Source organism: Pinus tabuliformis, chromosome 3_2 (genome assembly GCF_031772625.1).
Source record: "Pinus tabuliformis cultivar Carrire ecotype Pingquan chromosome 3_2, CPIR1, whole genome shotgun sequence".
In the NCBI taxonomy this organism is placed as follows: Eukaryota; Viridiplantae; Streptophyta; class Pinopsida; order Pinales; family Pinaceae; genus Pinus; species Pinus tabuliformis.
In genome coordinates, this window is record NC_142302.1 from 247,220,406 (window position 1) to 247,292,494 (window position 72,089).

Genomic DNA, 72,089 nt, shown 5'->3' on the forward strand with positions numbered 1-72,089 from the left:
TTTCTTCCTTTAAGCTTCTCAGTGTAATTTCCAAATCGAAAGAATTTGCAACACTATATTGCTCTTCATATTCATAGGGAGAGTCTTTGTAGTCAACCATCTTGCTAGCCATTTGACATTTCTTCTTGCAGGGTGTGTCATGTCAACTAAACCAATGTACCTTAGTATAGGTCGAGGAGGATACCTTGTCTGCAAGATCAAAAAATCAGCGTGATACATGTATGAAATAATCATGATAACATATAGAAACATAAAACATAAAATATGACCATGCAAACATCATTCTAGCTAGGCTCTAGTCATCAATGCATGACCCCAACAACAACACACAACATGACCTCATGCATGACAACCAACATCATTATGTCACTATACACTTGACCACATGAAAACATGAATATTCATAAGAGATGCATAAACACGTATGATTAAGCATGAATGAACAATACTTGAAATCAAACCTACAAGAGTGGTACATGCAACCAAGCACACAATAATGAAACTAATCAAGCAAGAATGTAACCAAGCATACTACAACGATACATGTAAGTGACATAAATCAACATGTAACCAATCATACACTCACGAAGACGCATTACTCAACAAAACATCAAGTTTCACCTGACGAAATCACTACAACCATGAACAAAATCATTCAAATGCAATAAGCACACAAAATGCAAGGGTGAGAGATACACATGCAACTGACATGCATGCATGACAACCACATAGACCATCCAATATGAGGGGTGAACCATGCTCTGATACCACTCTGTAACACCCTCCTTCCACATCTACCCAAGCAATCGGCCAGTCGGGGTAAACATGCGATGAGAGGCCACTATGATATGATTCGACCTGCTAAGTCATGTTAAGGAAGTCGAACTGACAGAAACACACCATATAGACATTAATCATCAACTACAGGACCCTCAGGAACCAATCCAATACTTTAGACAACTTACGTTAGGGTTCCACTAAACTTTTTGACAACTTAAGCCTCAGTTTCTCCCATTCTATAGGCATGCATGTGACCATAAACCCAAAGTCCCTCTCACAGGATTGCCTACCAATGACAAGAGACGAAAACTGTCAGTGCTATGCTAGCAACTCTGGGATTTGGGTCACCTTTTCAGGCCCAGAGCCCAAGTCATTGCCTAGAATTGAACCATCTCTTCATATGACTAAAATAACATGGAAATGGCAGTACTAAAGAAAATACTTGTTCAAGACCTTGAATGGACCCCTACTATCCATGACAAGCATTTCGTCAAACATATTGCAAATGTGTAATCTACAGGTGTAATTAACAGTTCTAAGCATAGGGGTCTCATACTTAACTGAGAACTGCTAAGAGCCATTGATGTCTAAACACATCAATTGCCATTCTATCCATTAGGTCATAGATACACTAATCATTCAATTACAAGTAAAAACATGATGAGAGCCACACATGGCTGCCATCATAAAACACATACATAACCAACTTAATAGCAACAGAAAATACTCATGAAAGTACAGTCATATAAACCACATATAATCCATCAAAATTATCATATAAATATAAGGAGAAACAAACTTTCATTAATGATGAAAAATCCAAACCCTGGATGGACTTCCATGTTCCACCCGACCATAGAATGGTTAAGCCAAATCTCTCTTCAGTCATTCACCCCTGTGCCATATTCCAAGCATGAATGTGGGATCTCATAGAACACATCAATAAAAAACTATCCAGGGCTTCTAGAGGCCATCCACCTCAACCCATCAAACAATAATTCCACCTCATAGTCATACATCACAAAACCATCATCAAATTGGTCTCTATTCCAGGCATCCAAGGCTCCAAAGTGTTTGTTCCAACCAAGGATCGAGGACTAGTAACTAAACCCATAACTGTCGTTGGGATCCACAACATTTGTCCAACCAAGGCTCTAGGACTAGTAACTCAACCCACTGAGGGATTCATAAAGTTTGTCCAACCAAGGCTACGAGACTAGTAACTCAAGCCAAGTTATTATAGGGCTCCAGAGCATTTGTCCAACCAAGGTTATGGGAACTAGCAACTCAACCCAAGCTAAGGAAACATGAGAACAAACCAAAAACAAAAAATGAAAGTAAACCCACAATTTGATTAAAAAAAAAATTAAAGTAAACCCACAATTTGATCCAGGTGGATATTAGTGGCCACCCACCTATTCCACCTAGACCTCTAGTTAGTTTCAATTGTTTTCTTGTTTATTTCAACATTTACTATTTTTAGCAGTTTTTTGGGTCCTGAACTTCCAGAGCAGTTTTGACCCCCTAAACAACGTTTTTTTGAGGTTTGTTGCAGGACCATAGCAATTAGTAGGGGCCTATAGCAAAACCTATAGTACTCAGAGATACCTTTCCCAAAAGGTATCGTACGTGCCGAACAGAGATAATATGACCAAGTTATGACCCTAGGAAGTTGTCTGCCCAACTAACCCCAACGAGGCCCATAAATTGTTGGTGTTTCATCTCCTGGCGTTAGGATTTTGGTTGTTTAGGGTTTTATCACGTTTTTCAATAATAAATAGGCCCTTGAGCCTCATTGTAACACAGTTCAGAGGCATGTAGCCTCCATATCTATTCTCAGAGATAAGCTACCATCACCCAACTAGTCTTATTTCCATTATGTTTGTAAGCATATTTTAGCATTTGATATTAATTAAATGAAGTGTTATTTCTATTTCATCTTTGTATTTATGGTTATCTCTGTAATTTATTGCATTATTTTTTAAATTCATATCAGTGGTATCGGAGCGGTTCGCTCTTTCTCTGTTTTTCTTTGCATGTCCCCAATGGGGTCGGGATATAAGGAGTTAGAGATTGAATTGGTCAAACCTTTGCAAGACCAACCTCACAAATCTTGATGGCCTCCCATGACGAAAGAAAAGAAACATGTGGGGGCAGGAGATCCTATCAAAATATTGCTCGAAGAATCCCTCGAGCAACAATGGAACGCGATGATGGAAACTTTGCCCAGATCCTTCAATGGCTACCCAGGGGCAATGCATCAACTTCCAACAACTACTCTGGAAGCGCCACACCATTTAAGGTACAAGTTAATTTTGACATTCCCATATTTGAGGGTCAGATAAATGCGAATGCCGTAGATAAATGGTTAAATATGATAGAAGGAAATTTTTTTGTTCATGATTTTTCCAGCTGGGAAATAATTAATTTTTATCTTCTCAAAGCTGCCACCATGTCAATCACTGGTGGGAAACATACTACGAGCAGAAGGATGAAAGTATGCTGTCACTATTTTCGGCTGCACCCACTTGGGATTCATTTTGGGATACCGTCAAAGAGAAGTACTACCCTTTCAGGAGCTATGAGGATAAATACATAAAGTGGACCACATTGTGATAAGGAAGAGACCAAGATATGCCGAAGTTTACCAATGTTTTTCATACCCTTCGTACAAAGTTGGGTATCAAGGATTCTGAGAAACATTTGGTACTAAAGTACCACAATTGCCTACATAGGTACATCCAGGATGAGACAGAGGTCCTGGACATCTCCTCACTCGGCACAATGTATCGATACAATGTCAAGATTGAGAAGAATATTAAACAAAAAAAGAGAGACTTTGGATCTGTGAATTCGAAGCAATGGAGAGGTGCCCCCAAACTGCAGAGAGAAGGGAAACACCAAGGCGGGATGACCCAGGATAAACCGTCAAAGCTGCAAGAAAAGAAAAAAAAATGAAGAGAAAGAAGGACATGGGAAAGTGGTATGAGTTCCATAAGGGCTCCACTCACAAAACAAGTGAGTGTCAGGCCAAGAAGTCATTGGTGGCCGAGCTGAAGGCTTTTGAGTCCGACGTATGCTCCGACACTGAGTTAGAACTTGACAAGGGGAATGAAAAATTGAATAAGATTATTAGCACAGAGCCCAATGCCACTTTGGCCACCACCAATATATATAAGAGTGAGCTTGAAGATCCAGAAAAGGGGGAGTGCCTATTCCACTCACAAATGTCATGACGGTTTCTCTGTTGCAGTTCATTGTCGACAATGGGAGCCAAAAGAACCTCATTTCAGTAGAGGTTGTGAAGTGGCTAGGCTTACTAACTACATCACATTCATAGCCGTACACCATCGGGTGGCTTCACCAAGTACAAGATCTTCACGTCAGCCAGCAGTTTCACCTTCCCTACAACGTCAAGACCTTGATGGATGAGGTACTGTGTGATGTTACTCCTCTTAAATTTTGTGATGTATTATTAGGAAAACCATAATTATGGAAGTGGCATGCTATATATGAGTCTAGAACTCACTCTGTTATTATTTATTTGGGTACTAAATTATATAGGATACCAGAGGTAGCCCCACCTACCCTCTTTGATCTCTGCTACGCAATGCAGTAAGGTCATCTCTCAGACCGAGAAATTTGTTTTCTTTCTGGTTCACTCTCAAAGTAGGGGGAAGGTCATAGCCACGTTCATGGCCTCTGGGAAGGGTTCCTCCAAGTAGCAAAATCAGGTGAATGCAGTCATGGCAGAATACAGGGACATCTTCTCCTCACCCATAGAGGTACCCTTTCATTCTCAGGTCAAGAATTCAATCGATCTCACTCCCAGAGCACCTCTGCCCAACGAGACAATATATTTCAAATAGATTTTGGAAAATGAAGAGATCAAGTGGGAAATCCTAGAGTTGTTGCAAAAAGGGCACATCAAACCGAGTTCCTCACCTTGTGGGAGCCCGATTGTACTGGTATAGAAGAAGGACGAAACTTGGAGGCTCTGCATTGATTATTAGGAATTAAACAAAATCACTGTTAGGAATTGGTACCAAATCCTACGGATTGATGACCCATTGGACCAACTAAAGGGGGTAAAGTATTTCAACAAGATCGATCTGAAGTCTGGTTATCACCAAGTTCCAATAGAGCCCACAGATGTATGGAAGACTGCCTTTAGATCCAAGGCATTTTTGAATTGTTGGTTGTGCCCTTCACGTTGAAAAATTCCCCCTCTACTTTTATTAGGCTAATGAATGACATATTGTGGCCCTTCACTAACTCGTTCGAGGTGGTTTATCTAGATGACTACCTCATCTTCAGTAAGAGTTGGGAAGAACACTTGCAACACATTCGACAGGTCCTTCAAACCCTTTGACAACACAAACTGTGTACCAACTTGGATAAATGCACCTTTAGCATGAGCCAAGTCCAATACTTGGGGTACATCATAGATGAGCGTGGCGTACATGTGGACCCAACCAAGATCCAAGTCATTTGGGATTGGCCACCTCCGACCACTCTAACGAAGCTTCGCAGCTTTCTGGGCCTTGCAAATTTTTATCGGAGGTTAGTGTTGGGATTATCCCATATCACTTGGCCTTTGAGTCAGATTACTAAGGGAAGGGTGAAAGAAATTTTTTCCTGGTATGAGTCCCAACAGAAGGTGTTTTTTTAGTTGAAGCACCGCCTCTGCTTTGCACTAGTACTCACACTGCCAAAACTAGAGCGTGCCATTTGAAATCGAGATAGACACCTCAGACTATGCTATTTGTGTAGTCCTCATCCATGATGGGCATCCAATGGCCTATCATAGTGAGACACTTTCAAATACAATTCAGAAGTACCCGACCTATGATAAATATCTATATTCCATCGTGCAAGCTTGCCCATAGTGGAAGCACTACATTTTGGGGAAGGAGATGGTCATATACACCAATCACCAACCTCTTAAATTTATACAGACACAGGGGAAGTTGCAGAACGATCAACATCAGAAGTGGTCTACATATCTGAAACAATTCCACTTGAACATTAAATACAAAAAGGGCAGCACCAATCATGTTGCAGACTACCTCAGCCATCCCCCAGTTGCAGCATTGACTACTGTTCTCAACTCTTGTGGTCACAAGGCCTCTCGATGGCTACAACTATACAAAAATGATCTAGAGTTCAACTCCACATACCATATGCTAGTAGATGGGAATAAAGTTCCTAATTTCCACCTCTAGAATGCATTATTATGCTACTTGGGCCACATTTTGGTTCCTTCAAGCGAGCATGCCAAACTAATTTAGGAGGCGCACTATAGTGAGATCACAGGACACTTTGGGGTGGAGAAAATTGTGATTGTACTACAAAAGTACTTATATTGGCCCAAACTCTGAATAGATTTTGGGAAACATATTAGATTCTACACTGCCCGCTCCATCGCCAAGCCTTCCATTAAGAAGCAAGGCCTGTACACTCCTCTTCCTACTCCCAGCTAGCCGTGGGAATGCATCTCCATGGACTATATGTCTAGCCTCTCTTCTACCAAACATGGTAATGACTATGTATTTGTGGTCGTGGACATATTTTCTAAGATGGCTATATTGGCAGCCTGCAAGAAGAGTATCACACGAGAAGAAACTGCTAAAGTCTTATTTGATTGAGTATGGGTAAATTTTGGGATGCCGCAAACCATTATATCAGATCAAGATAGCAGGTTCCTAAGCATAGTCTAGTCAAGCCTCTAGACACTATTGGGCACCAAGCTCACTAAGTCGACTGCCTTCCATCCCAGACTGATGGCCAGACGAAAGTTGTCAACATGATGATAGTGCACATACTTCGCATGTACAACTCCAAGCATCCTCAAACTTGGGATGAGAGTCTTCCATATGTGTAGCATAGTTATAATAGATCTCTCCATAGCTCGACTAGATGCAGTCTTTTTCAAGTGGGTATAGGATTTCAACCATTGTATTTGATTGATGTTTCCATGCCTTACGTGACTACAGAGACATAATCTACACATGTATCATCTGAGGTAGATAAAGCAACCAGATTTATTGAATGCATCCAACACATCTGCCAGTGGGTTCATGACATCCTGGAGAAGTCAAATGGAAAATACAAATAGCGACATGATCAACATCAGGTGCCACACAAGTTTCAGGAGGGCGACAAAGTCTAGTTGCATTTGTAGAAAGAATGCCTTACCGAAGCTAATCAGAAGCTCATAGCACTCCAATATGGTCCTTCCACCATTTCCAAGGTAGTGGGAGATAATACTTTTGAGCTTACCATTCCCCCATTCCTTGGTCTGCACCTAGTGATCAATGTGGACTGCCTTCAACCATACTTCCCACCATTACTGGACACATCGGACATTGCAGAACAACTCACACCAACAGAGTTAAATCCAAACTACATGAAACAAGCCATAACTAATCAGATTATGGACACATAGGTCAAGAACACTCACCAATAGAAGATCCAACTATATTAGGTTATCAAAGCTGGCCAACTCCTACACCAAGGCAAGTGGCTCACTAGGGACCAGGTTCAACAGAAATTTCCTCACCTCATGGAGGCTCTATATGTAATGGACCATTTCTTCCTGGGGGGAGGAATGATCCAAGTGGATGTTGGTGGCCAGTGACCTATTCCACCTAAACCTCCAGTCAGTTTCAATTGTTTCCTTGTTTATTTAAGCATTTACTATTTTTAGCAGTTTTTCAGTTCCTGAACTTACAGAGTAGTTTTGACCCCCTAAATGACATTTTTTTGAGGTTCACTATAGGTCCATAGACATAGGCAAGGGCATATGGAAAAAGCTATCGTACTCATAGAGACCTTTCCAACAAGGTATCTTATGCGGAAAACAAAGATAATATGACCAAATTATGACCCCAGGAAGTTGGTTTCCCAACTAACCCCAACGAGACCCATAAAATATTGGTGTTTCATCTCCTGCGATTAGGGTTTTGGTTTTTTAAGGTTTTCTCATGTTTTTCAATAATAAATAGGCCATTGAGCCTCATTGTAACATAGTTCATAGGCATGTAGCCACCACATCTCTTCTCAGAGATAAACTACCATTGCCTGAGCAAATCTTATTTCCATTCTCTTTGTAAGCATATTTCAGTATTTGATATTAACGAAATGAAGTGTTATTTCTGCTACATCTTTGTATTTATGTTTATTTCTATAATTTTTTTTTGTTCCAGTTTAGATTCGGATCATTGGTATCAGAGCAGTCTGCCATTTCTTTGTTTTTCTTTGCATTTCCCCAATGAGGTTGGGATATAAGGAGTTATGGTTTGAACTGGTCGAACCTTTGCATGACCAGCCTCACAAATCCCGCCAGCCTCCCATGGCGGAAGAAAAGAAAGACAAGGGGGCAGGGGATCCTATCAAAATCTTACTTGAAGAATCCCTCGAGCGACAAAGGAATGCGATGATGGACAACTTTTCCTAGATCCTTTAGCGGCTACCCAGGGGCAACACATCTACTTCTAGCAGTTACTCTAGAAGTGCCACACCCTTTAAGGTACAAGTTAACTTTGAAATTCCCATATTTGAGGGTCAGATAGATTCAAATGCCGTAGATAAATGGTTAAATCTGCTGGAAGGATATTTTTTCTATTCATGATTTTTTCGGCTGAGAAAATATTACTTTTTCTCTTCTCAAAGTTTCCCCCACGTCAAGGACTAGTGGAAAACTTGTTGCAAGAAAAAGGATGAAAGTATTCCCTCACTATTTTCAGCCGCACCCACTTAGGAATTGTTCCAGGATGTCATCAAGGAGTTGTACTACCCTAATGGGAGCTATGAGGATAAATACATAAAGTGGACCACACTTTGACAGTGAAGGGACCAAGACGTGCCAGAGTTTACCAATGTTTTTCATACCCTTTTCATGAAGTTGGGTATCAAGAATTCTGAGAAACATTTGGTACTCAAGTATCATGGTTGTATACACTGGTACATCCAGGATGAGATGGAGTTCCTGGACATCTCCTCGCTCGACACGACATACCGATACATAGTCGATATTTACAAGAAGCTTAAACATAAATAACGAGACTTTGGATCTATGAATCCAAAGCAAGGGAGAGGCACCCCCAAACCGCAGAGCAAAGTGAAAAGCCAAGGCAGGGCAATCCAGGATAACTGTCAAAGCTGAAAGAAAAGAACAACACCACAAAGAAGAAGAAGGACATGGGAAAGTGGTGTGAGTTCCATAAGGAATCCACTCACAACACATGTGAGGTTCGTGCTAGGATTCTCCCATATCACTTTGTCTTTGAGTCAGATTACTAAGGGTGGGGTGAAAGAAAAGTTTTCCTGGTCCAAGTGCCAACAGAAGGCGTTCATTGAGTTGAAGCACTGCCTCTGCTCTGCATCAGTACTCACATTCCTAGACCTGCAACATACATTTGAAATCGAGATAGACACCTCAGAATGCGCTATTGGTGTAGTCCTCACCCAGCATGGGCATCCAGTGGCCTATCATAGTGAGGCACTTTCCGATACAATTTGGAAGTACCCCACCTATGATAAAGAAATGTATTCCATCGTGTAGACTTGCCAATAGTGGAAGCACTACATTCTAGAGAAGGAGATGGTCATCCACACTAATCACCGACCTCTTCAGTTTATACATACATGGTGGAATTTTCAGAACAATCGACATCAGAAGTGGTCTACACATCTGCAACAATTCCACTTAAACATTAAATAAAAAGAGTCCAGCACCAATCATGTTGCAGACTGCGTCAGCCAGCCTCCAGTTGCAACATTGATTACTATTCTCAACTCTTGTGGTCATGAGGCCTTTCGATGGTGGCAACTATACAAAAATGATCTAGAGTTCGCTACCACATACCAAATGCTAGTAGATGGGAAGAAAGTTCTTGATTTCCACCTCTAGGACGCATTATTATGCTGCCTAGGCCAAATTTGTGTTCCTTCAAACGAGCGTTCTGAACTGATTTGGGAGGCAAACTACAGTCGGACCACATGGAACTTTGGGGTGGAGAAAATTGTGGTTGTACTATAAAAGTAATTATATTGGCCCAAACATCGAATGGATGTTGGGAAATATATTAGATCCTTCACTGCCTGCGCCATCACCATCATCCGTCAAGAAGAAAGCCCTGTACAATCCTCTACCTTTTCCTAGCCAGCCATGGGAATCCATCTCCATGGACTATATGTCTAGCATCCCTTCTACCATACATGGTAATGACTGTGTATTTGTGGTCATGGACAGATTTTCTAAGATGGCTATATTGGCAGCCTACAAGAAGATTATCACATGACAGGATACTGCCAAACTCTTCTTTGATTGAGTATGGGTAAATTTTGGGATGCTGCAAAACATTATATTAGATCAAGGTAGAAAGTTCCTAGGCACATTTTGGTCAAGCCTCTAGACACTATTGGACACCAAGCTCACTAAGTCAACTGCCTTCCATCCCCAGACTAATGGCCAGATGAAAGTTGTCAACATGATGATAGTGCACATACTCCGCATGTACAACTCCAAGCATCCTCAAACCTGGGATGAGAGTCTTCCATATGTGTAGCATAGTTATAATAGATCTCTCCATAGCTTGACTGGTCGCAGTCCTTTTCAAGTGGGTCTAGGATTTCAACCATTATGTTTGATTGATGTTTCCATGCCTTAGGCGACTACACAGACATAATCCACACATGTATCGTTTGAGGCGGATAAATCGACCAGATTTATTGTACACATCCAACACATCTACCTGCAAGTTCATGAAATCCTAGAGATGTCAAATGGCATGTACAAATAGCGACATGACCAACATCAGGTGCCACACAAGTTTTAGGTGGGCGACAAATTCTGGTTGCATTTGCAGAAAGAACGCCTTACCAGATCCCATCAGAAGCTCATACCACTCTAATATGTTCCTTACACCATTACCAAAGATGTGGGAGACAATGAATTTGATCTTATCATTCCCCCATTCCTTGTTTTGCACCTAGTGTTCAATGGGGGCTGCCTTCGACCATACTTCCCACCATTGCTGGACACATTAGACGTTGTGGAACAACTCACACCAACATAGTTAAATCTAGACTACATGAAATAGGCCACAACTAATCGGATTATGGAAACAAAAGTTAAGAACACTCACTAGCAGAAGCTCCAACTATATTGGGTTGTCAAAGCTGGCCAACTTCTGCACCAAGGCAAGTAGCTCATGAGGGGCCAGGTTCAACAAAAATTTCTTCACCTCATGGAGGCTCTACATGCAATGGGAACCATTGCTTCCTAGGGGGGAGTAATGATCTAGGTGGATATTTGTGGACATCAACCTATTCCACATAGACCTCCAATCAGTTTCAATTTTTCCCTTGTTTATTTCAGCATTTAATATTTTTAGTAGTTTTTCAGGTCCTAAACTTCTGGAGCAGTTTTGATCCCCTAAATGATGTTTTCTTAGTTTCACTATAATCCCATAGCCATAAGAAATTGATTGTGGTTAAACCTATAGTACTCGAAGAGACCTTTCCAACAAGGTATTGTATGCACCAAACGGAGATAATATGACCAAGTTACGACCCCGGGAAGTTGGTTGCCCAAGTACCTGAACATGGCCCATAAACTCTTGGAGTTTCATCTCTTGGGGTTAGGGTTTTGATTGTTTATGGTTTTCTCATGTTTTTCAATAATAAATAGGCCCTTGAGACTCATTTTAACACAATTTAGAGGAATGTAGCCACTACCTCTCTTCTCAGAGATAAGCTACAATTGCCTGAGCTAGTCTTATTTCCATTTTGTTTGTAAGCATATTTTAGTATTTGATATTAATGAAATGAAGTTTTATTTGTGTTGCATATTTGTATTTATTTTTATATCTGTAATTTTTTGCATTCCTATTTAAATTTTGATCAAAATCACCATGGCTATCCAGGAAATGGCAAGGTTAGGAAATCCACTATCAATCCAGGAAATCCTCCATGCCAATGATAGATCACAACCAAGAAACCACATGCATGTGCCATGCATGCCAAAACTAGTGAAGGAAACATACATGCAACTCAGTACCTGTAAGAAAATATGATGTAGCTACTGATTTCAATGCCTTCTTGCGCTTTCTTGATCTTCCTTTGCCTTCTTTCTCCAAGAATCCAAGTATGCCACACCCACCAAGAGTGCTCCAAGAAAACTCTAAGTCTCCAAGAGTATGAGAGAGAGAAAATAATGAGAGAGATCCAAAAATGAACTGAAAAAAGGTTACTAACTGATCCTCAGAAGCCTTTTTATGAATGAGGCCTCTATTTTCTTCATTTTCCATTATTTTCCTCCTCACGTGCAACTTGTGACCTTTCACCTGCTTTTTCTCCTCATTTCCATTATTTTCATAAATGATTGTGCCAAAAAATGCCATTTTTCTCTTTCCAAAGCCTTAGCCATTTCCTTTTCCAATTTTCTTAGCCATAAACAATCACAAGTGATCTCCATCACTAGGATTTTCCCAACATTCAGCTTGGAATAAGTGTCCCATCATCCGTGGTTATTATTTGCCTTTATTTACTTTTATTGCATGGAATTTTCACCAGGGCTGTTACAAAGTGATAACAATCCCAACTTAGAGGTACTTTGCATTTTCTGCCATTAAACACTTCAAAAGGACTTGTCTTCAACAAAATTTGGTACCCATTATTATAGGAAAACTAAACTAGGTGAAGGTAATCTTCCCACTTAGTTGGTTTTTCCATAACATACATTCTTAACATATCCTCTAAAATCTTGTTAGTTCTTTCTGTTTTCCCATTTGTTTGAGGGTGATAAGCTATACTAAAATTCAATTTTGGCCCCATTACTCTAAATAGTCCCTTCCAAAATTTTGAAGTGAATTTGGCATCATAGTTTGAAATTACTGTTTTGGGCATACCGTGAAGCCTAAATATTTCCTTCATAAAAAAATTTGCTATGTTGATAACTTTCAAAGTAGATTTACTAGGGATAAAGTGTACCGATTTGATAAGTTTATCCTCCATTACCATGATTCAGTCATTCTTCTTTCTACTCCTTGGCAATTCGATAATGAAATCCATGGATATGGTTTCCCATTTCTATTCTGGAATTGGAAGGGATTGCAACAATCTCCTTGGATGTTAATGGAAAGCCTTCACTTGTTGGCATTATAAACACCTAGCCATATATTTTGTTGTCCCAGATTTCATATTGGTCCAATAATAATCCTTCCTTTATACAATTATCAGCCTTTGATACCTAGGATGAGCAGTTGTTGGTTTCTTATGCAATTCATCTAAGATAAATGTTTTCAATTTTGGTTAATATTATGCCTTTAAACAACAACAAATTATGTTGTTTTTTACTCCTTTTAATCAAATTTGTATTCCAATTTGTTGTTTAAAGTATTCATATTTGATGTAGTTTTCTTCTCAAAGCATCAACACTTTTATTCTCCTTGTCTTTAATATGTAGAATTTCAAAATCATACACATAGCTAAGAAATGCTAACCATTTGGATTGTTTATCATTTAGGTTTGGATGTTAAAAAATATACTTAAGGCCAACATTATTTGTTCTTAGATGAAATTTCCTCTTCATGAGTTAATGTCTCCACTTTCCAATTCCAAATCATACGTAGCATAAGTTTTTTCATTGTCCTTTAGCTTTCTAGATTGATAAGTGATTACATGACCCTCTTGCATTAAAACACCTCCTAATCCTTCTTCACAAGCATTTTTGGACACAATAAACTCTTTATTGGGGTCAACTAGTTTTAAGATGAGGGAAGTGGTTAATAGAAGCTTTAACTTCTCAAAGCTATCTCGACACTTTTGACTCAATTCAAATTTTATCCCCTTCTTTTGCAAAGAAGTAATAGGTTAGGCCAATTTATAAAAGCCATCTATAAACCTTTTATAGTAACATGTAATCCCCATAAATTAACTAACATCATCTACATCTTTAGGCATTAACCACTCAATAATGGCTTTAATCTTTTCTGGATCCACTGCAATCCCTTCTTTAAACACTACATGCCCCAAATACTAAAATTGTTCTTGATAGAATGCGCACTTGATAAACTTAGCATATAGCTCATTCTCTCAAAGTTTTTGAAGAATAATCTCCAAGTGCTAATCATGCTCTTCCTTACTCTTGGAGTAAAACATAATAATATCTATAAATACTATGACAAATTTGTTAAGAAAATGACTCAATACACTATTCATCAAGCACATGAAAGTTGATGTCGCATTAGTGAATCGAAATGATAACACTAAAAATTCACAATGTCCATATCTTGTTCTAAATGTTGCCTTATGTATATATTCATCCTTAATTCTTATTTTATGATATCATAACCTTAAATCAATCTTTAAAAATATTGATTCTCCTTGAACTTGATCAAATAAATCATCAAATCAAGGTAAAGGGTATTTGTTTTTAATTGTCCTTTTGTTCAGCTTCTTATAGTCAGTAAAAAGCCTCATTGTCCCATCTTTCTTTTTGATGAATAGAATTGGTGCACCCCAAGGGGACACACTAGGCCCTATGTACTTTTAACCAACAACTCGTGCAATTGAATTTCTAGTTCCATTAACTCATGAATACTCATCCTATATGGAGCTTTGGACACTACAACAACTCCAAGAATGAGATCAATATTGAAATATTTTATCTCTCCTTGGAGGCAGTCCTTGTATCTCCTCAGGAAAAACATATTTGTATTTTTGTAAATCAAGTTAGTTTTCCAAATATGGTTTGCGTGATAAAAAACATTTTTTTCAGACCTAGAGGTATAAAATCCAAATACTCCTTTTTTTTTAAATATTTTTTTCAGAGCTCATATTTTGGTTTTCTGTTTATATTCTCAATTTTCTACTCTTTCTTGATTTCATATGTTCTTTGTCGTGTGATTTGTATGATCTAGGAAAATAAAAAACAACAAGAAAAGTTCAACTTGCCTGGTAATGTTGTTGAGTTTTGGCAAAAAATATTGAAATATTGTTTGTGTTTGGATGAGCACATATTTTCTTGTAGGCACGCAGTTATAAGAAAAGCTAGTGAGGGAAAATATAACTTTTTTTTTTGCTTACCATCATCCATCACCACGCGGTTCTTTCCTACTATTAATGCTTTTTATAAAAGGGCATAAATTTCACATCCAAAATCCATTTTTAGTGTTGTTTTTTTTTTTAAATAACTAAAAAATTTCTATCCAAACAATTAGTTTCATATTTTAAAACCATATTATCTTCATATTTTAATATGGCCACTCCAAGCCAACTTTTGCTTACTGGTGCCAACTACTTCTCATGGAAATCTCACATGGAGGATGTACTAAGAAGTAAAGGATTGTACCACATTACCTTGGGACAAGAAATTCCCCCAGTGATCTTGATAAGAAATCCAAATGGGATAATAGGAATAACAAACCCCATGGATTAATTAGAATGTCAATTTCTCTTGATCTACGATTTCATATTTAAGAAATCTATTCTCCATATTAAGCTTGGGAAAAGTTACAAAATATATTTGGTGAAGCCAATATCAATAGATCTCATTAGATTTAGATGATTTCGCTTGCATTAAATATTACTTATCTAAGTTTAAAATATTTAGAAATTTTCTTAAAGACTGTAAGTTTGATTTAGATGACGAGCATTGCATATATATTATTCTTTCACAGCTTGGTTTCAATACTCTATTTTTGTATCTACATTTTATGCCACTATAGAAGCTTTGGGAATTTCCTATAAAAAAACTTCTCTTGAATATTTTTTTGACTCTTTGATTAGAGAACATGACAAGCTCTTTCATATTGGAGTGATTAGCACTACCGGTACATCTAACAATGCCTAAGTGGCCCAATAGAAAGATAAAACCAAGCATCCAAAGAAGAAAAATCCTTGTAGCAAGAAAAATAAAGGTTTTATACCTTCTCAACCAACATCTACTCCTAATGGTGACAAGAGACAAAAATCAAAGAGTAAGAAGCCTAATAGGAATAGCAATTAGTGTGGCAAAGACTATCATCTAGATTCCAGATGATTTAAAATGATGGAGGCCTTGGAAGAAACAATGAAGACACACAACATTGTCCTGACTTATTCTTCTAACACTTCCTCTCATGGACATGCACTTTCCGTTTATGGTTTCTCCTTCTTTTTTATGTTGACAGGGGAATTGGAAACTGGGGCAGCCTCGCAACTCACGTAACACGGGGTCGATTCTGGCCGCTACCACTATAACCCTTGGGAGACTGCGCCCACCCCTCTCCATAGCTCCGGGTTAGTCCGGGGGATTTGAACTCATGACCATCAGTATGAAACCCGCCTTTCTAACGAACTTCACCGCAATGTGATTACCAACTCACCTACCCCCATGGGGCTATTTATGGTTTCTCCTTCAATGCAACCTATGTTTCTTATTTTGATGAATGGCTTATTGATTATGGAGCTTCTTATCACATGGCTAAGGATAAAGCCATTTTTTTCTTTGAATGATTGTAGCACAAAGAAAATATTTGTTAGTGAGGATAGATCTCAGTGTTGTAGGATTTGAAACATTTCAAGTAGATAATGTTCATTTCAATGATGTATTATGTGCTCCAAGTCTTTCCTGCAACCTTATATCCTTATATCATATTATTCATTTAGGTGAAGGTAAACAATATAATTTTCACCTCACCAAGTTGTAATTAAGGATTTAGAATATCTTAAGCACTCCATTTCTACATGAATAGTTGATGATATTACTCGGTTATACAAGTTTGACAACTTTGGGTCATCATCTATCCCCTAATTTTTTATTGCTCATAGTGATAACTCCGAAAAAATTTGGCATGATTGATTTTTCCATCTAAACTATTGCTCATTACAACAACTATGTAATCAAAATATCTTGACTTGTCTTCCTCTTGTTTCATGCAAATGATGGTGCTTGTGTCAGTTGTGTTCTTGGAAAACATCATCGAGATATTTTTGAAAAACATTCCTCTTGGCACACCTCAACCCCTTCGTAGCTTGTTCACATTGATTTATGTGGTCCAATTTCTCATCCTTCCTTCCGTGGGTTCAATTAATTATTAAATTTCGTTGGTGACTTCTCCAAACGCGCTTGGGATTATTTATTGAAACTTAAGTTTGAATTTTTTGACTTGTTTTTGGCCTACAAGGCATTTGTAGGAAAAACAATATGGACATCAACTACAAAGGTTAAGAACATTTAATGGAGATGAATATGTCAAAAATAAATTCACAACTTACTTCACTGCACAAGATATTCAAATGCCACATAATATTCCATATACACCACAACAAAATGGTGTTAGTGAAAGAAAGAATTGTACATTAAAAGAAATGGCTAATTACATTATTCAATCTAGGGGATTAAGTATTCATTATTGGTCTGAATCCATAAACTATGAAACTTAGATAGTAAATCACACTCTCACAAAGGATTTAAGTAATATAACATAAGAAGAAGCATAGACTAAAATTAATCCAAAAGTAAGCCACTTTTGTATCTTGGGTAGTGTAACATGGGTTCACATTCCTGATGAAGAAAGGAAATATTTATAGCCTAAAAGTGATAAGTGTATTTATTTTGGATATTTTGAAGATGTAAAAGGTTATAAACTTCTTATACTTTACTCCAATGAAATAATCATTAGAAGAGAGGTTAAATTTGATGAAAATCTCTTGGCCTGGGATCCTAATTCGGTAGTTGTGCCCTCTTCATCTTGCAATCCATCTTTAGCATTTGTTCCACCTTAGCTTCCTACTATGGTTTCATCTTCAAATGATGTCACTAAGGATGTAAATCAACCCTTTCATGCTCACATTCCTCCAAATGAGTCCATTGAACATATACCTACACCAACATCACAACTTCCCAAATCAGTATGTTAAACATGTGAAGCAGTTGGTGACCTTGTTGGTGATCCTCCATATCAATGTCATACTTGTTCATAGTTCTAGTGAGCCTCCTCTCTTTTAGCTCAAGTTTCAGAGACTCATGATCCAAAAACATTTGTAGAAGCTTCACGACATCTAGATTCAAAAACAATAATGAATGAAGAATATTGTTCCTTGATGGAAAATGATACTTGGGAACTTGTACCTCTTCCAAAAGGAAGAAAACTTGTTATATGCAAATGGGTATATAGAACTACGTATGCATCAGATGGAAGTATTGAAAGAAATAAGGCCCACTTAGTTGAAGGAATTGATTACAATGAAACATTTACCCCTATTTCCAAAATAAATTACATCTGCCTTGTTCTAGCCCTTGCCACCTCATATGGACGAGAGATCCATCAGATGGATGTTAAATATGCATTCTTGCATGGGGAATTACAAGAAGGAATCTACTTGGAACAACCTCCCACCTTGCAAACCAAGGAAGGTATTTCTCTTTCCTAATCTAACTATGCATGTGACCTTCTTCACCATTTCTCCCCTTGTTACAATGTTAACCAACCCCTTCTCCCTTTCAATCTAGAGTCAAAATTAATGCTACTTGCACTAAACTTGAAGTTAATGCCAATTTGTACTATTAGTTAGTTGGTAGCCTCTTATATTTGACTCATACCTATCATGATATTTCCTTTCCTATTAGTCTTGTTGCTTGGTATATGCAACTGAAATTCATTGAAAAGCAGCAAAATGGATACTTCGATATATTTAGGGTACAATTCAGTTTAGGGTATATTATAGTTTTGGGGGGGGATCCTTTATTGGTTGGTTTCACTGATTCAAATTAGGTTGGCAACCCTGATGATTAGTAATCTACTCCAGGTTTTGTTTTCAATCTTGGTTTTGGACTTGTCATTTGGGCTTGTAAAAAGAAACATGTTATTTCTCTTTCTTTTGCAGAAGCAGAGTACTAAGTAGCAGTTAATGTAAATCAAGAAGTATTGTGCCTTTTACATATTTGTTTATACATGTCTCTAGTGGTTGGGAGGAATGATTGTTACACTCTGCACCTAGGTTCAATTCCTACAATTGATATAATGGGATTTTTCGCAATGACTTATTCCCAATATGAGAGATTTTTTATTTGATTGTTGGGTGATTTTTACTTCCCAATATGAGGAAGATGTGTATTTTCATTCCTAAATGATTTATATGGAGTGGATACATGGAATTTAAACAATATTAATAGTAAACAATATTTTAATATGTTCCATAATAATCTCTTTATCTATTTATGTGTGTATAGCATTTGAAAGTAAAAAAAACCTTATGTTTAAAATGTTTCAATGGTGTGTTGTTAAGCATGAAACAATATACATACATTCATACATGTCAATGTTGTCCTAAATAAAATCTCTCTCTCTCTCTCTCTCTCTCTCTCTCTCTATATATATATATATATATATATAGAGAGAGAGAGAGAGAGAGAGAGAGAGAGAGAGAGAGTTGAAAGTTAAAAATGCTCATGATTAAGGCATTTCCATGGTGCGTTGCTAAACATGAGAGACATGTGCACTGAACCTTAAGTTGACACACACACTCTCTCTCACACACACACATTCATGGATAGATTGATCTTAAATCTAGATCCTGTCATGTGCATAAAGCATTGAAGATCCTTGAGATGAAAAATATTTTTTAAATTAAAAGATATGAGGAAAGGTTTTCATGTCTAGGGATTTGATTTCTCTCAGTGTAGGATGGATGTAGAGTTAAAATGGATCTATTCTATTCATAGTGTGAAAGTTATTTTCTCTCTTTAATTTTATTCTTTAGACTATTGACTCTTATGTTTCCTCAAATGTTACTTACCCTAGTTTCATGAATCTTGACATTGATTATGCCATAAGTGATCCAGGTGGATATTGGTGGCTACCCGCCTATTCCACTTGGACCCCCAACACTATCTCTTTCATTTTTTTGGTTTCATTAATTGTAGCACATTTTACTATTTTTGGCAGTTTTTTGGGTCCTGAATTTCCGAAGCCGTTTTGAGGCCCTAAACAACGATTTTAGGGAAAAAAAAGAGACCAAAAACATCCCAAACCAACTTTCTCCTTTTTGTTTAGCCTTCTCTTCGAGATCTTCGAAATGAGGTATTATGATAGCCAAACAAAGATCGTATGCCAACGTTATGACCCCAGGAAGTTGATGTACCAATTTACCCAAATAGGGCCCACAGTTTTGGCGCTTCATCTCCTAGGGTTAGGTTTTTGGATGTTTAGGGTTTTCTGTTGTTTCTCAATAATAAATAGGCCTTTGAGCCTCATTGTAAGACAATTTAGAGGCATGTAGTCGCCACATCTCTTCTAAGAGATAAGCTACCATCGCCTGAGCTAGTCTTATTTCCATTCTGTTTGTAAGCATATTTCAGTGTTTGATATTAATGAAATGAAGAATTATTTCTACATCTTTGTATTTATGGTTATATCTATAATTTGTTGTGTTCTTGTTTAAATCTAGATCAGTGGTATCAGAGCGGTCTGCTCTTTCTCTAATTTTCTTTGCATGTCCCCAACGAGGTCAGGATATAAGGAATTAGGGCTCGATCTAGTTTAGCCTTTGCAAGATCAGCCTCACAAATCTCGATATCCTCCCATGGCAAAAGAAAATAAAGATGCAAGGGTAGGAGATCCTTTCAAAATGTTGCTCGAGGAATCCCTCGAGCGACAGAGGGACGCGATGATGGATAGCTTTTCCTAGATCCTTCGACGACTACCCACAGGCGATGCATCTTCATCCAACAGTCACTCTGGAGGCACCACTCCTTTTAAGGTGCAAGTTAACTTTGATATTCCCATATTTGAAGACCTAATAGACACAGACATCATAGGTAAATGGTTAAATATGTTGGAAGGATATTTTTTAGTACATGACCTTTCCAATCGGGAAATGATTACTTTTGCACTTCTCAAAGCCACCCCACATGTCAAGGACTAGTGGGAAACCTACTGTTAACAAAATAACGAGAGTTAATCGTTGTTGTTTTCAACTACACCCACTTGGGGTTCTTTTTGAGACACCATCAAGAAATATTATTACCCTGTCGAGAGCTATGAAGATAGGTACATTAAGTGGACCACACTATGGCAGGGAAGGGACCAAGACGTGCCGAAGTTTACAAATATTTTTCAAACCCTTCGCACGAAGCTGGGTATTAAGGATACTAAGCAGAATTTGGTGCTCAAGTACTGCGACTATCTACACAAGTACATCTAGGATGAGATGGAGTTTCTGGACATTTCCTTGCTCGGCACGACGTACCGGTATGCTGTCAAGATTGAGAAAATGTTTAAATAGAAGAAGTGGGACTTTGGATCCGCGAATCCAAAAAAACAAAATAACAAAGGACCAAGCCAAGGCGAGGCTACCCAAGACATCTCACTGAAGCCGAAAGAAAAGAACAACACAATGAAGACAAAGAAGGACATGGGAAAATTGTGTAAGTTCCATAAGAGGTCCATTCACAACATAAGTGAGTGTCGGGCCAAGAAATCACTAGTGGCCATGCTGAAGGCTTTTGAATCAGACACGTGTTTCGACTCTAAATCAGAACCTGATAAGGGAACTGACAAAGGGAAGCGGGTCATTGATGTGGAGCATAGTGCCACTGTAGCCACCACCAAGATCCAGAAGATTGAGCTTGAAAATTCAGAGGAGGGGGAATGCCTCTTCCACTCACAGATGTGAGTGAATGGTTCTCCACTGCAGTTCATTATCAATAGTGGGAGCCAAAAGAACCTCATTTTAGTAGAGGTCATGAAGCGGTTTGGCCTAAAGACTACAAGGCATCCACAACCATACACCATCGGGTGGCTTCACCAAGGAAGAGATCTTCACGTCAGCCAGGAGTGTCACCTTCCCTACAACATCAAGCTTTTCATAGATGAGATACTATGTGATGTTGCTCCCCTTGAAGTTTGTGATGTACAGTTAGGACAACCATACTTGTGGAAGGGACATGATGTATATGCGTCTATACCTCTCTTTGTGAATATTACCTTGGCCAATAAGTTGTATAAGATACCAGAGGTAGCCTCGCCTACAACCATCTCTTTGATCACTGCAAAGCAATGTAGTAAGACCATTTCCCAGACCAAAAAATTTATTTTCCTTATGATTTTCCCTCAGGGCAAGAAGAAGGTTGTGGCCACGGCTTCCAAGCAGGGCTCCTCTACATAGCAACAACAGATGGATAAGGTCGTGGAGGAGTACAAGGATATTTTCGCCTCACCTACATGGGTACCTTTACACTGTTAGGTCAAGCACACCATTGATCTGACCCTAGGTGTGCCGCTACCCAATGGGCCAATCTATCGATGCTTTTTTCTAGAGAATGATGAGATCAAGAGGTAGATTCAGGAACTATTGCAGAAAGGGCACATCAGGCCAAGCTCATCACCTTGTGGGAGCCCAATTGTATTAGTCCAGAAGAAGGATGGGACCTGGAGGCTCTGCATCGACTACCAAGTGTTGAACAAGATCACTGTCTGGGATAGATACCCAATCCAGTGGATTGATGACCTTCTTGACCAGCTCAAGGGGGCCAAATATTTCAACAAGATTGACTTGAACTAGCTTATCACTAGGTGCCTATCGAACCCTCTGATGTGTGGAATATTGCCTTCAAATCCAAGGAGGGCCTTTTCGAATGGTTGGTCATGCCGTTTGAATTGATGAACACCCCTGCAACCTTCATGAGATTGATGGACGACATCTTGTGACCCTTCACCAATGCATTAGCGGTGGTGTATTTGGATGACATCTTGATCTTCAACCAGAGTTGGGACAAGCACCTCCACCATATTCGATAGGTCCTTCAAACCTTGCGATAACACAAGTTGTCTGCTAACTTGGAGAAATGTACCTTTGGCCTGACCCAGGTTCAATATATTGGGTACATAATTGATGCGCAGGGTGTACATGTGGACCCAACGAAGATACAAGTCATTCGGGATTGGCCAACCCCAACCACTCTAACAGAGCTCCGTAGCTTTTTGGGTCTTTCCAACTTCTACCGTAGGTTCATGTTGGGGTTCTCTCATATCACTTAGCCTTTAATTCAAGTCACCAAAGGTGGAGCAAAAGAAATTTTTTTTTGGTGTGAAACCCAACAACAAACGTTCTCCGAGTTGAAGAATCACCTATGTTCTACACTAGTTCTCCCATGACCAGACTTGCAAAAACCATTTGAGATTGAGAAATATGCCTCTGACTATGCTACTGGTGCAGTTCTTACTCAGCATGGGCATCCTGTGGCTTATCGCAATGAGACACTTTCAGGCACAGTCTGAAAGTACCCCATTTATGACAAAGAAATGTATTCCATTGTGCAGGCCTGTTGTCAATGGAAGCATTACATTTTGCGGAAGAAAACGGTCATCCACACAAACCACCAACCTCTATAGTTCATACAGACATAAGGGAAGTTGCAGAATGATCGCCAGTAGAAATAGTCCACCTACCTGCAACAACCCCATTTGAACATTAAGTATAAGAAGGGTAGCACTAATAATGTTGTTGATTGCCTCAGCCGACCACCGGTCATGCTGCTTGTTATGTTCCTATACCAATAGGTGTCATAATTTTTGAATGGATGAGGTTAAAACTGTAATATGTACATACCTTTACTTTCTGCAAATGTTTTCCATATACACAAAAAAAAAAAAAATGTAAAGAGGGTATGTCCCAAAATAAAAATCAAGGGACAAAAAGATCAAAAAAGGTCAAAAAGATGAAAAAATGAACCCAAATGAAAAAAAAAGGACCAATGAAAGTGTGCAAGTCCAAATGCCACTACTATTTACTTTTGTACAATAATGATTGTGTGCAACTTGTTATTTAGGCCACAATCCATGGTAACCAAACAATTTAATCTTGGTTATTCCATGTGTTGAATTTCATGTTTATAGATAGAGAATAAAATATGACCAAACTGTTTAATCTTGGCAGATAAGTAGATAGGTAGAATTAATAAAATGAGCTCAACTGTTTAATATGAGCCCTTGGATGTAATAAGGATAGACTTAGATAGATTTATATTGTAAAAGAAAAGAAAAATGTTTTGATAAGGGTTTGCCAGCTTAAGTGCACCCTAATAAAGAGTAGAAAAAATGGTAGGATGAGTAGATGGGTAAGTAGTTGGATGGTTGCAGAATTATGGTGATTGATTGGATAAAATCATGTCATTTACTTTCATCATCAAAGTTGCTTAAAGTATGGATGATAAATGAACAATTACAAAATCAAGTGATTAATTTCCCCATTCATTTTACCTTTAAGTTTACTAATTTCTCATAAGTAAAGGAAAAAGTACCTAAAACCTTAGGTTAAAGGGGCTCATAGCATTTCTTTGACATTTGGAGGGACCGGACCCTAGGCCCAATAACTTATAGGATCCAAGTACTGAAACCCCCTTATCAACATTCACCCCCTCCATAATTCATTCATTTCACCTAAAAAATCCCTTTTCCTAAGGTGAAATCACCATTTGCCTAGGGAAAGTAATTGTCCCCATGCAAAACCCCTCTTTTCACAAAAAACCCACAAAAAGCATTTAGCCTAAGTTATAATGTGTAGGTGCAAATATGTAAATAAATGTTAAACACATTATACTTAGCGCAAAACCCACTTTTCCGCTTTCATTTCATATTAACTTTAATTTTCATTATATTTATTTAACTCCTGAAAATAAAACCCTTCCCCGTATACTTTATTAAAACCCATATGATAATATCCTACCCGAGGTTTGAAATATAAACCTTATTAGTAAATTAATTAAATGGATTAATTAGCCGATCAGCGACTAATTAAGAACCATAACCCTCCGTCAAATAAAAAGGGTTAATTAATCAACCAATGATTAATTAATAGCCTGTTCCACCAATCAATTCACCCCCGACGTCATTAAGCCCTCCCTAATTTGCAATTAATATCCCGTCGGGCCCCTCCATTAACTCCTCAATCAAATCATTGCCCTGATCATCGTATGATCTGACCCCTTCAGATCCAACGACTGATGCTCATATTGGGCGCCCTCCAAAGGCCAACCTTTACTCGCCCGATGTGAGTGGTTTCACTGTTCATCCCGCCACTACGTGGCACCCAATGAATGGCATCAGGTGGCCTCCCCCAAAAACCACTTATCCCAAAAAGCAATGCGATGGATTTTGTTTACCGCCTCTGCTACACGCCAAAATGTCACATCCATCGATTGGCGCCAATTGTCGTTTTCCCAGTGTACCCACCAATATCATCGACTTCACACATAAAACCAAAAAACTCATTGTTTTTTTGTTTTTTATCGTGAAAAGAACATTCTGACTTCCATGCAAAGCACTGAGTACATTCAACTATCAACCTACTGCCAACCGTCAACTTTCCACAGCCACTGAACTCTGGACCACCTCGCAAACCTGTGTGCTTCCTATCAACAGTGCATAGTCGCCATTACCTCGTTCAACAGCCGAAACCAGGTATTTACCCAATTTCACTGTGAAACCTTGTTTTCTTGCTAAGCCTGAACTGAATTGCTTTAAATACTAAGTGATTTAGTTAGATAAGCTGCTCGGTGACTCTCAAACACCCTGGAACAAACCAGTTCATCCCAATTTACTGTAAACCCCTTGCCTCCAACCTTGAATCCACAAGAACCAAGGATGGAAGACCCAATTGCCTTGAATATCATGCCCATTACGACTCCCCATAGGGATTTAGAACACCTTCCACTTGCAGAAAAAGATTTCCAGATTAAAGATACCTCTGTCTCAAAATCCCCTTTGAAATGTTTCTGCAAGTACAGAGATCGGTACTTGAACCAAGCAAACTCCATTGGACTTTGGGAATCAGGTTTACCCAAGTACCAGTTCCCCAGAGTGCATATATTCCCAGAGATTGTACATTACTGTCACATGAACTATGATCCCATCCAAAGGGCAGTGAGAACCCCTGACCATGCTGTTCTATTTACCATCACTATTGAATCTATTAATGAAATGCTACAATTACAACCAAGCCAAAGTCTGACTCCCCTTTCCATTGGAGATATGTTGAATAGATACCCTACCCTTACATTAATCAGACTGGCTCAGTTATTCCAGACCTTCATTATAGAAGAACAGTATACCCCAAAGGAATCTCCTCCTTATCTGTGGATAATATTCTCCAGCCTTGGCCATGACATCATAGACATGATATTCAGTGTGCTAGGATACACCACAAGTGAATTTGTTGATGAAATCATAATATCTTTTATGTCAATCTATTCTCCTGGCCAACCTCTAGCCATCATGTTTGACTATGCCAAGTTTATTGCTGACAAAATGCATGATCAATTCATGAGATTAGAAAATGAAAGAGTGTTTAAGTATTCCTCAGTCCTATATCATTTATTCCTATATTATCAAGCTGATAGATTTCCAATTTCCCTCCAAAAGCTTGATACTAGAGGAAACCCCAGATCAGTGATCTTCTGGACTTCATTGATCCATCAATTTGATTCCCAATACTCTTATACAGATTTCATAGACCTCTTTGTGTACCCTATGACAACTATGCTACTAGGAAGCCCTCCACCCAGAATCAGTGCAGACATCAGGAGGGTCCTACAGTTGTCAAAGCAATATAAAGTGGGGGATTGGTACTTGTACCAAAACCATATTGAAATCCGAATCTATGGATGTGAGTTTCCGCCTTACAAATTGCCTAGATACCTCCCTATGAGATTGTTTGCTCTAGAGTACTACAGGAAAATGATCAATTCAGATGAGGTGCACTTTGTAAAAGCCAAGAAGAAAGCCCAACTCAGGATAAAGGATCAGCTGGGCCCATTTATTTGTAATAGTAGGGAAGTAGGAAAGGAGGCAGATGAAATCCTCCAAAGGTTGAAACTGAAACAGAGTTTTGTATGGAATTATGATCCCTTAGACTTCATTTGTAATAGGAGACAAAAGAATAAACTATCTCCTTACATCCACCACAGGATCCCTGAAATAGAACAATATGCTAATCAATCTGAATGGGTGGAAGGCACTTTGATAGATCGAGATAGCACAGAGGTTGCTGTTGATAATGTATTAATAGACTTAGACAGAAGACTTGATGAGGATTCCTTTGTATAGGTGCCAAGAGAGTCTCAATCTCAGAGGCAATCCCAGGGACACAATGGGCAGATAGTAGAGGTAGGACCATCAGGGAAACCAGAGTCTTCAGATCAAGCAGGGCCATCAAAGCAACCAGAGCTTTCAGAACAACCAGAAGAATCTGAACAGCTTGAAATTTCAGAGGAACTTGCTCAACCTGAAAAAATCATGAGCAATCCTCCAATTTTGCAGAATCCTCTAAACGAGGAGAGGAACCTTAAGAGAGACAGAGAGGAGGCCACTCCTTCCAGCAGACCTATTGCCCAAACCTATGCTAAGAGGCAAAGGTTGAATCCATTTGCAGAGCAGGAATACACTAAGGAAACAGCAGGAACTTCAGGAGCAGAAAGGACAGAAAGCATGCATACCACTCCTTCAGGAGGGACACAAGAACCTTCCACCTCACATGCTCAAATGTTGGAAAGGCAACAGAGTGTGGAAGTATCCTCCTTCAAGGCTCCTACTGGACAGAGCCTAGATATCAAGTAAAAATACAAGGAAATCAAAGCAAGGAATGAAAGGCTAAAGGTGCAAAGTTATGCACATTATCTAAAGATGGCTCCAACAAACTAAACAAGGCTAATGTCAACCTTTGACATAAAAGAAGGGAAAATGCAGATGAGTTTTTTGAAACCAATTGATGAGCCCCAAAAATGGATAATTATATGGGCTCATTCAACCTCCTAATTCGACTTAATCCACCATTGTCATTAGTTTATTGCATGTTTTTTATTATATTTATGCTAATAGAGTGAATTGGGTTAGTCATTATGCCAACAAGTCTAATGTGTGCTTTATGCAGTCTTTTTGGTCAATTTGGAGACAAAATCAAAGGTTTAAATGAGCACTTGGCAGCCAAATTCGTGGAGAGGATTTTTAGGAAGGTGTACCCTTCATTTATGGGCCCTTACCTCGAATTATCCACCATCAGCTCCAAGTTCAAGGGCCACCAAATCAATTATCACAAGGGTAGCCGAGCAAGGGATAATAAAGGTGTTGTTCACTACAAGTTTTGGCAGCCGAGTTCCTAAAGTTTAGGAGGGCTGTTGGGGTCCTAAATTTGTATAAATAAGAGGGCTTAGGGCCTCATTTCAGTTAGTCATTTTATAGGCAGATGTTAGCTAGTTTGTAGTTCAATTTTAGTCATTTTTTTAGTCATTTTTTAGGCAGTAGGTTAGCACTCTAGCGCTGCTCTATTTTTGCTCATTTGTGGAGCCTTTGCTGTAAACATTGCTGTGATGTGGTTATTTTCTGAATAATGGAGATCAGCTTTATTCTACTTAAGATATGATCTTCTTTTAGGAGCTTGTAGCTCTTGGGGTTGGGCCCAACCCAAGTGCCAAGGCCTCCTCAATGTACTGTCATATGTTTTTTTGTTGTCTTTAATTAATTTCTGTTAGTAGGTTACAATCTGATTTAGTTATTTAGTTCATTTTTACTGATAGAAATAGTTTCTCATGTTTTAAGTTGATTTGATAGGTTATTAACAGGGGCAAGCTTTAGAAAAAGGCCATCAAGCACCTTTGGTTTCACCTCTCCCTCAGTGGGATCAGGAGCTGGGATCAAGGTGACCTTGCTGCCACCAAAAACACTATCTTTGCTTTCCCATGCAACCATTAGTGTTTTATTCTTATTTTTAGAAGTTGGTTACATGTTCAGATTCTTGATTGCTTCATTTCATAGTTAGTATACATGGTTTCATTGCAATTAAAACTTCTGTTCATTCTCTTTACTGTTAGCTAGATCAGATTAGGTCAATGTAACTAGGTCTCTGATTTTACAAGTCTTCGTTGGTTCAGTTCGAAAAAAAACTTGCAGAGCACCTGTACCACTTCTTTATCTACCCATACTCCATCAATCCCATCTGCTCCATCCCCTAACTCGAATTCTTGCCTCACGTTTGCCACACTTGCTCACATAACCCTAATTTTTGTGCAACATTGCTTCATTCCTCCTTGAACAAATCCAGCCATCTTCATCTTTCCTCAACTCCATCCACCAAGTCCTAGACCTCCTCACACCCCTGTCCTACCTCCATACTCACTCCTTCACCTCTCACTCTTCATCTATCCTCCAAAATGCCATTTCTGAACAACCTGTAGAAAATTACAGACATCCTGTAGAAATTCCACAACATCCTGTAGAACCCCTGCAGACTTCCTGTAGAAGCTCACGAATGAGGTTTCTTGATATCCAAACTCTATGAAACTCTCTGGAAGGGTGTTAGGGACCCCTTAGGCCCTCTCTGAACCTTCCCAACCTCCTCCAAGCATTTCCTCTCGCCAATCCACCTCTGCACAGTAAAAAAAAGTTAAATCACATGCATGATAATTCTGGCAACTTATTCAAAAATACGAAAAAGATGTTTTTTTTCTTCAGATGTTACTATAGAAGTGGCTTAGACACATGTATTTTACCTTCCTAGAAGTCAATGGAATCTCTTTCAGTAGCTTGCATCCTCTTTCTTGCATCAGTAAGGTTAGCTGGTAAACTGAGGGTTTGCTAGGGTTTGCGTTTCCTTTCAGCTTTCCAGTTTCTTTCTGCAAGTAGATTAGCCTTCTTTGAGTTAGCTTTCATCCATCAGTTAAAAAGCTTCTTCAAAGAGCTCATAGAAGTTGGCTTAAGCTCCTAGCGGACTTGTGCTAGCTGATCAAGTGACAGCCGTGGCAGGAGCTAGTACTTGTGCATACAACACCATCGCTTCCAAGTTTGTTACGAACTACCGGGTTGATAAAATTAAAGAAGGGAGTTCCAGGAGTTGCAACATTATTGCTGCAATAATGGGGCCCACCACCAACCACACAACAACTTAAATCCATGGAAGATTATCTTAAAACAGATTTTGAGGTATTAGCAAAGGATATCCATCCTATTGACCAAATTGAATTACATAAGCAAATTGGTTTAATGGTCTATTCCACCTTGACCAGCAAGGCAATAGCAGCCCACCGACTTCAGAATTCACTAAATAACATGTCAGCACAATTCCAATTGGAGAAGGCCTCTTCACAAGCCAAAGACACAAGAATAAAGTCCTTAGAGGACTTGGTCATAGAGCTAGGACATGATCCCAAGGATGTTAAAGCTGCAAAGAAGCTTATTGAAAAGAAAAACAACGATACAACTGCATTGAAAAAGAAGCTCAAGATTCCTCCTCTTCATCATCCTCAAACAGATGAAGTGTTGGAAACACAGAAGGAGGAATAGCTTATGGACCTAGTCCTTAAGTTGAATGACCAATTGAAAGAAACTGAAAAAGAATTGGATAATTTGATACAGTCCAAGCAGATTGAGTTGGCCACCACTCCTTAGACTGTAATACCTACAGTTTCGACAGCAGTAACCTCCACCTTGGCATTTGTCTTAGCACCTACACTTCCACCGGTTACAACATTACCAGTTACAGGTACTTCAATAGGTATAGGTACATCAACCAGCACATAGACACCAATAGAGAAGACTGCAGAATTGATCAAGGCCATGGAAGAAATGAGTATCCAGGCCACTGAGCTTAAGAAGCTCAAAGAACAAGTGTCAAGTTTAGAAACCAATTGTAAACTTGTAGAAATACAGCAAAAAGAAGAAACTCAGAGGAACCTAAGGATGGCAGAAAGGATAAAAGCCCTTGAGAAGGATTTAACACTGCAAGAACCATTGGGAGACATGAAAGAAATCCTTTGGACCAACATAATTGATTCCATCAATGAGGTTTGGCCTTCCATTCAGATTATTTTTGAACAAAATGAATTGGTTAAAGCAGCTATAGAAGCAATCCACAAGACAGTGGAGAAATTGGGAAATAAACCTGAAGAAGCCAATCAGTTGATCACCTTTTTGAACAGAAAAAACAGATATTAGCTTGATGAACTGGAGATAGAAGACAAAACAAAAACAATCATAGAAATAAAAAAGGTTCTCACTACAAGGAACCTAATGCTCAATCTGGAGAAAAGATGTCACAACATCCAAACATATATTGACAGCTTTATGCTGAAGTATGGCATCTTAAGAGAAAAAGGACTTCCCAGTCCTGTGGTGATAAATGATAAGCTGATGACCCAGGAAGATTACAATGACAGGTTAAACAAGCTGGCTAAAAGCCAAGCTAGTACTTCAAGGGTGAAATCTTTTCCCCCTAGAAAGGTGCTTTATGATGGCCTTGAAAATCTATTCTACATAGAACATGAAGTCAAGTACTTGTTCACAAGAAAACCAAATTTTTCCAAGTACACAAAAGCTGATGAAATGTATAGGAAAATGATAAGGATGAAATTACCTAAGAGTGGATGGTGGACAAATTTGATTGATTTACTATAAGTTACTGCAATAAATCTACATGGGAAAACATGGCTGCCAGGCAAAACATGTAAGACATGATCAAAACAGAACAGGTAAAGAGTATCAGTAGGTAGAAGATAAAAGTGATTCTAGCACATAACTACAAAGCAAACTGAAAAAGCCAAATCCGAGTTACAACAACCATCACAGTCACAATAAAAGGGACAACTAGAAGACAGTTCCCCATCTGTCTCTATCTTCGTGTTGAAGATATTTTTTGTTTCCTAGAATAATTCTCATATGGTTTTGAGATATTTTGTATAAATACTTCACAAATTGAAGTAATTGGGGTGGATTAAAATACATTTCTATAGACATTTTATTTTTGAGCCAAGGAACTATTGTACTCAAGACTGGACTAGTTTTACTGTAAATGAAATAAAGCTAAGGACATTTCACTAGATTCTCGTGCACAGTTGGAACAAATAAGTATCATCTTCTCATGTTTAAATATTGTATTCTCTTCATGTTATGAATATTCATATGTGTTTCTTATTAAATCTGTAAATCAAACAAGGAATGATATCATTAGAATTAGCTTAAGTGCTCTCTGTTTTAACTGTTTGCTTTATTTATGTTTTCTACTAAACTGCCTTGGTTTGGGAATCCTTAATTGCTCCCTTACTTCCGTAGTTGACCCCCCCTTTTGGTCCATAGTAAAGGATTCTTCATTTCCCTTTGCTACTGATCATCCTTCCATTCTTCATCTTAATCCTGGTTAAAGATCCTTCACTGCCCTTTGCCTTGGTTAGGACTACTTCATTCATTTAAACCTGCAAATTTGATTTTGCGGTGCTAGCCTGCCCTGTGGACTCTTACCTTAGTGATAAATCAGATCCAGTTAAGCCTTTCTTGATTGACTCCATAGTGCAATGCCCTAAATACTTGCTCTGCCCATTTGTTTCCTTAATTCCACCACCCAATCAAAACAAACAATCATGAACACTAAGAACTAGCCTAAAATATTATTCAAATCAAAGTTAAATTATAAAGAGAAAGCCCTCTCTGGACTTAGGTTGGCTAGAACCTGAGTCTAAAAGATTAGGTTTGTGGTTACCTCAGACTATTCCTTCTTTGATAACTTCTAAGGAAAAAATATGAGTGATAACATAGTGGCGACCATACTGGGGACTCAAAACCCTCAGTCTTAATAAACCTTTGAGAAATTAAAATTTTTATTTTTAAGCCTCTTAAAGGGTTATTAGAAGTTATTTCAAAAGTTCATAAAAACCAAAATAATCATAAAAATCTCGAAATCTGGCTTCAGGGAGAACTCACTATACTAGGGCCAACCCTGATCCAAATCCTCCCCCTGTATTTGACAATCCCAACCTTATTACGAGAATAATCAGAAGACAAGAAAGTTCAGTAAGCCCTAGACCTATTTTTAGATCCAATTCATGCCCTGTTGAGTGGTTATTCATTGAAGACATCCCTTTTGACGAGTATTTTGACCTGTCCCTATTTAGAACCAATTTTGATAGTGAACTTGTGGACACAGTCCTAGACTGAGAAGTCACAAGAGAACTTGAAGTCCAACGAGCCAACTTGTCAATTGACCAGTACCTTCTGAACTCCCCTCAGTCATCCCCTAGCACTGATAGACTCCCTGAGCTTTCTAAAATAGCTTATCTTTTAGCTCACCATCATTTCCCCACACCTCTGAAGACCATCCCTCATCTCCATTCATACCTTCACTCCCCCATCAGCCCATCACTACCCCTCAAATACCCATTACCCCTGTTACCCCAACTCCCCTTGTTGTCTGAAATCCTCCTGTTACCCCAACCCCTGTCCTCAATCCTATCCAACTTAGATCTATAGCATGCAGATATGCCCCCTTGTGATGCCTTCTCCTCAAGGTGCCTTACCAACAGATTATCATAGTAAAATTACCTTATTTGTTGGCACTGGAACTTACATAGCACAACAACACACAAAGAAAATTACATACTATTTTGAACTTCATGAGATTGACATAGGAGATGATCAAATGAGAATCTTTGTCCAAACTCTAGCTGGAGAAGTGAGAACATGGTTTAGATATTTGCCTCCTCAGAGTATAGATAGTTGAAAGTGCTTTACCAACAATTCTTAAATAGGTGGGAGAAGAAAAAGAACCCCCTTCAAATTATCTTTGAATATGAAAACCTTAAAAGGAGACCAAACGAAACTATTCAGGACTACTGTACTAGGTTTAAAAATGTTTATAATGCAATCCCACTTGACATTAGGCCTCCACCTAGCTTAGCCCTGATTAAGTTTCTAGACGGATTTGACACAGATATGGCTTTTCAACTTAGAGAAAGGAATCCCCCTACACTTGAAGATATGCAAAGTGTAGTAATTAGCATGGAATCTAATCTTCTATCCAAAAGGGCTAGGGTTAGAAACGAGAGAAGACCACCTCTGAAAGATGAAACTTCACCCTTTGATAAAAAAATGGATGCTTTAGCTAAAGGGATGGAAAGGTTGATGTATAGAATAGAAGTCATTGAAAGAAAACCTCACTGGGATAACCAATAGGCTAATCCAGTAAGGAATTCAAACTTTAGGAAAAACCAGAACCAGAACACTGGTAAAAACAGGCTTGATCAGAACATTAGACCACCTTTCCAAGAAAATTATGCTGAAACTTCTCACCAAGAAGACCCTGAGATAGACACCCAAATCAACCTAATGGGATTAGATGATGAAGAAACTATTTTTCTAACTCAGGATGATCAAGAATTATACATGCTTCAACAGTTACAGACCCAAACTGGAGAATCTTTCGACTATAAGCAAGGGTATGACTCTGCTATTTTCGAAGTGCATAAATAGTACAATTTAAGAAGCAAAAAGAACACTGATGTTCCTGATCAAAATAAAAAGGCAGTGCCTAACTAGCCTAAGAAAGTAAAAGCTGCAAATCAGAATCCTCAAGTTACAAAAACCTTACAAATCCTTTCTAGACCACATCAAAACCCTCCCAGTACCACCATTGAAGATGTAACTAATGACCAACCTTCCACTTCAGTCCCCCTCATGGGAACAGTGGAACAACCTCCAGAAATTATATTAGAAAATTCAAATAGAAACACTATGAACAATGAAAAAGAAGAAAATGCTACTCAGAACCTTGGCTCTAAAATTTCAAATGTTCAAACAGACAAAGCCCCTCTGCCTTTCAATTTGGGAGCAGAAGTGGCCAAACTCAAAATCTCAATGCCTCTGATAGAATTGGTTAAACATGAAACTTACAGATCTCAAATTAGTAAATCTTTAAACTTTGTTGAAAATGAAGACTCTGTGAATCTATTTGATGATCAACCTGAGTTAATTTTTGGACCTGATGTGAATGGGAAGCTAGTTGAAGGAGGGATACCACCCTTCTACATTAGCCTTAACATCCATGATAAAATCCTACATAATGCCATGCTTGACTCTAGAGCTTCACATAATCTTATGCCTAAGTCTGTAATGGAAAAGCTAAATTTGGATATCACCAGGCCTTACAAAGATCTGTTTTCCTTTGATTCAAGCCAAGTTAAGTGCTTAGGGCTGATAAAAGATTTGTTTATTTCCCTAGTTAAATACCCTGCCAAGACCATACTTATGGACATAGCTGTTGCTGATATACCACCTAAGTATGGTATGATGTTGTCTAGATCTTGGGGTGCCAAACTCCAGGGATCTCTACAACTAGACATGTCATACACTACCATATCAGTCTTTGGACATCCCAAGAAACTGTATAGAGAGACTCTGATGAAGTATGTAGTGAGTACACAGGAGAGGCCTCAAAACTTTCCTATATATTCAGTGCATTCTGATATTGATTCTTTAATACTTTACAATGATGAATCTAATCAAGAAGACACTTCAAACGACATAACAACAAAACCAACAGAAATTTTAGTATTAAAAGAAAATCAAAATGTCCAAAGTCATGAGATTTCAAATAAAAAAGATGACCTAGATACCTTATTCAAGAAAGATTTCATTCCCCCAGATGAAAATTATGAGCATGAAATCCTATGGCATCTTGAATTTGATGGGTCAGTCAACAAACTAGGTGCAGGAGCAGGTGTATGGATTTACAACTTAGAAAATGATCATTCAGAGGGTCATGCCTACTTACTGAATTTTAAATGTACAAACAATATGGCTGAATATGAAGCACTTATGTTAGGTCTGAAACTAGTCAAAAGAAGGAGCCATAAGAGTTTCTATTATGGGAGATTCTGAGTTGGTAATCAAACAAATTAATGTTGTTTATATAACTAGGGAACCTAGGTTAGGATTTTATAGAGGTACAGTGGTAGAAATACTAAATACTTTTTTGGAAAATAATCTTGATGTTATCCCCAGAAAACAAAACATGCAAGCTCACAACTTAACCATGTTTGCTAGTACTTGTATGTTTCCCTTTCAACCCAACCATCAGTACACTGTTGAGGTTAGGCATAGACCTACTATTCCTGACAACTTAAAGAACTGACAAGTATTCGAGAATGATAAACAAATTAACAATTTTTTGATTTTAAATGAGGAGTTTGTAAATAACAACATAGACACAGACATAGCATTAGATTTTGATTGCTAAATAGCAACATAGACACAGACATAGCATTAGATTTTGATTGCTTTGGTGAAGTAGAGATTAACAAAGTAGAAGATGATCATATAGATAGATTCCATCCCACAAACTTTACAAAAACAAATATTTGAAACCTAAAACAAATGGAAATTGATGAAGCAATCGATGAAGAATTTGAAGTCATCAACCTTAGAGACAATTTTTTATCCAAAGGATTAACTCCTTTGGAGAAATTATTTGATTCAAACGATATTCCTAGAAAGCCTAAAATGGAACCCTTGAAATAAGACATTGAGGAATGTAATATAGGTTCTAAAGAAGATCCAAAACTGATAAAACTTTCAAAATCATTACCTACCAATGAAAAAGTGAAATATATGGAACTACTAAAAGAATTCCAAGATGTTTTTGCCTAGAATTATGAGGACCTGAAATCCTATGATACCAACGTAATTCAACACACCATTCTGTTAAAAGAAAACCAAAAGCCCTTTAAACAGAAGCTCAGAAGAATCAACCCTATTCTACTACCTTCTATTGAAAAGGAGATCAAACAAATGTATGAAGCTAAGAATATTGCACCAATTAGATTCTCAGACTGGGTTTCTAATTTGGTACCTACTAGAAAAAAACTGGTGAAATTAGACTGTGTGTTGACCTTAGGAATTTAAATATAGTTTCACTTAAGGATAATATCCTCTTCCTAAGGAATTTAGGAAGCAAAGAGATGGAAATACTAGGCAATTTTCGTAAGGGTTTAGGGTAAAAACCTAGGATTTACTGCAGCAACTCACAGGCACCTCGAGTTGGGCACCCGACTGATTGTTTTTCTTACTGTTTCCATTGCAGCCACGTCCATCTCTCTCACTGTCAGTTACTGCTTGTATCATGGGAGATTCAATGGAAGTTGAGGAGGTCGATTTTTCCGAGAACCCATGCCCTGACCATGTCATTTTCAGAAACCCTAACCTCTCTTTGCCAACATCTGGCTCTACTCACCCGTCCGGCCCTGCTCCGTCTATTTTGTCGCCAATGGTTTCCTTCCGGGGCACTATACGTCTCCTCTTTTCATCAAGTCGCTTTCCATTGAATCTCTAGCGTTGGATTTTCCTCCTTTATCTCTTGGTACTCTACACATTCGCACCACGAACACTCCTCCATCACCCTCTTTTGATCCCCATCCATCCATCACGACTTTCTTCTCCACGCCACCTGAAGTCATCCACACATTAGAGGTTCCAAACCCTCCCTTTTCTGCACACTCACTATCAGGATGCTTTGAAACCCCCGTGGTTAAGGTAAAGTTTGCAGAAAATACACCTTTGGAAGATTCACCTGACCCTTTGGCAGACCAACCATCGGCACCTCGTACAGGGAAGTGAAAGACAAAGTGTGTGAAGGTGACTTCAAAGGACATCACCATCCAGTTTGAAGAGACCTCTGCTATTGGGGAAGTGGCATATATGGCCAACACAATGCTCGTGGGACATGTTCACGGCAGAGCTTATTCGGCTACCAGACTCACTCTATGGGTTAAGGAGATTTGGGGTGGAATGCTTAAGGAACTACTTGAGGTACATGTCCTACCCAGGGGCTGGTTTGCCCTACATTTTGTGAAAGAAAATTACACGGATTTGGTCCTCACTAGGTACTGGCACATTCAGATGGCACCAGTACTCCTTAAGAGATGGAGCCCCCTTTTCGATCCTAAGCGAGAGAAAATTGGAGCTGGGCCACTCTGGGTGCACTTGCCAGGGCTCCCATTATAGTACTGGTGTGAGGAGGTCTTCATCAGGATCGTGAATGCCCTTAGTACCTACCTGGACCATGATCGAACCTTCATGGAATCAAAGAATAGAACCCTCACTCTCATCTTGGTCCACTTGGATATGCATGAGGGATTGGAGGAGAAAATTACAATTCAATGGGGGAAATTCACCAAGGTCCAGATCTTGGACTATGAGGGAGTTCCCTTCCACTGTCGGTGATGTCACAGGGTGGGTCACATCTTCAAAGACTTCCCTCTCAACAAAAAACTAGATGACCCTCCAAAGACATCAACAACTCCTTCGAGGATTGACTTGTTGGCCGTGAAGTGCTCACCTGTTCCGGGTTCTTCTCCCCTGGCCAGCAACCCCCACCCACCCCCCCATAGTCGGTGGATGAAGTGCACAAATCAATCTTGCCTCCACTCACCAGATCTCAGGCGGTTGCTAAAGCTACAAAAGCATCGGGTATTCCTCTGACCTCTCCTACTCCTTCAATTGAATTTTGCACATCTTTTGTTGTACCTTCCTTTATCACTTCTATGGCTCACTGCACTCTGGCTTCTCCTCCCTCTATTAACACCGCTGCCCCATCTATTCAATTGTTATCCACTTCCTCCTCCTCTCCATCTTCCAATAAGATTTCATCATCTCACCACTATAATCTTCGCTCTCGTAACCTATCTGGTGGTACTTCGGTACATCTTGCTGGCTTAGGACTCACCCTACCCAGCTCGGTTTCATTAACTTTGAGGGGGAGGAAATCAGACCTCTCAAAAGCCATCAAATGAGCAAGGTCTGAGGTCACCTCTAGCCGTCAATCCACTCTCGATGGGGTTCTTAGAGCATTGAACACCCTGGGTAGGGTTCCCCCATGAAGTGTCTATCATTCAATTGCAGAGGCATGGCTAGTGCCTCAAAGAAACTAGCCCTACATAAAATATTTGAGGTTGAACCTATTGACATTATCCTTCTCCAAGAAACCCTAAGAGAGGTTGATCACATTACCAGCTCCCTAAAATATATTTTGTCGGGATGGAACTTTATGGCAATGGATGTAGTAGGGAGATCACGGGGCCTTGCCATTGGATATAAGTCCCATTCCATTAGAGCTTTAGCATCTTGGGGAGGCCACGGATTCATTGGATTAGATTTTTTCTCAGCAGAGCTTGGCATTAACCTAAGGGTTGTAAACATATATGGCCCCTGTCATCAGAGGGAGCATTTCTGGCAGCACCTGCTTGATCTCTCGATTTTCTCCCCTGATCACATCATCCTAGGAGGCGATTTCAATTTCTCCCTGGGTTTTGGTGAATCTTGGGGGTCCATGGCTCAAGTGGATTCTATTTTGGGGTACATGTCAAACCTACTGGAGCAGCATAACTTAGTGGATATCCCCATGAATAAACCTCTTCCTACATGGCAGAACAGAAGGGTGGGTGAGGCTGCACTTGCTCGAAGATTAGATAGATTCCTTTTGAAGGTCCCCCTCATGCATCATTTGCATCACTACAAGCAATGGGTCGGTTTAGGGGGTATTTTAGATCACTCCCCCATTTATCTGGAGGTGTCTAGTCCTCATCCTAAGCCTAAAGCCCCATTCAAATTTAACCATGTGTGGTTACAGGACCCTGCATACATTAACATGGTTTTGGAATTCAGGGCTGCAAACCCGATAGAACAATATGACTCCTTGGCTAAAGGCTTCTGCCATAACCTGTCTCAGCTCAAACATCTTTCTATTGATTGGGAAAAAGAGAAACATCAGAGGGAGGATTCGCTTCTATCTCATATTGAATCTGAGTTGAGCTCTCTGCTAGATGAGGAAGCCTGGGGTTTATATTAGCTGAGGACAAATCACATTTGATTGAGCTAGAGAATCAGAAGGCCAAGAAATTGAAGGAGCGAGAAGAAACTTTGAGACTTAGAAGTAGGGCCATATGGTTGAAAGCAGGTGATGACAATATTAGATTCTTTCAGAATTATGCAAAAGGTAGGAAGGTAGCAAACACCATATGGAACTTACCTCTACCAGAGGGTGGATTTGCTGATACTTTCAACAAACTCTCCCATCTTGGCACTACACATTTCAAGAATCTATACAAAAACCCACCCAGTTAAAATTTGGCTGATATCATAAATGTAGCTGGACATTTCCCAAGATTCATTAATCAGAATGAGGCCGAGGAATTATGTGCACCTGTCACTACAGGAGAACGCAAAGGAACATTGAAATGGTTCAAAAAGGATAAGAGCCCAGGATTAGATGGTTGGACCATAGAATTCTATCTTGCTTTCTATGACCTACTGGGGTGTGATCTATTGAAAGTTGTGGAAGAATGCAAATTGTCCGGATCGATGTAAAATGCTATAAATTCGACTTTTATTGCCCTCATACCAAAATCTGATTCCCCATCCTCCTTCAATGACTATAGGCCCATTTCATTATGCAATTGTTTGTACAAAATCATTTCCAAGATCATTGCAAATCGACTCCGCCCTATTCTATCTCGTCATATTGCCCCCCAACAATTTGCCTTTCTTGAACATCACCAGATACATGAAGCCATTGGCTCAGCCCAGGAGGAAATTCATTCGATCTAGACTAAATATCATAAGGGCATTATTCTCAAGATCGACCTGGCCAAAGCTTTTGACTACATCAGCTAGCTTTACATTAAGATGCTTCTTATTCATCTGGGCTTTCCCCATGATTTCATAACCTGGATTATGGCTTGTATTACCTCCCCTACTTTTAGTTTTCTCATAAATGGTTCTGCTTCTCATTTCTTTTGAGAGGGGGCTTAGAAAAAGCTACCCTTTCTCTCCCCTCCTTTTTTTGATCATCATGGATGGGCTTAGCCGCTTACCTGCATCGGCTAAGAGCGATGGAGATTTTTGTGGTCTCAAGATATCTGATGACTGTTTCCTCACCCATCTGCTTTTTGTGGATGATATCCTCATCTTCCTGGATGGGATTATTTGGGACTCTCTTACTTTCTCCAAGATTCTCTCTCTTTTATTGGCGGCTACTGGGATGTTAGCAAATCACTCTAAATCTACCATACCTTTAGCTAGAACTTCCATCCAGGAGTCTCAACTTGCCCTCCAGCATTTCCCTTATTGTATCATACCCCTGAATAGGGGTTTCAAATACTTGGGGTTCTGGATAAAGCCTCTTAGTCAGAAAATTGCAGATTGGGTTTGGCTTGTCACCAAAAAGGCTTTTAATCTGGAGTCTCAGATATTTATCTAGAGCAGTCAGGCTTGTTCTCATCAAATCTATTCTTGAGGCCACACCGGTATTTTGGATGGCACTTGCATGGATCCCCAGGAACATATTGGCTCGTCTACAAAAACTCTGTATTAGATATCTTTGGAACAGAAATCAAAACAAAAAGATTTTTGCATGGGTGAGTTGGAACGAGATTGCTCTACCAAAGAAATGGGGAGGCTGGGGTCTTAAAGATCTTACTCTATTTGCTCAAGCCCTTGCTGCAAAAATGGGCTGGACTCTGCTAACAGGACAGAATCTATGGACTACTATCACATATCATAAGTACATATGGCCTAAACAAATCATGGACTAGGTTTGACTGTCGAGCTGGCCCAAATCTGACATTTCATCAGTCTAGAGGGGAATTTTACATTCCTTTCCTCACATCAGGGACAATATTTTATAGAGAATAAACGATGGCTCATTGGCCCACATTGGTTTGGATCCATCGTCTAGAGGTGGTGGTAGGTATAAACTATCTAGAGACCTCATATAGCATCTCCAATCCCAAGAGATCAAGGTGATTGCAAATATAGTGGACCCTGAAAACACCAACATCTTCTCCCAAGGATAGAAATCTACCTTACAACTTGACTTAACACCACATTGGCACCAGGAATGGCATGATTACATTTTTGCATTATGCGAATCACATATCAGGATAAAAGAGGGACCAGGCGAACTCATTTGGTGTCTTGCGGAGAATGGTACATACTCTGCAAAGATTGGATATCTAACCTTGATCTCCCATAAGCAACTGGAGCAGACCACTTTCTTGTGGAAAAGTATATGGAAATTAACATTGCCTCCTCAGACCAGATTGTTCTTTTGGTGTATACTCAGAGACAAATTCCCCACAAGAGAGTCCCTCACCCATCGATCCTATCATGGACCGAGCTCATGTATTTTGTGAAAAAACTCATCTGAATCAACCCACCACCTATTTCTGAAATGCACATCTTTGATTAACCTCTGGAAAAATATCTCTACTTCCATCCACTATTCTGGGCAGTGGGAAGGCAAAGATATCGACAGTGCATGGGAAGTTTGGTACAATCAACATCAGGGTTCAAAGTTACAGAGTCTTCCTTTGATCATTAGCCGGCATATTTTGCTGGCGCGAAACTGTTCTATATTTGACAACAGACCTGTGTGTTGGCCTCACATCACTACTTGTATTATATCAGCTTATAATGAGATGCCTGAACCTCATCAACCTCGACCCCAGAGGCCACATGCCCCAGTAGCCATTGATAAAAACATTCCTTGGGCATTCTTCGATGGCACGGTACAACAACATGGATGTGGTGGTGGTTTCATCTTTTACTCAAATGATCAACATTATTTTAAAGTAAAGATGGGACTAGGAGCTGGAACTAACAATTATGCAGAACTCATTACCCTTCGTCACCTCCTACGACTCTCTTTGGGACATAATTGCATGAGTTTAAATATTTTTGGGGACTCAAAGATCATTGTGAATTGGTTCAATAATATTATTGTCTGTCTCACACACACACACTCAGTAATATATTGGATGAAGTAAATATATTCAGAGCACAATTTAACACCATCTCATACAATCACATTTACAGGGAACATAACAGCTATGCTGACGGGTTATCCAAGGAGGCCATGACACTTCCTAGAGGAGAGTGGATGATCCAAGAACAGCGAGGGACAAATGAATATTGCTACTAGCATCGGCCATATATAGATCAAAACTACCACAGGGCCATGAGCCCTTGATCACTGGTTTTTTTGTAATTTGAGCAATGTATTTTAACAAAACTATGTATATACTATATCAGGTTATATTTATGTTTCTTAAATGCCCTATGTGGCATATGTACAGTCATATATCAAACTTCCTATATTTGAAATGAACACCCTGCGTGGTGAAGAAAGCATAGAGTAGCATAAAGATTTTTGATGAACTCATACTTTTTGACCGAGCCCTCAGTGGCTAGAAGGACACAACATATGCAAATAGCATATATAACATGTAATTTTTCAAAGTTAATGAAAGATTACGATTTTTCCAGTGGAGGAAAAAAAAAAATTATCCTCTTCCTAAAATGGATCACATACTACAGAGGGTAGTAGGTTTCACCAGAATCTCACTGCTAGATGGGTTCTCTAGTTATAACCAAATCCTAGTCCATCCAGATGATCAGGCAAAGATTGCATTCACTACTCCATGGGGCACTTTCATGTATGTGAAAATTCCATTTGGGTTAAAGAATGCGGGGGCCACCTTTCAAAGAGTATTGGACATAGCCTTTGCTACGGAAATCCATGACTTCCTGGTAATCTACCTAGATGATATCACAGTGTTCTCTAAATCATATTAGCAACACCTGGATCATCTTAGGCAGGGCTTTACTAAATGCATGAAATATGGAATTTCTCTTATTCTTAAAAAATCTTTATTTGGGTTGGAAGAGGGGAAATTACTAGGCCACATTATCTCCAAAGATGGTATTTGGATTGACCCAAAAAGAATTGAAGCCTTTTTGCAGATACCACATCCCAGGAACATCAAAGAACTTCACGCATTTTTAGGAAAAATAAACTTTTTGAGGAGATTTATCTCTAATTTAGTTGAGTTAATTAGATTACTAAACAACATGTTAAAGAAATATTTGGCTATTAAATGGACTCTAGAGGCTAAAAATTCATTTGAATATATAAAGTTTTCCCTAACACAGACACTAGTTCTCATCAGTCCAATGTTTGATAGGGAGTTCATCATATTTTCTTTTGCTTCAGAACACTCAATTGCTGCAGTCCTTTTGCAAAAAAATAACTAGGGTTTTGAATAGCCAATAGCCTTCTTTAGTAAAGCCCTGAGAGATGCACCTTTAAAGTATAATATAATGGAGAAGAAAGCTTTTGCTCTGGTTAAAGCAATTAAAGATTTCAGAGTTTATATATTGTACTCTCATATAGTAGCTTATGTCCCCAATGTTGTAGTCAAAGACATTCTAAGACAGGATGGACCTGATGGAAAGAGAGGAAAGTGGATAGCTACAATATTAGAGTATGAATTAGAAATTAAACCTACAAAATTGATCAAAGGCCAAGGTTTGGCTAAGCTCATGGTTGAATCAAACTATCAGGCCCTAGACATAAAATTCATTGCAAAACTGGATAACGAAGAGGAGATGGCGACTCCACAGATTAGCCAAGCCTTTATAGATTCACCAAGGTATGCTTACATAATATACGTTCTACAAAACCTTCAAGCTCCTCCAGAGCTATCTAGGACTAAAAATAGGTTCTTAAAGATGAAATCTTTGAAGTTTTTCATAATTGACAATGATTTATTTGGAAAAATCATGAAGGCATCTCTCTAAATTGTTTGTTAAAAGAGGAATCTGATAAAATTTTGCAAGAGTTTCATGCAGGTGACTGTGGGGGACATCTCTATTGGAAGACAACAGTTGATAAGATCTTGAGGGCTAGTTTTTACTAGCCCAATCTATTTGCTGATGTTAAGAAGTTTGTAACCTCATGCCACAAATGTCATATTTTTGAAGGGAAAAGAAAACTACTACCATTATCTTTGAAACCTATATCTACTAAAACACCATTTTAATAGTGGGGCCTTGACTTCATTGGTGAAATTCATCCTCCTTCCTTTGCCCAACATAGATGGATCTTAACTGCCACAGATTATTTTACAAAGTGGATAGAAGCGATACCCTCAAGACAAGCCACTGATATTGTCATAATAGGTTTTCTTGAGGCCAACATTCTATCCAGATTCGGTTGTCCCACTAAAATCATCATAGACAATGTTGCAGTATCTAAATCAAAGAGGATGATTGATTTTTGCAAAAAATATCACATAATCCTTGGTCATTCCATAGCCTACTATCCCCAAAGAAATGGACTTGTAGATTCATCTAATAAGAGCTTAATGAATATTATCAAAAAATTGTTGGAAGACAATAAGAAGACCTGGAATAAGAAACTAGTGAATGCTTTGTGGGCAGACAGGCTGACTACAAAGAAATCTATTGGTACCAGTCCCTATCAGCTAGTCTATGGAATGGAGGCTGTCTTCCCATCTTCTTTGGGAACTCCAGTGATGAAATTACTCCAAGAAGCACAGGTTGAGCCAAATGATATTCAAAGGAGGATTAACCAGACAATTCATTTGCAACAAACCAGGGAGCAAGTATACATCAGGTCCCAAGTTGTGCAGGAGAGAATCAAGAAAGCATTTGACAAAAGAACCAAGGCAGAAGATTTCTATCTAGGAGATAAAGTCTTGAAATGGGACTCAAGAAGGGAAGATAAAGGGAAACATGGGAAGTTTGACTTCCTATGGAAAGGTCCTTACATTATTTATGCTTTTAGAGGTAATAATGCCTATTTCCTTAAAGAATTGGATGGTGCAGAAGTAGAAGGAGGACCAGTCAATGGTCGAATGCTTAAGCACTATATAGATCCCAGTCACTGATTCCACTAATCACTTGTACATATTATATCCTTCATAAAGTTTAGTGTGGATTGGATGGTAAATTTTGGAGTTGAAGCCCGAAGAGAAGGCCCTAAGCTTCAAAAGTTTCACTATCAATAAATATCAATAAAGTAGCAAAATAAAAGGGAAAGTTGCAGAGTAAGATCATAGAAATTCAAAAGGCCATTGATCTACTAGTTCTTGACATTTCACCAGGAAATGACATCCCCAAGTGGAGCCACTGTTATGTTCCTATACCAATAGGTGTCATAATTTTTTAATGGATGAGGTTAAAACTGTAATATAAACATAACTTTGTTTTTTGCAAATGTTTTCCATATACAAAAAATCAAAAAAATTTAAAAAATGTAAAGAGGGTATGTCCCAAAAGAAAAATCAAGGGACAAAAAGATTAAAAAAGGTCAAAAAAGATGAAAAAATGAACCCCAATGAAAAAGAAAAGGACCAATGAAAGTGTGCAAGTCCAAATGCCACTACTATTTACTTTTGTACAATAATGATTGTGTGCAACCTGTTATTTAGGCCACAATCCATGGTAACCAAACAGTTTAATCTTGATTATTCCATGTATTGAATTTCATGTTTATAGATAGAGAATAAGATCTGACCAAACTATTTAATCTTGGCAGATAAGTAGATAGGTAGAATTAATAAAAGGAGCTCAACTGTTTAATTTGAGCCCTTGGATGTAATAAGGATAGACTTAGATATATTTCTATTGTAAAAGAAAAGAAAACTGTTTTGATAAGGGATTTCTAGCTTAAGTGCACCCTAATAAAGAGTAGAAAAAATGGTAGGATGAGTAGATGGGTAAGTAGTTGGATGGTTGCAGAATTATGGTGATTGATTGGATAAAATCATGTCATTTACTTTCATCATCAAAGTTTCTTAAAGTATGGATGATAAATGAAAAATTACAAAGTCAAGTGATTAATTTCCCCATTCATTTTACCTTTAAGTTTACTAATTTCCCATAAGTAAAGGCAAAAGTACCTAAAACCTTAAGTTAAAGGGGCTCAGAGAATTTCTCTGACTTCTGGAGGGACCGGACCCTCAGCCCAATAACTTATAAGATCCAAGTACTGAAACCCCCTTACCAACATTCACCCCTTCCATAATTCATTCATTTCACCTAAAAAATCCCTTTTCCTAAGGTGAAATCACCATTTTCCTAGGGAAAGTAATTGCCCCCATGCAAAACCCCTCTTTTCACAAAAAACCCACAAAAAGCATTTAGCCTAAGTTATAATGTGTAGGTGCAAATATGTAAATAAATGTTAAACACATTATACTTAGCGCAAAAACCCACTTTTCCGCTTTCATTTCATATTAACTTTAATTTTCATTATATTTATTTAACTCCCAAAAATAAGACCCTTCCCCATATACTTTATTAAAACCCATATGATAATATCCCACCCTGAGGTTTGAAATATAAACCTTATTAGTAAATTAATTAAATGGATTAATTAGTTAATCAACGACTAATTAAGAACCATAACCTTCCACCAAATAAAAAGGGTTAACTAATCAACCAGTGATTAATTAATAGCCTATTCCACTAATCAATTCACCGCCGCCTTCATTAAGCCCTCCCTAATCCGCAGTTAATATCTCGTCGGGCCCCTCCATTAAATCTGCGATCAAATCATTGCCCCGATCACCATACGATCTGACCCTTTCAGATCCAACGACTGACGCTCATATCGGGTGGCCTCCAAAGGCCAACCTTTACCCACTCGATGTGAGTGGTTTCACTATTCACCCCGAAGCTACATGGCACCCAATGAATGGCATCGGGCGACCTCCCCCCAAAACCACTTATCCCGAAAAGGGGTAAGATGGATTCCGCTTACCACCTTCACTACACGCCAAAATTTCACATCCATCGATTGGTGCCAACTTGTTGGAAATAATACTAAGAGGGGAGGGGCGGTGAATCAGTGTTATCAAATCAAACATTTTTTCATTTTCATACTCAGGTTCATATACGCCACTTCAGTGAAGGAAACCTGTGTGTACACGCAATTGTGTCTAATGCAACTAGTGTATATCCAGTAAACTTATGATTTAGTTAATCCATTAAATGTTGATCTTTAGTTAGTACATCAGAAATTTTGTTAACCATATGAACAGTAAACAGGTGCAGTAAAACAAAATAGATCATCACACACAAGAAGCACACATGAACACCATGATGTAAGGTGGAAACCCAATGTGGGTGAAAACCACCTACTGCAAGTCGTCTCTATCTTCTTTTAATAAGAAACTTCTTTTTACAATATTTCTATACTAGTGCAGTCTTATACCAATACACAAGCTTCTACCTGCAGAAGGCTACAACCTTCTCTCGTTTTCCAGCTTCTCTTGGAAGGGAGTTGCAACCCCCTTAGCTCTTGTACTAGCAGATCCTTTTACTAGTACATAGGTGCTGGCCTATTGAATGGTCCATCCTTCACTCATTTTCCAGCTACTACTGGAAGGGAGTTACCACCCCCTTAGCTCTTGTACTAGCTGATGTACTAGTACGTAGGTGCCGACCTACAGAAGGCTACAACCTTCTCTTTCTTCCTCCAGGTACCACGTTTCATAAATTTTTAGACTAGATACTCATGGAACACAACATCATAATATGAAGGCCACGTTTCATCCAATTTTCATATTGGACCCATCAATATCATTGAAGCACACAATCAATCAACACTAGCATCATCAATCTCTGCATCACCCAACACTGAATCACTGAAAACCTAGTCAAAAAACTACAATCACCAGAACATAGAACTCTGCAACAATATTCAGAACCAACTATATCATCAGAAATCATGCATACGCTACTTGGAAGAGCCAAACCAGCATGTATACACAACTTCACCAAAGTGAACCAGCGTATATGTCAACAATTACTTACTCATAACTTCACTACACTTCCTGACTTCAGACATACCTAGATGATTACATATACAAGGATAATATATATGTTAGCAACCAGATCTAGTCCATCAAATCACATAAAGATAAGTCATTATGATCCTGATCCATTATAGATCTCACAATCAACCAAACTGAATATGCAGAATACTGACACCAGTAAACAGTCACCAGAACTCAGACTTTGCATCAACAACCAGAACCACCTGTAACTTCAAACATCATAGTTCATATTATATACGCTACTTAGATGTATCTAACCTGTATATGTACGCGCTTTTATCGAAGTCAACCAGAGTATACATCTATAAATATTCATTCATGTTTTGCAGCTATTTCAATATTAAGTTATATTCGATCAGAACATTACATGCGTCAGTATACAGATCTAGAACAAGCATGATCAAACCATATAGAGATGTTTCATTCCAAACCATTTGATCTCGATCTATCCTTAGATCTTGTTCTCCATCAACTGCTGAGATTCCTCCTTAGCTTAGATCAAGCAAAGCATCATGAACCCATAACATGCATACTAGATCTCCTACATCATCAGATATTCAAGACTTTCTGAATGCCTTTGCCTAATGATCTTCTTCTCCTTTTATAGCCTTAGGCCTTAATACCATGGTCCAAAACCATTTAGAACCAATACTAGGGACCCAATACTTGGGTTCAACACTTCGGACGCAATACCAAGGTCCAAAACCATAGGTATAAATACCATGAACCCAAAAATAAGCTTTCCCACATGTACGCGCTTTTCCGTGCATGAAAGTGCGTGCATACGCATCCACGACATTTGATCAGCAATCACACGTGTATACGCGCCTGTGTATATAGTGAACATGTGTGTATAACCTGCGTGTATACACTACTTGGTATATAGCAAACCTACGTATATACGCAACTTGGTATACAGTGACCCTGGGTGTGTACACAACTTGGTATATAGTGAACCTGCGTATATACTTTTCTTTCTTCATTCTTTGTAGCCTGATCTTCAATTCTTTGCTACTGACCCGCTACACTATGATCTGTCATCTGTATGAGTTTCCATCAAGGAAAATGCTTGTATCATAATGCCAACAATCTCCCCCTTTGGACTTGATGGCAAACCTAACTTGCCATACTAAATACTGTCAACTTAATGAGTTGTCATTGTACATTACATCTGAACTGATTCCTTTGAGCTGCCCTGCATCCCATGTGTTCTGTCACATCTGATCTCTCTTCTGTAGATTCATCTAGTTATGTATAAGTGAGATGTTCTACTACAAGTGGGTTGCCATCAAGTACAACACATGCATCATAATGCCAACAATCTCCCCCTTTGGACTTGATGGCAACATCCATACCAAGTCACTCTCCCCCTTTGACATCAAGGGAAAAGGGCAAACCAAGATATTCTCTTCCTTGATATACATTCCACTGTCCATACTCCCCCTTAGTACCTGCTGAAATCTCTAATTGAGTTCCCCTTTGTATATGCCAAGTTGTACCAATCTATCCATGCTCCCTCTGAGTACATGCTAAAATCTCTGCTCTGCTAAACAGTGCTATTCATGCTACCCCTGACTGTAAGCAAGGTCTGAAAAAATATGTTCTATAAGAAGAACATGACTCTATCGTAAATGACCTTCCTATCACCAAAGACTCATACATACATCCATCTCCCAACCAAGTGGGGATATACCAATATTGACTCATCCACCCAACCAAGTGAGGATACACCAGATACCAATTGTTTATACATGACTGAAATATTACATCATCTTTCCCATGCATAGTGGGGGTACAGATTACATCATATGACCAAAAGGGATTCATCAAATGACTACAATAGATAGAGACAAAATATTACATCATGAGTCTTGATATGACCTTTACATGACATTTATAACAGAGACCAAACATCTAAATAAGACCATGATAGTCATCAACAACTATCATACACAATGTATGATATGATCCATAAGCATCTGTCAACAGCATCTAGACCAGCAACCTGTATATGTCCATTTTTGTATAAGTCACAACCTATAACAAGGTATGTCTGCATATAGATATCAACTCATCCTTTTGAATAGAAATCTGCATATGAAATACAAAATCATTCACATTATATCATATGTGAAAAAACACCATAGCTGTCTCATCAAGATCTGCATGATCCAGGTATCGTCATTTTGGGAACATCTGCATCAATCAACATATGTAAGTATCAACCTATCATCATATAGGTAAGAAATCATCACCATCATGTCTCCAACAATGCAACTTTGAGTAATCATTCATGTATCTAGCACTATGTATCTTGAGCTCAAGATCATTTGTCAAGACTTTTTGATATCATCAACAGCAACAATCCTCATCCACATGAGCGCCAAGAACTATAGGAATCCTGCATCATAACTGTATTATATGATCTTTATGCATATGATGATAGCAGCATATGAGTGACTCATCATCAAGTAATGAAGATGTGTATTCAAGCTTTGTACTTCTCCTTATCCTTATGAAGATCACCATGTAAGCACCATATATGCATCATCAGAGAATCAACCACAAATCTGATCTGAACATCAACTATGTAACCCCAAGAATCATATGAGATTTTTTCATGGATAACTCATAACCATATCATAGCAAGATATATCATTTAGCCATATAAGCATCATTACCAAGGACTACTAACCATAATGCCAACAATGCATTATTAAAAGCATATGCTCCCCCTGAACCTGTGCCATCTGTTCACTGTCAGATCTGATCATGCATATATCAGCAAGAAGTATCAAGGCATCATCATCAATAATATAATATCAAAACACTTTAAAACATCTTACAAGTGTCAAGACATTTCCACACATTATCAGCAGATTGTAACCATTATCAAATAGAGCAAATAATGGACTGAATCATATCCGACCCTTTTTCTAAGCCTGTCCCTACTGCTTTTCTTCAAACTAACATATATGTGACTATGAAGTAACTAACTCGCGTATATATGTGACTTCCCTTTATGAAACTTGTGTATGAGATTTAGGACACTGAAGTTTTACACTTTTAGTTCCCTCTGAGTCTGTTATGTCTGTATATTGTGTTGTGCCACATCTTTCTGACTGTACTTCCTTCTTCTTCCATATCTTCAAGTGTGATGAAGTTTTCTCCTTTGGTATGGTGCCCATACTTTGTTCCTACAATCCTTAGCTATATTTCCAAGCTTATTACATGCATAACATCTCACATGTTTCATATTCATTCTGTAGCAATTAACAGCTCTGTGACCAAACATATTGCAGGCAAAGAAATATCCCTTAAAGTACCTAGAACGTGATGGTCTTGAACCATTCTTCTTCTGCATCTGGCTGAAACATGTCCAAGATTATGACATACATAACATTCAACATTATTCATCGGAGGAGTAAAATATTTTCTTTGAAAAAATTCTTTCCTGGGCTGTTGATGGGGTTGTCTTCTCATCTCCTTGTTGATTATTTTAGATTTCTCATTAGAATTCCTTGCCTCTCCTTGTGAGCTAGATTCATCTTCAATAGATTCATAAAACCCAGGCCAATTTTGATAGCAGGAGACCTTTGACTACTAAGAATATCATCCAAGATCTTAGTACTATCTTGAAATCGTAAGAGCTTATCCTTTTCTTCTAAGTTATCTTTTAGAATATTTACCTCAATCTGATGATGCTCCTCCTTTTCATGATACTGCTTCTTCATGTTTTCTTCAACTTTTCTTCCTTCTTCCAACTGATGTCTTAGTTCAAGAACTACGTTTTCTTGTTTTTCAAGAGCTTGGAGTAGTTCTTTATTCTCCTTATTTGATTCTTCAAGATCTTCTTTTAGCGAAAGGATCGTAGCTTCAAGACTTTCATAGTAACTGGATCTATCTCTGAGTTTCTTGATTGTTGTGCTCCTTTCATTGACTTCATTTCTTAATGATGTCACTTCATCCTGTAACTTTTGACATTGATCTTCCTTGCCCTTGAATAACTTCCTTACCTTGCTTCCTTCCTCTAGTTGAGCTTTTAGTTTGGTAGCTTCTTCTTTGAAGGCACATTCCTTTTTGTTCAATAGATCTTGTTGATCTCTAATTTTGTCTGTAAGCCTTTTAAATTCAACCTCTATTTGATCTTTCTTGCTCACCCATAAGAGGAAATTCATTTGTTTCGCTATCACTTTCATCATATTCAAATGGATGGATAAATGTATCACTAGAGGATAACAAATTCATACTTGATAGTTCTTTTTCTTGTTCATCTTCATTCTGAAGTGATTTTGAATCTAAAGTTCTTCTTCCACATATTACCCAATCGATTCTCCCACTGTCATAGCTCTTCTAAGTTGTCTTCTTCTTCTTAGGTGCTTTCTTCTTAAGCTTCTTTCCCATTGTTCTACAGATCTCCTTCAAGCGATCAAGCTTCTACCAAAGGACCTGCTCTGATACCAATTGTTGGAAATAATACTGAGAGGGGGGGGTGAATCAGTATTATCAAATCAAACACTTTTTCATTTTCATACGCCACTTCAGTGAAGGAAACCTGTGTACACGCAACTATGTCTAATGCAACTAGTGTATATCCAGTAAACTTATGATTTAGTTAATCCATTAAATGTTGATCTTTAGTTAGTGCATCAGAAATTTTATTAACCATATGAATAGTAAACAGGTGTAGTAAAACATAATAGATCATCACACACAAGAAGCACACATGAACACCATAATGTAAGGTGGAAACCCAATGTGGGTGAAAACCACTTGTTGCAAGTTGTATCTATATTATTTTAATAAGAAACTTATTTTTATGATATTTCTGTATTGGTGCAGTCTTATACCAGTACACAGGCTTCTACCTACATAAGGCTACAACCTTCTCTCGTTTTCCAGCTTCTCTTGGAAGGGAGCTGCAACCCCCTTAGCTCTTGTACTAGCTGATCCTTTTACTAGTACGTAGGTGACGACCTACTAAATGATCCAACCTTCACTCGTTTTCCAGCTACTACTGGAAGGGAGCTACCACCCCCTTAGCTCTTGTACTAGCTGATGTACTAGTACGTAGGTGTCGACCTAAAGAAGGCTACAACCTTCTATTTCTTCCTCCAAGTACCACGTTTCATAAATTTTCAGACTGGATACTCATGGAACACAACATCATAATCTAAAGGCCACGTTTCATCCAATTTTCATACTGGACCCATCAATATCATTGAAGCACACAATCAATCAACACTAGCATCATCAATCTCTGAATCACCCAATACTGAATCACTGAAAACCTAGTCAACAAACTGCAATCACCAGAACACAGAACTCTGCAACAATATTCAGAACCAACTGTATCATCAGAAATCATGCATACACTACTTGGAAGAGACGAACCAACATGTATACGCAACTTCACCAAAGTGAACCAGTGTATATGTCAAAAATTACTTACTGATAACTTCGCTGCACTTCTTGACTTCAGACATACCCAGATCATTACATATACAAGGATAATACATATGTTAGCAACCATATCTAGTCCATCAGATCACATAAAGATAAGTCAATATGATCCTGATCCATTATAGATCTCACAATCAACCAAACTGAATATGCAGAATACTGACACCAGTAAACAATCACTAGAACTCAGACTTTGCATCAACAACCAGAACCACCTATAAATTCAAACATCATAGTCAATATTGTATACGCTACTTAGATGTATCTAACCTACGTATGTACGCACTTTTATCAAAGTCAACCAGCGTATACATCTGTAAATATTCATTCATGTTTTGCAGCTATTTCAATCTTAAGTTATACCCAGATCAGAACATTACATGTGTCAGTATACAGATCTAGAACAAGCATGATCAAACCATATAGAGATGATTCATTCCAAACCATTTGATCTCGATCTATCCTTAGATCTTGTTCTCCATCAACTGCTGAGATCCCTCCTTAGCTCAGATGAAGCAAAGCATCATGAACCCATAACCTGCATACTAGATCTCATACATCATCAGATATTCAAGACTTTCTCAATGCCTTTGCCTAATGATCTTCTTCTCCTTTTATAGCCTTAGGCCTTACTCAATACCATGGTCCAAAACCATTTAGAACCAATAATAGGGACCCAGTACCTAGGTTCAACACTTCGGACGCAATAACAAGGTCCAAAACCATAGGTATAAATACCACGGACCCAAAAATAAGCTTTCCCACATGTACACACTTTTTTGTGCATGAAAGTGCGCACATACTCATCCGCAACTTTTGATCAGCAATCCCGCGTGTATATGCGCCTTTGTATATAGTGAACCTGCATGTATAACCTGCGTGTATACACTACTTGGTATATAGCGAACTTGCGTATATATGCGACTTGGTATATAGTGAACCTACGTGTGTACACGACTTGGTATATAGTGAACTTGCGTATATACTTTTCTTTCTTCATTCTTTGTAGTCCGATCATCAATTCTTTGCTACTGACCTACTACACTATGATCTGTCATCTCTATGAGTTGCCATCAAGGACAACACTTGTATCATAATGCCAACAATCTCCCCCTTTCGACTTGATGGCAAAGCTAACTTGCCATACTAAGAACGGTCAAATTAATGAGTTGTCATTGTACATTACATCTGAACTGATTCCTTTGAGCTGCCCTGCATCCCATGTGTTCTGTCACATCTGATCTCTCTTCTGTAGATTCATCTAGTTATGTATAAGTGAGATGTTCTGCTACAAGTGGGTTGCCATCAAGTACAACACATGCATCATAATGCCAACACAACTGTCATTTTCCCAATGTACCCACCAATATCATTGACTTTACACATAATACCAAAAAACTCATTGTTTTTTCATTTTTTTATCGTGAAAAGAACATTCTGACTTCCATGCAAAGCACCGAATACATTCAATTGTCAACCTGCTGCCAACCATCAAATTTCCACATCCCCTGAACTCCAGACCACCTCGCAGACCCATGAGCTTCCTACCAACAATGCATAGTCACCATTAGCCTGTTCAACAACTGAAACCATGTATTTACCCCAATTTCACTGTGAAACCTTGTTTTCATGCTAATCCTGAACTAAATTGCTTTAAATACTAAGTGATTTAGTTAGATAAGCTGCCTGCTGACTCTCAAACACCCTGAAAGAGAATAGTTCATCCCAATTTACTGTAAACCCTTTGCCCCCATCCTTGAATCCACAAGAACCAAGGATGGAAGCCCCAATTGCCTTGAATATCATGCCCATTATGACTCCCCATAGGGATTTAGACCACCTTCCACTTGCAGATAAAGATTTCCAGATTAAAGATACCTCTGTCTCAAAATCCCCTTTGAAACTTTTCTGCAAGTACAGAGACCAGTACTTGAACCAAGCAAACTCCATTGGACTTTGGGAATCAGGTTTACCCAAGTACCAATTCCCCAGAGTGCATATATTCCCAGAGATTGTACATTACTGTCACATGAACTATGATCCCATCCAAAGGGCAGTGAGAACCCCTGACCATGTTGTTCTATTTACCATCACTGTTGAATCTATTAATGAAATGCTACAATTACAACCAAGCCAAAGTCTGACTCCCCTTTCCATTGGAGATATGTTGAATAGATACCCTACCCTTACATCAATTAGACTGGCTCAGTTATTCCAGACCTTCATCAGAGAAGAACAATATACCCCAAAGGACTCTCCTCCTTATCTATGGACAATATTCTCTAGCCTTGGCCGAGACATCATAGACATGATATCCAGTGTGCTAGGCTACACCACAAGTGAATTTGTTGATGAAATCATAATATCTTTTATGTCAATCTATTCTCCTGGCCAACCTCCAGCCATCATGTTTGACTATGCCAAGTTTATTGCTGACAAAATGCATGATCAATTCATGAGATTAGAAAATGAAAGAGTGTTTAAGTATTCCTCAGTCCTATATCATTTATTCCTATATTATCAAGCTGATAGATTTCCAATTGCCCTCCAAAAGCTTGATACCAGAGGAAACCCCAGATCAGTGATTTTCTGGACTTCATTGATCCATCAATTTGATTCCCAATACTCTTATACAGATTTCATAGACCTCTTTGTGTACCCTGTTACAACTATGCTACTAGGAAGCCCTCCACCCAGAATCAGTGTAGACATCAAGAGGGTCCTACAGTTGTCAAAGCAGTACAAAGTGGGGGATTGGTACTTGTACCAAAACCACACTGAAATCTAAATCTATTGATGTGAATTGCCATCTTACAAATTGCCTAGATACCTCACCATGAGATTGTTTGCTCTGGAGTACTATAGGCAAATCATTAATTCAGATGAGGTCCACTTTGTAAAAGCCAAGAAGAAAGCCCAACTCAAGATAAAGGATCAACTGGGCCCATTTATTTGTAACATTAGGGAAGTAGGAAAGTAGGCAGATGAAATCTTCCAAAGGTTGAAACTGAAACAGAGTTTTGTATGGAATTATGATCCCTTAGTCTTCATTTGTAATAGGAGACAAAAGAATAAACTATCTCCTTACATCCACCACAGGATCCCTGAAATAGAACAATATCCTAATTAATCTGAATGGGTGGAAGGCACTTTGATAGATCGAGATAGCACAAAGGTTGTTGTCGATAATGTATTAATAGACTTAGATAGAAGAATTGATGAGGATTACTTTGTACAGGTGCTAGGAGAGTCTAAATCTCAAAGGAGATCCTAGGGACACAGTGGGCAGACAATAGAGGCCGGACCATCAGGGAAACTAAAGTCTTTAGATAAAGCAGGGCCATCAAACCAACTAGAGCTTTCAGAACAACCAGAAGAATCTGAACAGTTTGAAATTTCAGAGGAACTTGCTCAACCTGAAAAAATCATGAGCAATCTTCCAATTTTGCAGAATCCTCTAAATGAGGAGAGGAACCTTAAGAGTGACAGAGAGGAGGCCACTCCTTCCAGCAGACCTGTTGCCCAAACCTATGATAAGAGGCAAAGGTTGAATCCATTTACAGAGTAGGAATACACTGAGGAAACAAAAAGAACTTTAGGAGAAGAAAGGATAGAAAGCATGCATACCACTCCTTCGGGAGGGACACAAGAACCTTCCACCTCACATGCTCAAATGTTGGAAAGGCAATAGAGTGTGGAAGTATCCTCCTTTCGGGCACCTCCTGGACAGAGCCTAGACATCAAGGAAAAATACAAGGAAATTAAAGCAAGGAATTAAAGGCTAAAGGTGCAAAGTTATGCACATTATTTGAATATGGCTCCAACAAACCAAACAAGGCTAATGTCAACCTTTGACATAAAAGAAGGGAAAATGCAGATGAGTTTTTTGAAGCCAACCACACAACAACCTAAATCCATGGAAGATTATCTTAAAATAGATTTTGAGGTATTGGCAAAGGATATCCATCCTATTGACCAAATTTAATTACATAAGAAAACTGGTGAAATGGTTTATTCCACCTTGACCAGCAAGGAAATAGTAGCCCACCAACTTCAGAATTCACTGAATAACATGTCAGCACAATTCCAGTTGGAGAAGGCCTCTTCACATGCCAAAGGCACCAAAATAAAGTCCTCAGAGGACTTGGTCATAGAGCTGAGACATGATATCAAGGATGTTAAAGCTGCAGAGAAGCTTATCAAAAAGAAAAACGACGATATAGCTTCACTGAAAAAGTAGCTCAAGATTCCTACTCTTCATCATCCTCAAATATCTGAAGTGTTGGAAACACAGAAGGAGGAAGAGCTTATGGACCTAGTCCTTAAGTTGAATGACCAATTGAAAGAAACTGAAAAAGAATTGGATAATTTGATACAATCCAAGCAGAGTGAGCTAGCCACCACTCCTCAGACTGTAATACCTACAGTTTCCATAGCAATGCCCTCCACCTTGGCATCTACCTTGGCACCTACACTTCCACTAGTTACAGCATTGCCAGTTATAGGTACTTCAGCAGGTACAAGTACATCAACCATCACAAAGACACCAATAGAGAAGACTACAAAATTGATCAAGGCCATGGAATAAATGAGTATCAAAGCCATTGAGCTTAAGAAGCTCAAAGAACAAGTGTCAAGTTTAGAAACCAATTGTAAACTTGCACAAATACAACAAAAAGAAGAAACTCAAGGGAACCTAAGGATGGCAGAAAGGATAAAATCCCTTGAGAAGGATTTAACACTGCAAGAACCATTGGGAGACATGAAAGAAATCCTTTGGGGAAAAATCATTGATTCCATCAATGAGGTTTGACCTTCCATTCAGATTATTTTTGAAAAAAATAAATTGGTTAAAGCAGCTACAGAAGCAATCCACAAGACAGTGGAGGAATTGGGAAATAAACCTGAAGAAGCCAATCAGTTGATCACCTTTTTGAACAGAAAAAACAGATATCAGCAAGATGAACTGAAGATAGATGACTGAACAACAACTATCATAGAAATCAAAAAGATTCTCACTAAAAGGAACCTAATGCTCAATCTGGAGAAAAGATGTCAGAGCATCCAAACAGATATTGACAGCTTTACGCTAAATTATGGCATCTTAAGAGAAAAAGGACTTCCTAGTCCTGTGGTGATAAATGATAAACTGATGACCCAGGAAGATTACAATGACAGGTTAAACAAGTTGGCTAAAGCCAAGCTAGTACTTCAGGGGTGAAATCTTTGCCCACTGGAAAGGTGCTTTATGATGGCCTTGAAAATCTGTTCTACATAGAACATGAAGTCAAGCACTTGTTCACAAGCAAACCAAATTTTTCCAAGTACACAGAAGCTGATGAAATTTATAGGAAAATGATAAGGATGAAATTACTTGACAGTGAATGGTGGACAAATTTGACTGATTTACTATAAGTTACTGCAGTAAATCTACATGGTAAAACATGGCTACCAGGTAAAACAGGTAAGACAGGATCAAAGCAGAACAGGTAAAGAGTATCAGTAGGTAGAAGATAAAAGTGATTCCAGCACATAACTACAAAGCAAACTGAAAGAGCCAAATCCGAGTTACAACAGCTAGCACAGTCACAATAAAAGGGACAGCTAGAAGATAGTTCTCCATCTGTCTCTATCTTCGTGTTGAAGATATTTTTTGTTTCCTAGAATAATTCTCATATGGTTATGAGATATTTTGTATCAATTTTTGTATAAATACTTCACAAATTGAAGTAATTAGGGTGGATTAAAATATATTTCTGTAGACATTTTATTTTTTAGCCAAGGAGCTATTGTACTCAAGATTGGACTGGTTTTACTGGAAATGAAATAAAGCTAAGGACATTTCACTGGATTGTCATGCACAGTTGGGACAAAAACGTAACATCTTCTCATGTTTAAATATTGTATTCTCTTCATGTTATGAATATTCATATGCGTTTCTTATTAAATATGTAAAGCAAAAAAGGAATGATATCATTAGAATTAGCTTAAGTGCTCTTTGTTTTAACTGTTTGCTTTATTTATGTTTTCTACTAAATTGCCTTGGTCTGGGAATCCTTAATTGCTCCCTTACTTCCGTAGTTGACCCCCCCTTTTGGTCCATAGTGAAGGATTCTTCATTGCCCTTTGCTACTAATCATCCTTCCTTTTTTCATCTTAATCCCGGTTAAGGATCCTTCACTGCCCTTTGCCCTGGTTAGGACTACTTCATTCATTTAAACCTGCAACTTTTCTTTTGTTGTGCTAGCCTGCCATGTGGACTCTTACCTTAGTGATAGATCAGATCCAATTAAGCCTTTCTTGATTGACTCCATATTCCAGTGGCCTAAATACTTGCTTTGACCATGTGTTTCCTTAATTCCACCACCCAATCAAAACAAACAATCATGAACACTAAGAACTAGTCTAAAATCTTATTCAAAACAAAGTTAAATTAGAAAGAGAGAGCCCTCTCTGGACTTGGGATGGCTAGAACCTGAGTCTAAGAGATTAGGTTTGTGGTTACCTTGGACTATTCCTTCTTTGATAACTTCTAAGGAAAAAATTTGAGTGATAACAATGCTAATCACTATGCTCGAATCTTGTGCGAACGAGACATCGGGGTGGCTGCATCTTTACAAGAGTGATCCAGAATTTAGCAGCACATACCAGACACTCCTGGAAGGGAAGAAAGTTCTAAGTTTTCACCTTTACGATGCATTGTTATGCCACCTAGGACAGATCTATGTTCCTTCAAGCGAGTGCGCCAAGATGATTTGGGAGGCGCACTACAGTTGGGTCGCTAGACATTTCGAAGTAGAAAAATAGCAGTGTCATTGCAAAAGTATTTTTTCTAGCCAAAACTTCGTCAGGATGTTGGGAAGTACATCAGATACTGCACCTCCTACGCCATTTCCAAACCAACCATGAAGAAGCAAAGCCTTTACACTCCTCTACCTACTCCTAGTCGTCCTTGGGAATTTGTCTCCATGGATTACATGTCGGGCCTTCCTTCTTCTAAGCATGACAATGATTGTGTTTTTGTGGTTGTCGACAGATTCTTTAAGATGGCCATTATGGTGGCCTACAAGAAGAGTATCACAGTAGAGGCCACTGCTAAGCTCTTCTTTGAGAAAGTGTGGGTACACTTTGGGATCCCACAGTTCATTGTCTCAGATAGGGACAACAGATTCTTGAGTGAATTTTGGTCAAGTCTTTAGTCGATGCTGGATACAAAACTTACTAAGTCCACGACTTTCCTTCCCCAAAGCGAAGGCAAAATAGAGGTTGCCAATAGGATGATCGTACACATTCTACACATGTACAACTTGAAGCATCCATGCACATGGGATGAAAGCCTCCCCTATGTCTAGCACAACTATAATACAGCTCTCCACAACCCCTTTCAAGTAGGGTTGGGATTTCAGCCATTATGTCCCATTGATGTGGCCATACCATTTGCAGCTACTCAGGCATATTTGGCTCATGTCCAATCTGAAGCTGATAGGGCTAACAACTTCATTGAGCACATCCAATACATTTTCCAGTAGGTCCATGATACATTGGATAGAGCCAATGCTAAGTACAAGCAATGCTATGATCAACACCGAGTGTCCTATAAGTTCCAAGTGGGTGAAAAAGTTTGGCTACATTTACAAAAGGAGCGTCTCACTGGACCCCACCATAAGATTCGCCCGCTTTGATATGGGCCATACACCATGTTGGGCAATTTATTGGACTTAAATTGCTGCATAAATTATCGACCAGGGAAACTCGTAAGCTTGTGATGGTGCCAGCAATATATATGCAAGACTAGGCAACTAATTCTATGTCTAACTAAATTATTTAAGATTCAATACAATGTGCAAGGGAAGAGGCTCCTAACTAAGGAGGTCCTGGTTGTCCTTCCCTACAGTATCATAGGGAAACCATACAAAACTAAAAACTTGAAATAAAGACAAGAGAATGAACTTTAATTGTTGCTCAGATTCAAGTAGAGAGAGAGACTAACTTAGTCTCTTGATTTTCCTCTCATGCACTAATCCAAACTAAACTAAGATTCATTCATAAGCAGAAGAAATGAAATAAAAGCGCAAAAGAATGAATTTCAATTACCATATAAATCATTGGAGAGAGAGCCTAACTTAGACTCTTGGTATCTCCTCATATGATACTTGAAACATAAAAGCAAAAGAATGAATTCCAATTATCATACAAATCAAATGGAGAGAGAGTCTAACTTAGACCCTTGGTTGTTCTCTCACATGCTGATAAGATTTTAATACAAAACTCATTCACCAATCAAATCCTTAAACATCTAAACAATGAAATAAAACAAGATCTAATATGAAATAACATGTTCCTCTCATCCTTTTAGAGTGAGCTCAATTCTCTTAAGAACAAGACAAATTATTCCATATACTACATTAAAGAAAATTAAATCTAAAACTACATAATGGAAAACTATTTCTATAACTACTAAATGGAAATATATGTAAAACAAAGCTTTATTCTATTCCATCATAAGTTGGATACAATGCTCTAAGAGTCCTCCTCTTGGAATGGAGGAGGTACTCCTATTTATACAATGAGAGGAGATAACAAACTCATAATGATGATCCATTAATCTCTCTTTTAGTTCCATACATTTCTCAACCATCTAGACACATAATCCTATCCTCCATGATTTCCTCCATGAGGTCCATGATCTTCTCCATGATCTTTTCCATGAGGTGTATCTTATCAAATTCGAATTTGATCTTTCAAGGCCACAAAAAGGTGTCTTGGAAGCTTCCTTGCAACCTACACATGTCAACAAACTCATGCTAATTGTTAGGTATAAGTTTAAGCATATTATTTTCTAAGTTTTAGCCATAAATTCACTTAGAAATGTTAAGAATTAATAAACTTTGGAAAAGTATTGTTATGACCCAATAATGAGGTAAACATAATGATATGGAGGTGGAATGGAGGTGACATGAAGGTAAAATGTGAAGATATAAGTGAATAATGGAGTGAAAATAGGGACGATTTTGAGGCCCAACACACCATCACCAAGGATGTAGGGGAGAATGCTTTCGAGCTTAAAATTCTACCTTTCCTTGGTCTGCACCCAATGTTCAATGTAGACCACCTTCAGCCATACTTTCCACCATTGTTGGACACATCCGTTGTTACAGAATAACTCACATCAACCGAGCTAAACCCAGACTACATGGAATACGCCACCAATGATCAGATCATAGACACACAGATCAAGAACACTTGCTAGCAGAAGATCCAACTATATCGGCTTTTCAAAGTTGGCCAACTCCTTCACCAAGGCAAGTGGTTCATTAGGGACCAAGTTCAGTAGAAGTTTCCCCATCTCATGCAAGCACTCAACGCAATGGGGACCATTGCTTCCTAAGGGAGAGGGGGATGATCTAGGTGGATATTGGTGGCTACCCACCTATAGCACTTGGACCCCCAACACTATCTCTTTCATTTTTTTGGTTTTCTTAATTGTAGCACAATTTACTATTTTTCGCTATTTTTCAGGTCTTGAACATTTGAGGTTGTTTTGAGGCCCTAAACGACGTTTTTAGGGAAAAACGAGAGACCAAAAAATTTCCAAACTGGCATGCCTATTTTTTTTAGGCCTTCACTTCAAGATCTTCAAAACAAGGTATTAGGATAGCCAAACGAAGATCGTATGCCAAATTTATGACCCTAGGAAGTCGATGTACCCATTTACACAAATAGGGCCCATAGTTTTGGCACTTCATCTCCTAGGGTTAGGTTTTTGGCTGTTTAGGGTTTTTCGTTGTTTCTCAATAATAAATAGGCCTTTGAGCCTCATTGTAACATAGTTCAGAGGCATGTAGCTGCCACATCTCTTCTCAGAGATAAGCTACCATCGCCTGATCTAGTCTTATTTCCATTCTGTTTGTAAGAATATTTTAGCATTTGATATTAATGAAATGAAGTATTATTTCTACTGCATATTTGTAATTATGGTCATATCTGTAATTGGTTGCGTTCATGTTTAAATTTGAATCAGTGGTATCAAAGTGGTCTACTCTTTCTCTATTTTTCTTTGCATGTCCCCAATGAGGTCAGGATATAAGGAGTTAGGGATCAATCTGGTTGAGCCTTTGCAAGATGAGCCTCGCAAATCATAACGACCTCCCATGGTGGAAGAAAAGAAGGATGAGAGGGTAGGAGATCCTTTCAAAATGTCTCTCGAGGAAGCCCTTGTTGGTCCCCTATTTTGTCCCCACTGCCACTGTTTTCCACCTCTATTTCTGACCTTTTTTCACTCCTAAACCACTCACATGTCATTTTTATTGCTCTAAACAGTGTCCAAATCCTACTACGAGGTAAAGCCTTTCATGGTAACATTTTGTTGTTTATTAGTTGAATTTAAGTGAATTCAAGTAGCTATCAATGAACTAACTAATCAGTATGGTTGAGTGTGGACATTGCAGCAACTGAGCAAGGTGACAATAGGAGAATGTTGGCCATGAACCATGATTCCTCCACTTTTGTACTCAACAGCCATTTTGGGTTCAGTACCTAAAAATGAAAAGGATGAGACACCACATACTTCTAGATTGGTGAGCCACCTCTAGCTATGTTTGAACGTGTTCAACTTCAACCATGATGAGAATCTTTGTTATCCTCTGTGAATGTAGTAGACACCAAGATTGGGATTGGTTGAGGGTTGTTTGGATAAATTGAACAGGTTGTTCAAGCCACCCAATTTGGAAGATTGAATTAGCTAGGCTGTTAGAATTTGTTATCTATGGTTCAATTTGTTTCAACTAAGTTAACGCCTATAAAAGGATGCTATGTAATGATTAGAGTTAGCGGATAGAAGACAGATTGTTATTTTGTATCTTTCAGAATTATTATTTCTAATCGAAGACTTTTACAATGGCTATGCACTGATTTCAAATTAATTTGTTTGATGGTTCACTGTGGATTAATGAGTTAGCTCTGATTGAAGTTTCTGATTCTCTGTAAGTTAATAAGATCCCCAGGTGTGGTCGGGCCCAACCATCTGGGATCAACTCTGTACTATTGCATAGGAACCTAACTGTGTGATATACACAATTACTTCTCATTTATATTTGATTCATAACTTGTTTACATACTGTGTGGAGATTTCAATTGATTTCCAATGATTTTATTGTGTTGATGATATATGCATTTCAGATCCCTTTGCTTTAGCAGTCTGAACACATGACTCTTATGTGATTAGCACTCTTACTCCAAAGGAAAGAAAATACTCTGTTCTCTAAAACTATAAATCATATTACCTCGATTGTGTTGTCATAAATGCATATAAAACTAGTTTGAATCACATTGTTTGTTAAATTCTTATGACAAGCTATTCTATTCATTAAGAATGCAAAGCTACCTTCTAATGCTGAAGTCATATAAAATAATGAGTAATAAAAGTTGATAGGGTCCAAGTTTGATTATATAGTGGATTGTGTTCAGTCAATTTCGAAATCACTTTCTCTTGTTTTTTTTCAGTAAACGGATTGATTGATTTCATTCTAAACTGTTGTGTGTTCCATAGGAAGCATTCATTCCAGATCGGTTATTTAGAATAGTTGGATTTGTTATGAGCTTGATTTAATTAAGTTGATTGGGTTTCTGCTAAGTTATTTTCATAAGTGTGTATATCAAAGAGGCCTTGCTTTCTAGAATAATTGATTGAAATGGCTTATCATAGTTTGTGTTAGTTTCATTTGTCAAATGGATTCTTAGTTTTCTAAGTAGAATGTGTGGATTGATTTTAGACTGCAAAAAGAGTGATTTAGTTTTAGTTTTCAAAGTGATTCCCTTCATTTCATTTAAAATGCTTGATTTCCCTTGTTTTGTTTGGAATGCTTGATTATATATCCATAGCTTAGAATTTGGTACTTTGAGTCAAAACGTAGCTCAAATTAATTCCCATCAAATGCATGCCTGATTGGATTTCAAAAGCAAAGTGTTGGTTTGTTAAGGTTTTGAATAGGTTTACTTACATTTTGAAGATTGATGCGACTGTAGGGTAGTTATTGAGTACATATTCTCAAAGTTGTTTTGTTTGATTGCCATATTTGAATAGAATTAGTGCTTGAAATTGTTCTTATGGTTATGATCAATTAGGAACCTATATGCAGCTTAGTTGAGGGTAAAAAGTCAAGTTTTTTTGGTTAAGTGTGAAACAGAGTATCTAAATTAGTGCTCAACATCAAGATCTTTGGTTTGTTGTCAAGCTAGTAGGGTTAATGAGTCATTGAGTAAAGTTTGATTACTTAGCTAGAGTTGGATTACCATTACAAGAAGTAAATATTTACATCCCTTCGAGTGAGAATTGTAAGAATTAGAACTAGAACTAGAACTTGGGTGTTTTGATTGATTAAGTTTTGTGTGACTAGATGTTCATTCTCATAACCTGGAATTTGTGGTAAAGAGTCAAGTCACCTTTTAAGTCCATATTTCAGTTGCAATTCTGAATAGGTTAAGTTTAAAGAAGTTTTGAAGTCTTTAATTTAAAATTTGATTATTGATTCTGCCTGTGCTGGGTAATAGTTTGATTTCTTTTGAGTTTGCAAGCATAGGTTTGTTTTATTACCCAACTGCTCATTATAAATGAAACACCAAAATCTGACTTGGAACTGAATATAGAAAGCGCAATACAACTCATGCTTATGAGCCCGAATTGACACAGATGTAGGAAAATTAATACACCCATTAAATCTCTCAACATTTTGGCGTTGTTTCCAGGGAATTTGTCATTTATTATTCAAGTAACCATTATCATTTGAGTTTCAGGATTTTGCAGGACTATCAGAGGGCAGGGAGTGTACGGTAATATGTGAGTGAAGAGCCATGCATCTGCTTTTGTGGGGTTGCTCCAAAGTCTGACCGATCACTACTTGTTCTTGAGTTTCTATTTCCTTTATATTTATGCGTAGGAGTATAGGTAAACCTAGGGATAACAAAGGTAGATTTATTTCCAGTCCTAAATTGCCTGCAACTTTTGGATCAGTTAATATATTGATTCTTACCGCTGCTAATCAATATGCAGGACTGAGACAAGAAGGAGGAAGTGTTGATGCCAATGTGGTTTCAAATTGAGAATTCTTAGATCAAGGGGAAAGGATCATTCAATATGTTGTCTTTGACAACCCTGTAGCAGAACCAATAGAACAACAAGATAATTTGGACGAGCAATCAACCAACATCAACCGTGTTCCAATACCCCCTGTTCACACCATAATCAGCAAACCCTAGTGGGTGCCTGTTGCAGATATGGAACACCAAGATGGAGAGGACAAAAACAATGAGGAATGCCAAGAAGAGGGAGAAGGGCCTTGATGCAATGGTAACCTCTTTGGAGGAAACAATCAGGAAGAAGAAGAAGAAGTTACCTTTGGGTTCCCTATCCTAGATGTGACTCGCAATATCACCATGAAAAGCATTTTGATGGCATCTCTCCCATTATTCTACGGTAATCATTTGAAGACCTTGATGCCTTTCTTTTTTAGTTCGATATTTTATGTCGCAATTATAATTACTATGATGATGCACATAACCTTAAATTGTTTCCCGCCAAATTAAAAGATGCAGCCCTTAGGTGGTTCATGAGTCTAGGGCAACACACTATATATACATGGGATGACATGAGACCAATTTTCCTTAAAAAGTATCGAGATTTTTGTAAAAGCATGGACATCAATGATATCCTTAGGATGCAACAAACCGAAGACAAAAACCTAGAGGCGTATGTTGAACGATTCCTATACAATTTTCACAAATCTCGTGGGTCAAACCTAGACAAAAAGATTATCAAAATTGTGTTCCTAAAAGGGCTGAGAGATGATTGCATTGAAACATTAAACCTACTTAGTGGTGGAGATATTTATAAGAAGATATTTTCTGATGTAATCGAGCTTTGTTGCACCTATTCTAGGAGCCAAGCTAAAGTAGGCAAAAAGCTTCACGACCTTAGAGATAATTCTAGAGACTATGTGCAAAAGAAAATTGTGGCTAATGCTGTTACAAGAGTTGAGCTGGGAAGCCTATTAGAAAATTTAAAACTTATATACTAAGAAAAATCAGTAACCAGCTAGACACTATGAAAATCAGATAAAAATAAGAGGCCGAAAAAGTATCCATGGTAGTATTTTGTTCCAAGTGTAGGCATACACATGTAGAGAGGGAATGTCCTTTAAATACCATTGAAATCTGTGGAATCTACACTCTAGAACACCCAACCTAGAAGTGCCCATCACTTCCTTATAGGCCATCTACAAGGGGAACATTGAAACCATTGACCAATCTCAAGCGACCAAAAGACCCACCTAGAGAGGCCAGAGTCAGAATATGTTTTCAGACCCAAATTCTCAAGGTTATAGCCAGAATTAGCCTTGGAGCTTTCCTGCATCCTACCCTCCTTGGGTTGCTTAGCAACCATAAAATACTACCTGGAGCCAAAATTGGAGGACAAACCCTTATACCAACACATATCAACTCCAGCCCCAATTCTATGTGCCTTATCCAAATATGCCAAGTACTTCGTATAATCCGACCATGCAAACCTATCAACAAGCATATAACCCCAACATGTATCAACAACCTATGCTGCCACCACCTCCTTTGCATCAATTATTACCTGCACCTACTAACCCATCATCTTTGCAGGCACCTTCTACTGTGAACCCACCTCGACCTACGTTGTTTCCTGCGCAACCTGTACCTAACCCAAGTCATAATAGGTTACCTCAACCAGTGCAAAACATTGATATTCAACCTTTTACTACATACATGATCAATGCCATTCCTATGAATGAAATCCAATTACGATCAAGAAGGATAGTTAAAAATGGAAAATCAGTTGTTGTTATCCAAGAAGAGGTACCCTCCACATCATCTGAAAATCATTTACAAAATGAAAAACAACAACAATTACAAAAAGAAGAATCAGCTGAACCACTGTACTAGGAAATACTAATTGTAAAGAAAGAAGAGATCCTGCTTGAGTATGATTTGGAAAATGAACTTAGGAATGTCTGCATTAAAATCCCACTCTTATAAGCAATTAGAGACATTCCAATATGCACCAAAATTGTCAAGGATCTCTGCATTAAGAAACCAGGGAAGAAGGGGCATAAGAACCAGAATTTCAAAATCATAAGCTAAATGTCTACTATGATTTCTGATATGCCTTCAAAATACAATGACCCTGGGAACCCCATTGTCACCATTGAGATAAATAGAGTACTTTTTCCAAACACTCTCGTGGATCTAGGGGCAACAATAAATGTAATGACCTATGAAACAATGATATCATTACAACTACCTGGACTTAAATCCACCACTATCCTTTTAGAAATGGCAGACAAATCCGTCATCAGACCAATGGGATCCCTAGAGGACATGGTAGTCACTATTGCCTCTTGGCAATATCCCATAGATTTTGTAGTCATTTATAAAAAAACCTCTAGACCCAGACACCCTGTGGTTTTGGGACGACCATGGCTGGAAACTGTTGATGCCATCATTGGATGTAGAAATGGAGAAATGATTATTTATAATGGTTCTCACAATCAAACTTTGTTTATTTTCCAACTGCTCAGATAGTTGCCGAAGTACCATTATGGCTTGAAAACCCATATGGAGACAAAGGTTGTATGTTTCATTTGTTGACATTAGATCAGTTGAGAGGTCTCTAGGAGCATTCTAATGAACATGTTTTGCAACAGTTTTTAGTTGATAGCTCTTGTATCGATTATCCCATCTCTTTTAATGTTTATCAACATGTGTTTAGTGATGAGTTTCAGGAAACCTTCCACTTAGCTATCTTCACCTCTTTTGCAGTGATGGAGGAAAGCCATTAGCTCACCATAGAACCTGTGGAAATTTCTAAAGGAAAAATCTTACATATCGGTACAAGATTAATTGTAGAACAAAGGTAGCAGTTGATGAGTATGATTCGCAAACAAATTGGAGCATTCGCTTGGGATTACTTGGATATGAGGGGCATACATATAGACACTTGCATCCACCATTTCTATACAAATGAAGAAATGAGACATGTTCGGAAACCACAAAGGTGTATGAACCCAACATTAAAACACATTGTCAAAGATGAGCTTTGGAAACTTTTGGCTGCAGATTTTATCTACCCCATTTCTGACAGTAAATGGGTGTCACCTCTGGTAGTGGTTCCAAAGAAGAACGACAAGTGGCAGATCTGCATTGACTACAGAGAACTAAACAAGGCCACATTGCATGACTATTTTCCATTGCCCTTCATTGATCAAGTCCTTGACACGCTTTCAGGTAAGAAATATTTTTCTTTTCTAGATGGGTACAGCAGTTACAATCACATACAAATAGCTAAAGAAGACCAGGAGAAGACTACCTTTACATGCCCTTGGGGTACTTATGCATATATAGTCCTTGCCTTTTGTCTTTGTAACGCCCCTACCACTTTTCAGAGAGCTGTACTTGCCATTTTCTCTGATTTGATCCATGACTGTGTGGAAGTCTATATGGATGACTTCACAGTTTATGGAGATGACTTTCCAAAGGCTTTTGAAAATCTAGAGAAGGTATTGATTCGTTTTCAAGAAGCTGATCTAGCCCTTAGTAGTGATAAATGTAGGATTGTGCAAACTAAGGGAATTGTTCTAGGCCATCATGTGTCATTTGAAGGGATTCAAGTTGACCCAACAAAAATTGAGATAATCTCACATATCCCTATTCGAGCTCGCAAAAAGAGGTAAGAAGTTTCTTAGGGCACGAAGGATATTATCGACAATTTCTTAAGAATTTCATTAGAATTGCAACCATTATTTAAATTGTTAACTAAAGATGTTGACTTTGTATGGAATGTTGATTGTCAACAGGATTTTCAGGTACTGAAGGAAAAGTTGTCCACAGCTCTAATACTAAGAGGGCCAAATTGGTCCTTACCTTTTCATATTTGTATAGATGCTTCAGATACTGCATTAGGAGTGGTTTTGGGACAAAGGGAGGATAAATTTCCCTATGCCATTTATTTTGTTAGCAAAAATCTCTCTCCCACTGAATTAAATTATATGGTTACTAAAAAAGAGTTGTTAGCAGTTGTGCATGCTATAGGGAAGTTTAGGCATTATATTACCAATTATGAGACATTTTTCCATACTGACCATCCCGTTGTTAGATTTTTAATGAATAAACCTATTACTAATGGTAGGATAACTATATGGTTTTTTCTTCTACAAGAATTCAATATAACTATAATTGGTGGGCCTAGAAGAGATAACTTGGCAACTGATTTCTTATCTCATTTGAATCTTACGTAGGGAAGCATGCCAACACCAATGCCTGATGATTTTCCAGATGAAGCATTATTTTCCATTTCCACTATTACTCCTTGGTTCTCTGATGTCGCCAATTATCTGGTATCAGGAAAACTACCTCAAAACATGTCAGCCCGAGAGAAGTATAAAATAGTACAGCGGGTCCTAGTTTCTCTTGGATCGAAGGAGATCTATTTTATATCTGGACAGACTTGATTTTGAGGTGGTGTGTGCGGGAAGATGAAATGCATGATGTGTTAAGTGCCAGTCACAACGAGCCTTGTGGTGGCCATTTTGCCGATAAAAGGATGCCATACAAATTTCTCCGTACCGGATATCATTTTCGTACGCTCTTTAAAGACACCAAGAAGTTTGTTTTGAGTTGTGACACTTGCCAACTAATGGGGAGACTAGTTGCCTCCGATGAAATGCCTCTTCATCCACAAATTTCCATTAAACCCTTTGAGAAGTGGGCATTGGACTTCTTAGGTCCCATCTCCCCAATGTTGAAGAAGAAAAAATATATTTTGGTGTGCATTGATTACGTTGCCAAGTGGGTGGAGGCTAAAGCATTGTATGTTGCCACTGAAAAGGAAGTAGAAGAAATTTTGTTTGAGGACATCTTTATGAGATTCGACGTGCCTCGTGAAATCGTCACAAACCAAGGTACACAATTTACATCAAAGTTGGTCAAGGCCCTCATGGCGTAGTATCAAGTTAAGCACCACAAATTGACTCCTTAGCATCCCTAGGCCAATGGGAAAGTGGAGTCCACGAAAAAAGTTTTGGAATAAATCCTTAAAAAAACCATTCAACTGCATCACAAGGATTTGGCAGATAAGTTACCAGAAGCACTATGGGCTTACCGGATCACTTGGATAAATGTGACCAGACACACACCTTATGCGTTAGTCTATGGTAAACAATGCTCTTGCCCATCGAGTTCCAAGTAAAGACATTCAGAACTGCCTCTTAGTTGGGCATGAATCTAAATGAGGCACAAGAGCAGAGATTGATGCAATTGAATG